Raw genomic sequence first — 53,815 nt, forward strand, 5'->3', positions numbered from 1 at the left:
TGAGTGGGAGGATGCCGAGTCGTCACTAGCGGTCCAGATGGGGGAGGCGGAGTCACTGGAGCAGTGGTCCGAGAGCAGGGAGACGGGAATTGCTTGCTGCCGGCAAGTTCTAATCGGCCTAAATCCGGCAGCCCTTGTGATTGGTGTCGGGGCGTGGGGCGGTGGGGTCCCCGTGCTATGTCTGCGGGGTCCCCTGGGGTCGGTAGCACTCTCTGGGCTGGAGGTACTCCCAGAGAGATTGGCCCTAACGGCATCGGCGTACGAGGCGACAGCGGTGGCAGCCATGCTCGGAGTGGTAGCCGTGCGGGCAGGAGCGGGAGCGTGGGTTGGGGATGGCTGGGCGCTCTGGGCCACCCGGGGAGATTGTTCCGGGCTGGCGGTGCCTGGGTCAGAGAGTAGGGGGGAGGTATTGGTGCTCAAGGGAGACTGGGGCTGTAGTCCTAAGAAGGCAGAGGTAGAGACTGGAGACGGAGGGGGCCACAAGGATGACCACACCTCCAGGGCCTCAGGCAGGATGGGGCTGGCAGTGTTGGGCCAGCAGACTAAGTCCCAAGTCAGGGGTGGGGAAGGAATTCCAGGTAGCAGCGTTTGGGGGGGGCTCAGCAGGGCGATCTCCTCCTGGTGCGGGGTCCAGACACGGTTAAGTCATTCGGTGTCCCCTCCAATAGGGGACACCCCGGACCCAGCAAAGCAGGGGGCAGAGTTGCTGTCTAAGTCTAGGGGGAGCGCCCAGTCGAGAGCGGAGGAAGGGAGGAGGAAAGGACCACGGGTGGCATGGCGGCAGGGCCACACCGGGTCGGACTGGAACTGGAGCCGGATACGGAGCGCGGGTCGTCATCTGGAATCGGCGGGGGCTGGAACGACGGTAGCGAGTCTCCGGCCTCGGGGTGTTGGACCTAATACGGCTCTCGGAGGGGCCCTCTGGCATTTGGTGGTGTCCGGGCTCTAGGCAGGTCGCTGGGCATCAGGCCTGGCGGGTGCCATCTGGTTCCCATCCGGACGGCACCTATGGGCGGCAGAAAGGGGTCCCGAGCAGGGCCAGAGGGTAAGGAGGTTAGTAGCAGTTCAAGGACTAGGGACAGAGGCAGGCCTCGGGCAGGTCCAGGGCCTAGGGAGCAGGGCGAGAGCAGGTTAGGCTGAAGCGTGGGGGATACGAGCAGGGGCAGGTCCGGGAGCAGGCCTGGCAGGGTGTACTGGAGGTGTTAGGGGGGCCGGGTGGTTAGATGGCGCCGTACTGGCGGTGACCGGTGACGTGCTCCGTATAAATGTCCCTGGACCACCTGATGGCGTCGGACACCATCAGCTTGCGCATCAGACCGGCGTAACGACGACCGATCTCTCAGGTCTACAGCACCGCGTCGTTCGACGGGTCCCAGGTGCCCAGAGCTCTCACCAGCAGGGCATGGACTGCCACCGAGTAGCCTTGGGACCGCAGGTTGTCGGCCAACTGTGCGTATTTGTGGAGTTTCTTTTCCCGGGCGACATGGAAGGCGGCCATGCGGTTTTCGAAGGGCACCGTCACATCGATCAGGAGGATTTTCTTGGACTGTTCGTCTGTGACCACGATGTCTGGGCGCAGGCGGCTATTAGTTCCAGGGATAGGGGAGTCCACAGCTACGGCTCCGAGGGCTGGCGGGAGAGCCTTCACGAGGCGGTTCTGAACGGTGTTGTGACGCCGCCGCCAGGCCTCTGAATGTGTCATGCAGTTGCAAAGCACGTGGGGTAGTGTTTCCAGGGGGTATCCGCACCGTCTGCACCTCGTGTCCCTGGTGCCGTGGCAGATGGCGCCGTTCAGGGGGACGCAGTTGAGGCGGGCTCGATGAATGAAGCGCCAGTCAGCAAAGCGGGTGAAGTTGCCAGCCCGGAGAAAGTGGTTGCTGGCTTCTTGCTTGCTGGTGACCTTGAACAGCTTGCCCCGTTCCGGTTTCTTAGCCAGGGTGTTTGCATAGTGGCGGCGGATGGTCCCTTTCAGGAGCCTCTCCAGCAGAGGCAGGTAGAGCCACTTCCGGATAAGGACTCTAATTGCGCTGTCAGCTTTGTTCAGGGGGACCTTGGCGACGGCGGAGCCTCTCAGGGTGAAGGAGATGCGGGGGATCAGGAAGGTGTTAACCGCGTCTATTTTCTGCCAGGGTGCGAGCAGGGATTGGTCGAGCAGCTCTGCGTCCCTCAGGATTTTGTGGAGGGTGTCTGTTGGAGTGGCCTCGACCCGTATTCCCGTCGGGGTGCCCAGGTGTTGGTAAAATTGGCCCTCTTGGAGACAGGCCATGGGCTGTCCTTGAATGGAGAAGGCGGTTGGTCTTGTGAGGGTTCTCAAACTGCCGTCGACGTGGAGGGAGGCGCATTTCCGGGCGTTAAAGCGAAGGCCCGTCCAGTCGGTGGCCCGGCTGGCGACTTGGAGCATCCGCTGCAACCCCTCAGCGCTGTCGGCGATCAGGACCAGGTCGTCGGCGTACGCCAGGACGTCGACCCTCACGCCGTGCAGGTCCAGACCGTCCGGGCCCCGGGAGATGGCACGCAGGATGGGTTCCATGGCCAGATTAAAAATGATGGGGCTGAGGGGGCAGCCCTGTTTCACGCCACGGTGGATGTTGACGGGCGCGGTTTCTCCGGTGGTGGCACGGATTGTGGTGGTGCAGTCTGCGTATAGATCCTGGAGGACGTGGAGGAAGGCGTCCGGGGCCCCAAAGTCCGTCAGGGTGTCTGCGATGTGTTGGTGGGGGACGGAACCGAAGGCGTTGGTGGGGGACGGAACACTTGATCTTAGCCAAAAGGCCGAGAAGCGATGGCTTGCGTCGGCCCCCGACCGAGGTACCCGCTTGCCCACACGCGGTGCTGGCGGTGTTGGGCCAGCAAACTGAGTCCCTAGTCAAAGGAGGCGATGGTACCTCGGGTAGCAGTGTTCGGGGGGGCTCAGCAGGGCGATCTCCAAACCTGGTGCGGGTCTCCTCCAATAGGGGTCACCCTGGACCCGGCGAAGCAGGGGGCAGAGTCACTGTCCATATCTAAGGGTAGCGCCCAGTGGAAAATGGAGGATGGGTGGGAGGAGAAGTCCATGGGAGGCATGGCTGCAGAGTCACACTGGGTCGGGCTGAGGCCATAGCTGGCTACGGGATGTAGGTCGGCATCTGGAACCGGCGGGGGCTGGAACGACGTCAGCGAGTCTCCAGCATCAGTCGGCTCTCGCGGGGGGGGGGGGGTCCTCTGGCATCCGGGCTCCAGGTGGGTCTCTGGGCATCAGGCCTGGCGGGTGCCATCTGGTTCCCATCCGGAGAGTCCTCCACAGGATACAATCGGAGGAGCTGGAGTCCCTGGAGGAGCCTGAGGCGGCATTCTGGGGGATGATAGTGAGGGGGGAAGAAAAGGAGAGGAGAAGAGGTTTAGAAAGTGGGATAGGTTGTATTCTATTAGGGTGTGGGGTAGATAGGTAAGTAGTTAGGCAGGCAATAGCTAACAAGGGGACAACAGCAACCCACGCAAAAGCAAAGCAGAAGGGAGAGAAATTACTAGGTACGTAAATAGGTGTGTATAGTTTAAAGAAGTGGAAGCCACAGGAAGCCTGAGGAATGTGGGAAAGGGGGCTGGTTAGGGGTTAGTATTTGCAGTAGCAGGAACAACAGTAGCTAGATCCCAGTAGGAGCACAGCCGACCCAGAGGGTAAACCAACAACACCACTGACCAGAGCGAGAACAGAGCGGTAATGGCAGGAGATAGAGGGAAGAGAAATGATTTAGGAGACGAGAGAGAAAAGCAGCAATAGCAATAGTAATAATAGTAGTTAAATTATATTGTATTAGGTTGGGATTAGGCAGGAAGTAATGTTGATGATGGAACAATGGCAACGTACACACAAACGGAATGGGGGGGGGGGATTGTTAAGTAGCAACCAAAGTAAGCCTGGGAGCTCTGGAGAGGGGGGACTTGTTAGAGGCTACAGCCTAGGACAGCAGCAGCAACAGCTAGAGTAAAGGAAAGTGATAGTGATGGGGGGTGGGAATGATTTGAGATAGTGGTAAGGTGATAGGAGGAGCAGCAGCAATAGTAGTTTATTATAGTATATTAGTATGGAGGGTAGGTGGGGAGTGATGTCTGGTGGAGAGACAACCGCAACACACGCACAATATAACAGCAACAGCAACAACAACAAAAAAAACCCAGGGGGGGCGGTGGTAGTTACTTAAGGTGGGGAGGAGAGTAGAGACAGGTCCCAGAGAGGGGGGGAGCCTTCTTGGACTAAAGGGCCGGGGGGCAGAGCCGCACGATGGCCAAGCCACACAGGAAGGCAGACCCAAACTGAAACAGAAAGAGCTGCCTATCTAGAGACAGGGACTGCACTCAAAAGTGAAAGCAGCTCAAAAGTGAAAGCGAAGGTGCAGGTAGAGGGAAAGTGGAAGAGGAAGCAGCTGTGTGACAGCTTTGGATTTAAGAGAGGGAACAACAGGGGGAAGAGCAGTTGTAAGGGGGGGGGAAGTTGCTTATTAGTAAGGTTGGGGAAGGAGAGAGCTTTAGCCACGTGCTAATGGCCGGATAGAAGGGGGGACTGGCCGGGGGGGGGGGGGGTGTCAATCAGCTGGGGAGTAGGTGGTGAGGTGAGTTAGTGAGAAAGGGGAGTGGGTGGAATAGGGAGCAGCTTTGGGGCGGCTGACAGACCGAGGAAAGGAGCTACAGAGGCAGGTATGGGGGGGGGGGGGGGGAAATGTGTCACCAGAAGGTTCCCTTTTCCCAGCGAGAAGCGAGAGGGAGGGAGAGAAAAGGGACGGAGAGGAGAAGAAATTAGTAAGAGGGGGGCAGAGACAGAGGCTAGGGTAGACCTTTGAGGAAAAAGTCCCAGTAAGCTGGGGGAATTTGTGAAGGAAGACTTGATAGGGACTATAGCATCATCATCAACAACAGTAAATGATACAGAGCACAACCCCAGTAGTCAGCTTAAAGAACCACGGTAACAGCAGATGGCAATTATGGTAAACGACACCGGTGATAAATAGCAGCACAAACCACAACTGAATCAGAACCGACAATAGTTAATTCCGAGGGGGGACCAGCTGTGCAGAAGGCCGGTTTTACAGAGGGAGACCGCAGGGAAGGGAGCCGCTGCACCGGTGTCACATTACTGGAAGTTGAGGGAAGCAGCCAGATGATGGCTGCACCCATAGGTGGGGGTGCTGGCCCCAACAATGGTATAAAAGGGGGCCATGTGGGGTATTGAATGGGAGCTTATGGTTTGCTGATCCTGTGTACGCTATTTATGTGAGTGTATAATGTTTGTGTGTATAGGTATGTCGAAGCAAACGCCTCAGTTTACGTGGCTAAACAGACAGTTTTATTGGCCAATAAAAGCAAAGTGAGCCAAACGTGGTCACAGCAAAGCCGGGCCCAGTAAGGCTACTTAATACAATCAATCCTAGTATCTTTATACCCTTAACCAAACAGTCTGACCTCAGGGCATCCAATTACAGAAATAATCAATTAGACTAGGAAAAACAAAGCCTTATCAACATGATGGCGGACAGGTACGAGGGAGTACCTCTCCTCTCTGAACCAGCCCAATTAACACATTCTAATAGCACATCTGTCTTGGCCTGGTGCATGGGGTGATAGAAAGTTCACTCTGGCCTACGTGCAAAGACAAAAAGCTGAAATGGTTTCTGTTATACAAGATGGCTTCTAGCTAAACAAACTAGCTTCAACAGGTAGGAATCTAATCTGTGTGAAAGCTGAATATTTCTCTGAATATGGTTGAGCAGTGCTATGGACAGGCTGATTAGTGAGGGGGAATCTCGCTCCCCTGGGGTACAGAGCCCCCAGAAGGGTTCGAGGCCGGAAGTCAAATCAAATCAGTGAGGCAGGAGAGAAACCTAGAAGGAAAAACTTTATTATGCATGCATGCAGGCTGACAGCAGAGCAATAGCAGTCAGCCCCGAGAGACAGTTTCAGGGATTCTTTATACAGTATGTTCAGACAGTAATTGTTGATTGTTTTTCTTTAACATATCAAAGTCTCAGCAGAAGTACTCGGAGATGTTTCTGTTCACACCAGGAGTGCTAGAAGTAAGTTTCACAGTACACAAAGCCACATGAGAACTTGCGTGGAGAAGTCTACAAGGCAAACTGTGACAAAGATAAAGGTTTACATGACAAATTGTGACAGACTAGGAGTATCCATGAACTTGAGATAGGCATTGTAAGGGTCTTGATTAGAGTTAATTTGATTTCACTCTGATACAGGGAGAGAGGTCTGGAAAACTTTTAACCCTTACAGCAGTTTTCTTTTAGAGAGTTTTGATTTCCTGCACAGTCCCCCCTTTAGACACAATTGGAGTTATTTGATTTTTCCCCACATTAGCGAGGCCCTGTGGGACAATGGAACTCTGTGGGCCAAGGACACACCTAAAGCATGAGGGCGGAGACCTAAGAGCTGCCAGCAGAGAGAGGTTGAGGGCCAGGTGACTGGCTGCATACAAGAAGAGGCCAGGAAGGAGGTATAAAGAGGCTATGTGGTCGATGCCATTTTGTTCTCAGCTCAGCACTTCATCCCAGAGGCAGCACTGCAGGGATCGAAGAGCCCGGAAGACCTGTGAACCCATCCTGATGCTAGGATGTGCAACAAGAACTTTTAAACCAGCAGCTGTAACATCTCTGCTAGAGCCTGCATTGAGAACTGGGAGAGTCGATGCATGTAACGTACTATTCTTTAACCTTACTCTCATGCTTTTCTTTCTTGTGATAATAAACCTTTAGATATAGATTCTAAAGGATTGGCCCAGCGTGATTTGTGGATAAGATCCAGAGGATAAATTGACCAGGGATCTGTGGCTGGTTTCTTGGAACCGGACAGAACTTGTTCGGGGTAGGTGGGATTGGGTGCTAGGACCCCCCCCCCCCCACCTGCGTATAGGCCCCGGGGCCATCTGGGGCACGGATATCGCAGGGGTGTCGGAGAGGTTTTGCTCATGAGGCTTCAGACAGGCGGCTGAAGCGCTCTGTGGGACTGGTTTGTGGCCTGTTTGGAGAGGTCACCAGTCTGGGGGCTGTAAGGAGCCCCGGATTTGAGCAATTTGCCCTGAGCAGACGCCCTCAGCTGTGCCCAGACACGGCCCGGTTCGTCACAGTGGCGTAGTCAGCAGGATCCACAGATCTTGGTCAATTGAGCTTTGGGATCAGGACCCCACGCTGTCTAAATTTGATTTGTGGTATTGAGAGTGCAGTTGGTTAAAGGGTAGCTGAAATGAGTCAGCACCAGTATGAGAGCCTAAGTAGAGAGGCTCTGAAGGATTTGTGCTTGGGGAGAGGCATTGCCTTTAGGAAGAGGGCCTCTAAACTAGATCTGGTAGTGTTGTTACTAGCCAGAGATTTGGATGAAAGGGAGCAGAAGCGAGCCAAGGAAGCTGCTGAAAGAAGGCAGATGAAGAAATTGCTAAGAGAAAGCAGGAGATGGATCGGGAACTTGAGAAGAGAAAAGCAGAACATGTAGAGAGAATGACAGAGCATGCAAAGAAAATGACCCTAGCCAAGGAGGAAAATGCTAGACTTGACCTCCAGCTTAAGAGACTAAAAGAACAAGAGAGACTGTATTCTCCTGAAGGTTCAATGTATAACTCTGTGGGTATGTGGTATGCTTATGATATGGCAGACGTGTTTTGCCCAGCTGATGTGATGACATGCTTTGGGGTTGGGTATGAATGCAAACCTTACGTGTGACCTGTAGCTAACAGGGAGGTTTGGGAAGGGGGTGCATGTGGCTATGGAAAGTTTCCTGGAGCTGGTCAGGCTTTCTGTAACCAAAGGGAAAGTGTTTATACATGGGTGCCTATGGCAGATAGCTGTGTGTCTATGCAGGGGGGCAGTGAGCCTGTGAGTGAGGGACCCAAGAGCCCGTCTGATGCCTCAGAGGTGAGGCTGGAATCAAAACCGGGGCAGAAAGAGCCCAGAAATCAGGGAAATGTTTCTCTGGGGCAGTCTGGAGTGGCTGGCCAGAGCAGAGTTTTAGTAGAGGAGTTGTTGGCTGGTGAGGTTTGTGGAATTGAACCCGCACAAGCTGAAAGTGAGTGGTGTGAAGCACAGTGTGTGCAAGCTGGCAATTTGGCTGGTGGAAATAGCAGTGGGTCAGTAGAGGAAGCTGTCTCAATGTTTAGATGTATGCCTGAAATTAGCCATGGGTGTGGGGACAAGGGAGAAACTGTCTCTGGTTGTCTGTCTGAGTGTGGGGAGGAGTTTCTTCCTGTGTCTGAGGAAGGTGCCCCACAGCCTGTGATGGCTGAGAGCAGTGCTAATGTCCTGGAGATGGGTCTGGAGATGGCTAAGGCCCAGAAAGGAGGTGGCTCTAAGTTTGTGTCTGCTGGGGAGGAAGATGCTGTGACTTGGGTAGATCCAGGCAGTGTCTTGCCAGAACCCCAGAGACCAGACAGTGGTGACACTAATGTTGTGCCTGATGCTGCTGTGTTGCTGAAAGAGGGAGGAGTGACTCTGTGGGACCAGGGTGACCCCTTAGCCCAGGCACAAGGAGAGAATGAGGGCATGTTAACTCTGGAGCCTAATGATGGTGTGGACGTTTACAGCCATCTAGAGAGCTGCAAAGGGGGAGAAGGTGCCTCTGACCCTGTATCTTGTGAGTTTGTCTGTGTGCCTGAGAGGGGATTGTCTGTGAATCCGCCTGAGGGGCCAGAGAGAACTCAGGGAGTTAGGAAATTGCAGGAGGAGTTCGTTGTGGCTCAGCAGGGCAAGGCTGCTGCAGAGCCAGGGAAGGGTGAACTGCTGCTTAAGGAAGCTCATAGGGAGGAGAGTCCTGGCAGTGCTTGTAGCAAGCAGTTTGCAGTGACTGAGGGAGATGACAGGTACTTGCTTGGAAAAGGCAGTCAAGGGAAGGCTCTGCCTGTAAAGGGCAGTGGCTTGTTGTGAGAGGCACTTGTTTCGGTGCCTGCTGGACAGAATATGTCTGTTAACAGTGACTCCACTGACTTGGGTTGAGAGAAGCTCAGTGTGGATGGTGTTGGAGAGGTCTCAGAGGGACTGAGGGTTGTTCCAGATGAGGCAGGAACATCCAGAGAACTGGAGCAGGCTGCTAACCCAGTGCCTGTGTGTGACCAGCTTGCTGGGAAGCCAGTGTCTTTGGGACAGGATTGTTCCCAGGTGGATGAGGAGAGTGGGAAGCTAGTGTCTCAGATTCAGGAGAAGGACTGTGGAGCTAAGTATGCAGAGCAGAACAGCTGTGTGGTCACTCTCTCTAGGATGCAGGAGATGGCGGATAAGCTCCCATCTCTGGGCACGGTGGACACCCCTAATCAATCAGGGAATTTGATATCTGGTTCCATGTGGAAACAGAGGTTAGAGAGGGACAGAGGAGAGACTTGGGAGTCGACAGCTTACTGCTGTTACCCCACTGAGTGGGGGAAGGGGGAGAATTCCAGGACCATTGTGAGCCAGGGAGTCACGCCCAGCCAGCCCTTTGTCTTGGTCAGGCCAGAGGTTTCAGGCCTGGAGCCCAGAGGACAAGGGGGAGGGGCAGGACTTGCTTTGGCCAAGGAGATTTGCAGTTTGAACCTGAAGGGCCAAAACTGCAATGGTGTGGGGCCAGAGAAGGGGCCTGATGACGAATGTCTATATACACCTGAGATAGGATTGTTTTGGTTACTGATGTTAATTCTTGTAACCAATGTAGTATTGTTGCAGAGAAATGTAAAGGTATACAATGGGCAGGATCTTATGGAAACACCATGTAAGCTGTCCGGAGATGTACCAAACGACAGAGGGTATATAAGGGGACATTGTGATGTTGCTAATGCATGGTTAATGCTTGTAACTAGTCTTGGAACGTTTTACAGGACAAAAAGGGTTCCAGCCAGAAGGTCCTGTGAGAAAAGGGAAACTGAGGCATGCCACCCTTTTGTGTTTGTGGCTAAGTGCAAAAATACCTACACGATTTGGGGTGAGAATACCTGCATTCACACAGTGTTAATTGTGGTTCAGAGAGTTGCCAGAGCTGGCCTGGATAAATTCGCTATTTTCTTCAGCTTGGGGCAAAATCACCTGACATACATGAGGATCATGCTACAAAGGCAGATCCAATTAGTTCTGGGTCTTACCAAGTTTTACCTTGGCATTCTAAGACAATTCAAGGATGTGGTTGTCGCTATGACAAACCTTGCAGTACAGGCAGTCCCCCGGTTACATGGATCCGACTTACATCAGATCCCTACTTACAAACGGGATGAGGCAACCCCGCACTAGCTGCTTCCCCCCAGCAGACCAGGGAGACGTGAAGCTAGCGCCCCCCCAGCAGACCAGGGAGACGCAGAGCGGCTTTTCTCAGCAGACACCTCAGCTTGAGAATAAAGGACTGAGGCAAGTGAGGTGTGGGAGAATAAAACTGAGCTCTGGAGAAATGTTTAGCTAGAGTTTCCCCTACAATATGTACCAGTTCCGACTTAGATACAAATTCAACTTAAGAACAAACCTACAGTCCCTGTCTTGTACGTAACCCGGGGACTGCCTGTAATTAAGCCTATTTTTGGCGAACTGGGTTCTCATACACTGATCCAGCTCTGTATTGTTGTTTCTAACATTGGATTAGAACATGTGATGACACAGAGCCAAAGCATGGGGAGGCCTGTGATGCCCTTAGTGATGTTACTGGCATCACTTCCTGCATCAATTTTGCGTTGGGGGTGTCACGTTACTAGAATTTGAGGGAAGCAGCCAGATCATGGCTGTACCCATAGGTGGGGGTGCTGGCCCCAACAATGGCATAAAAGGGGGCCCTGTGGGGTATTGAATGGGAGCTTATTGTTTGCTGATCCCGTGTACACTATTTCTGAGTGTATAATGTCTGTATATATAGGTAGGAATCTGTCATGTGTGAAAGCTGAATATTTCTCTGAATATGGTTGAGCAGTGCTATGGACAGGCCGATTAGCGAGGCCCTGTGGGACAATGGCACTCCATGGGCCAAGGACACACCTAAAGCATGAGGGCGGAGACCTAAGAGCTGCCAGCAGAGAGAGGTTGAAGGCCAGGTGACTGGCTGCATACAAGAAGAGGCCAGGAAGGAGGTATAAAGAGGCCATGTGGTCGATGCCATTTTGTTCTCAGCTCAGCACTTCATCCCAGAGGCAGCACTGCAGGGATCGAAGAGCCCGGAAGACCTGTGAACCCATCCTGATGCTACGATGTGCAACAAGAACGTTTAAACCAGCTGGTGTAACATCTCTGCTAGAGCCTGCATCGAGGACTGGGAGATTCGGTGCATGTAACGTACTATTCTTTAACAACCTTACTCTCATGCTTTTCTTTCTTGTGATAATAAACCTTTAGATATAGATTCTAAAGGATTGGCCCAGCGTGATTTGTGGGTAAGATCCAGAGGATAAATTGACCAGGGATCTGTGGCTGGTTTCTTGGAACCGGACAGAACTTGTTCGGGGTAGGTGGGATTGGGTGCTAGGACCCCCCCCCCCCCCCCCCGTGTATAGGCCTGGGGCCATCTGGGGCACAGATGTCGCTGGGGTGTTGGAGGGGTTTTGCTCGTGAGGCTTCAGGCAGGCTGCTGAAGCGCTCTGTGGGACTGGTTTGTGGCCTGGTTGGAGAGGTCACCAGTCTGGGGACTGTAAGTAGCCCCGAGGTTGAGCAATTCGCCCTGAGCCGATGCCCTCAGCTGTGCCCAGACACAGCCTGGTCCGTCACAACCGGGCAGGGGGGTTGCCTGGCAACAGAGGCAGGGGAGGGCGGGCGGCTGGTCACATGGTAATGGAGGAAAGAACAAAGCCCCCGGGGGAGGAACGGAGCAGGGGCTTAATCAGCCACCTGGGTGTGAAGGACCCACAGCCAGGGGGAGGGGAGGGCAGGCGAGACAGTCGGGGGAAAGTCCGGGAGGGGGATCAGAGGGAGGACCCCAGGGGGGATGCAACACAGGGACTAGGGGTGGGAGTGGAACCGCAATCGGCCAGGGGAGCGGAGCCCTGCAGCCCAGAGGAAAGTGGGAGCTGGTCCGGTCAACAGGGAGGGAGGGAGGGAGGGGATCAATAAAGAGTGGGGAGTTAGATAAAGGGTCGGGGGAGGGAATTAATCAGAGATAGGGGGCAAAGTCAGAGGAAAATGAAAGAAAATCAGGACGGGGGGGGGGTTGTGTGGAGTAGACGAAAGAGAGAAAGGAAGAGAAATAGAAATAGATGAATAGGTAAATAAATAAAAAATAAGGATAATAATAAAAATAATAAAAAAAGACGGGGGAAATAAAATTAAAAAGTAAATAGAAGAATAAATAGAAAGCCAAGGGGGAACCGCAGGAAAAGGAGCCGCTGCACCGGGCAGGGGGGTTGCCTAGCAGGAGAGGCAGGGGAGAGCAGGAGTCTGGTCACGTGGTAATGGCCGCCGGGGGAAAGAAAAAGCCGCCCGCGGGAGGAACGGAGCAGGGGCTTAATCAGCCACCTGGGGGTGAAGGACCCACAGCCAGGGGGAGGGGGAGCAGGTGGGATGGTCAGGGGGGCAGTCGGAGAGGATCGGAGGGGGGGGACCCGAGCAGGGATGTAGTACTGGGACCAGGAGTACAAGCGGGATTATACTCGGCCAGGGGAATGGGGTCCCATAGCCCAGAGGGAGGTGGAAGCTGGTCCGGTCAGCGGGGGGGGGGGGGGGAGGAGATGAAGAGAAAGTGGAGAGCCAGGTAGGAGGTCAGGGGAGGGAACGGAGGTAGGGGGACTAGTCAGAGGGAGAAGGTAAGGTCAGAAGAACAGGAGAAAGCAGAGCGGGGGGGGGGGAGGAGAGAGGAAGGAAAAGGAATATAAAGACAGAGAAAGAAAAAGAAGAAGAGAAAAAAATAAAATAAAGAGAAAAAAATAGTAATAAATAGGGAGCCACAACCCTGCCAGAGGAAGGACCAGGAACAAGGGGCGTGAAGGGAGAGAGATGTGGGAGAAGAGGGAAGCCCAAGGGGGGATTGAGGGAGAAAATGGAGGCAGAAGGGGGATAAAGATCAGGGGCAGAGTGGAGAGGAGAAAGGGAAGGGGGAGGCCAGGAAGGGGGCCAGCGGAGAAAAGAGAGTGAAGCAAATAGAAAATGGAGGAGAAGTAAGGAAGCCTGTGAGGGGGGCGAGGGGAAGAAATGGAGGCAGAAGTTGTAGAGTGAAATAGAGGGAAGGAAAGGTGGGGGGAGAGAGAGAGGAAAAAAAACCTCCAGGGGAGATAAGGTAGGAAAAAAAGAAAAGAAAGAGAAGCCACTTACTTACCAGGGGGGGTTTGGTCCAGGAGCCGGTGCAATTCCAGAGGCAGGAGCAGGTCCCAGGAGGTAGGAGTGGGTCCGGGGCGGGTCCCAGGGGGCGGGGGCAGGGGCAGGTCAGATCCCAGGACGCAGGAGCAGCTTCCAGAAGGCAGGAGCAGCTTCCAGGAGCAGATACAGAGCAGGTCCCAGGAAGCAGGAGCAGGAGTGAGCAGCTGTTGCTTTAAGGCAGCAGAAGAGCCTCAGCCAATAGGCAGTCTCAAAAAACATGCCTGGGCGGGGCCTGAACAGCTGATTGTAGATCAGGCCGGAAGAAAAACCGCAGCCGGGGTTTAAATCCCTACCACACCCTAAAAAAGAAACTGCACACAGCTGGAGGCTTTTATGCTCCTTAGCTTCCCAGGTGCCTAGCAATAAGGCTGATGGCAGGATCCTGGTGTCAGAAGCCCTGAAGGACTAAAGTTTAGAAACTAATCTCTAACTCCTCCTGCCCTCCTTCTTTCTCTATCTGTTCTTTTCTTTTCTCCCTAACACAAGCACCAGGTGTGAGGGACCCCCACCATGCTTTATGAAATGGACTTGTGGACATAAATATACCTAACTCAAAGGTATATTTCATGTAACCTATCAATTTTCATGTCATGATCCGATGGTTCTGTTTATCTGATTTTGGTGTACGTTTTACTCTTGTGTGTAAATTTAGCTATATGGAGTTCCTTATGTTTTTAAATGTGTAAATGGAAAGCCATCAAGTGGGGCCTCAGTGCATGGGCAATCATATGCGAATAGCCTTTTGTCCTTAAGGTTTAGGAGTGGTTGGTAGGGAGTGGCCAGGTGACTCCCATATAATAAGGGAATTCTTTAAAAAGAATAGGAAGGTAGGGGTCTTTTGCCTGGGCTGCACCTGAAGGAAGGATGGGGAGACAGCCCTGACTGGGGGAGAGGGAGAAGCAGCTGGAATAAAGGTTTTTAGGGAGAGTTTGAAAAAGTTTGTACTGAGGTTTCCGCAAATGGGCCAGTGTAGACAGCTCAGATTTGTCTTCCGCAAAAAAGCCCCAATCGTAAAAATGGCGATCAGGGCTTTTTTGAGGAAAAGCGCGTCTAGATTGGCATGCACGCCTTTCCACAAAAAGTGCTTTTGTGAAAAAGCGTCCGTGCCAATCTAGACACTCTTTTCCGAAAATGCTTTTAACTGAAAACTTTTGTTAAAAGCATTTCTGGAAAATCTTGCCAGTCTAGACATAGCCGAAAAGTTCTCCTAGCAGGACTCATCTGCTCCTTGCAAATGGCTCCACTCTACTACCTGAAACTGACAGTCCCCAGGGCCAATGGGGAGAGGCCAGGTCTGCACATCAGCATGATGGACAAGGCAGGCCAGCTAACGAAGTAGCCAGGATGCAGGAGGCCACACTTGGAGGGGATCATTAGTTCCATGGGGGTAGCTCAGGCTAAGACTGGGAAGAACAGTCCTACCCCTAGAGCCTGTGGCCACCCCCAGAGCAATTGTCTGAGTTGCAGCAGAGCCAAAGACTGAGAGAGAGGCCTGGGACACGTGAGGAACGGACTGTGAACTTGCCTTACATTTCAGAGATGGGTGTGTGTGATGTTCCCATTCCACAGAGAAAGACTATTCTTGTAACCTTTCCCATTTTTCCTTATCATCTTAAATTTATTGCTGTTTAATACTTGGCCGTTGCTTTGAACTCTGTGTAATCATAGAACTGGAAGGAATCTCGAGAGGTCATCACGTCCAGTCCTCTGCACTCACGGCAGGAGCAAGCACCGTCTAGACCATCCCTGAGAGGCTATTATCTAATCTCCTCTTAAAATCTCCAATGATGGAGATTCCACAACCTCCTGAGGCAATTTATTCCATTGCTTTGTCAGCTGGTCTCCAGGAATGGGTATCCAACCGGTTACATATCCCGACAGTCCTCCCCCTCTTCCCGGGACCAGGCTGGCGGCTCCCGGGAGCTTGCCTGGGACCGCAAGAGGCGGGCACCCGCCTGGTCTAGTGCTGACATCGTGGACCTCGTCCACAACCTCCGCACTAGGCACAGGAAGGTGGCCGGCTAGGGCAGGAGAGCTGCCAGCCTGGCCACCCAGGAGCAGGTGTGCATGAAAATCAAGGGGGTCCACTGAGACCCCCGACCCTGAGCCCTGAGCTTACAATGGCCATCCTGGGTCAGACCAAAGGTCCATCTAGCCCAGTAGCCTGTCTGTCGACAGCGGCCAACCCTAGGGACCCTGGAGGGGATGGACCGAAGACAGTGACCAAGCCATTTGTCTCGTGCCATCCCTCTCCAGCCTTCCACAAACCTTGGGCAGGGACACCACTCCTACCCCCTGGCTAATAGCACTCCATGGACCCAACCTCCATGACTTGATCTCACTTCCCTTTAAACTCTGTTCTAGTTCTAGCCTTCACAGCCTCCTGCAGCAAGGAGTTCCACAGGTTGACTCTTTGCTTTGTGAAGAACAACTTTCTGTTACTAGTTTGAAGCCTGCTACCCATTCCTTTCCTTTGGTGTCCTCTAGTCCTTCTTTATGGGAACTAATGAAGAACTTTTCTTTATGCGCCCTCTCCACCCCACTCCTGCTTTTAGAGACCTCTATCCTGTCCCCCCTCCGTCTCCTCTTTTCTAAGCTGAGAAGTCCCAGGGTGTGTCTAGACTACATGCCTCCTTCGACGGAGGCATGTAGATTAGCCAGATCGGAAGAGGGAAATGAAGCCGCGATTAAAATAATCGCGGCTTCATTTAAATTTAAATGGCTGCCCCGATCTGCCGATCAGCTGTTTGTCGGCAGATCGGGGCAGTCTGGACGTGACGCGCCGACAAAGAAGCCTTTCTTCATCGGCACAGGTAAGCCTCGTGAAACCAGGTTTACCTGTGCCGATGAAGAAAGGCTTCTTTGTCGGCGCATCGCGTCCAGACTGCCCCGATCTGCCGACAAACAGCTGATCGGCAGATCGGGGCAGCCATTTAAATTTAAATGAAGCCGCGATTATTTTAATCGCGGCTTCATTTCCCTCTTCCGATCTGGCTAATCAACATGCCTCCGTCGAAGGAGGCATGTAGTCTAGACACACCCCCAGTCTCTTTAGCCTCTCCATATGGGACCTGTTCCCAACCCCTGATCATTTTAGTTGCCCTCCCCTCTCCCACCCTCTCTCTTCCCCTCTCCCACCTCCTTTTCCCAGTCTCCCCCAGTTTTGTTCAATAAAGACAGATCCATTTTTGAACACAATTGTCCTTTATTTTGTACATCAAGAAGAGGGGCTAGGGAAGGGTAAGTGGAAGGATGTGAGGGAGGAATGGGGCACGAGCCCCCGATGGGGAGGACTGGGCTGGCTCTGTGGGCTTCTGGGGGTGGAAGCTCTCTTGCAGCCCCCCAATTGCCCCCTCTCCCCAGATGGCAGCCTGCGGCAAGTGCAGCCGGGCTGATGGCCGTGTGGTGTGATGTGCCCAGTGTGGGCAGTCCGGGCAATCCAAGCCAGGACTGCTTTGCAAGCGGGACACCCCTGAGAACTGTCTGTCCGGGGTGGGGGTCGGGACCCTTTAAGCACAGCCCTCCGCTAGCCTGAGACAGCATCTCCACGCTCTAAGTCGTCCTCTGATGCCCTGCCGGCACTGCTTCCGGCCATCCTTAACCCCGGTTCAGGGTCCACTTAATGTCCACTTAATTAAACGCTAATTCGAACTAGTTTTTAGTTCTAGACACGTTAGTTTGAATTAGCTTAGTTCGAATTAACTAATTCGAACTAAGTTAGTTCGAATTAGCGCTGTAGTGTAGACGTACCCTCAGAGGGCTTATCCCTCCACCCTCCCACATCCCCGGATCTTCTCATGTGAGCAGAGAACAGCAAGACCTGAAGTCCAGAGATGCAAACAAGTTGATGTTTATTGGGTTTAGCCTCTAGCAAGCATGAATCCAATTTCCTTTCCCTTGTTTTTCCCCATCCACTTCTTTTTTACCCCAATGCATACAGTACTATTCTCAGCTCTACCTTAGCCTATCCCTTCTATTGAAATTTAACTAGCCAGTCCTAATATATTGTAACCTGATTATCTAATCAATTATATCCACCACTTCAATTGGTTTACTCAGCAAAATTAATTATACAGTAGAATTTCATAACCCAACTATTGATAAGTGAGTCATTGCTGGACAGAAATGTATCACCTTGAGTTGTCTTGAAATCTTCTAGGCCCTCCCCTTTATGTGGAGGTGATAGCTTGGATGGCCTTTCTTGCAACCCCAAAATGCCGTATTTCAATGGAGATGGCTTGGAACGTGTCAGGACATGTCAGTGTGTTTCCCAGCTTATGGATGTGTGCTAGAGAAGAATGGGGATGGGAAGAGGCAGGGCTTGGTGGTGTTTGTGGGAACAGATGGAGCTGGGGAAAAAATCTTAAGGTGGAGTGGGAATCAAGCACCCGCCAGGATTAATGTGTGATTGATTACTGGCCCTAAGGACAGGTGGTACATGTGTGCATTTGGTGTAAGGAGATCCTGGCCCTCAGAAATCATGTACAGCTTTTGGAGACCATGATGGCTGAACTGGAGGAGCTAAGGGAGGCACATAGGTGAGACTTTCTGGGACACAGTAGAATAGTCCCTCTCCCTGGTCACACAGCCTTGGTGCTGTTGAGGGTGAAAGTCTGAGGTGAAGGAAGCAAAATGCAGGACTATGTAGCACTTTAAAGACTAACATGATGATTTATTAGGTGATGAGCTTTCGTGGGCCAGACCCACTTCCTCAGATCAAACAGTGGAAGAAAATAGTCACAACCATATATACCAAAGGATACAATTTAAAAAAATGAACACATATGAAAAGGACAAATCACATTTCAGAACAGAAGGGGGATGCGGCCGGGGGGGGGGGGGGGGGGGAGGGGGGGGGTCTGTTCTGAAATGTGATTTGTCCTTTTCATATGTGTTCATTTTTTTAATATGCTCTCTCAGCTGAAATTCCAACTTCCCTGTAGCACAGAGATTCCCTATATGGAATTTCAGCAATAATGGTTGATTTCCTAAAGCTGTGAACTTTTTAGCAGCTGGAATGTATGGAATCTTCTTCATGACAGGATTTGGGGGTTTTTCTTCAGTGAAATTTGAGAGTCTTTGGAGCGAAGGGGACTGGATTCAGAAATAGCCACCTCACATATGGCTGCACTAACCACCAGTGAAAGATGAGCATTTCACTCTTTGTACTCACCTAATGACTCTCGGGATTTATACACAGTAGAACTGCTTCACTAGCCCGGATTGAGAAATCCACTTCAGATTCACCCAATAGATGTCTCAAGTACTCTCCTGAGGGTTGGCAGATCTCTGTCCTAAACCCTTAGCTTGATTAAGCGGGGAGGAAGGGCAGACATGAAAAGGTCTTGCACATCCTGGGTGAGTATCCCAACCTCTGGCCAAAGGGTTCTAAAGAAAGCTCCCACACTGCTGAGTTAGGCAGCCTCTGAAAACATCTACTAGACTGAGCCCTGTTGTCAGAGGATTGTTTCACTTCCATGATTCATGAACTGGAAGAAGAAATCTTCACCTATTGCCCTAAAAGAGACAAGGCTTAGGACATGCCACTCTCTTCAGCATTCTACATTCACTAGCTTACATGGCTCCCCATGCAATATGCAGGGATTTGGGGATCCAATGTTAAGGCACCTGTCCCTCTTCATTCATTTTATAAGGCGCTTTTCACATAACTCAGTCTTTACAGATCCCACTGCTATTTTTCTGATATTCTATGAACCAAAAAATGGGGTATTTGCAACACTCGGTGTCATAAAAACACTATCAGGGTGAATGAGAAGTCACAGCAGAAGAGAAAACGATGGGTTTAGGTGCGTAACACCAAATGTAAATGAAGGGACCGAACACAAAACATTCAGATTTCCCAACATATCATACTCAAATCCCGTCACAATGTGGGAAGAAACTTCTCTGTCTCAACCTCTTGCTCTGCATGGCTCTGTTCTCGGAAGAACATTTCATTCCCTGCTTTAATAGTGCTGCATGTTAAAGTAGGCTTTCCCACACTCATAGCACCCTTCCCAGTTTTTTAAGGGATGAGCCCTCACCAAACAGTTCCCAAATTCAGAGAATTTAAAGGGCTTTTCCTTCTGTGGATTCTCTGGTGAACAACAAGGACTGACCTCCAACAAAGGCTTTTCCTGCCCTTGGCAATTCATAGGGTCACTCTGCCTGGGGCCTCTCTAACATGACAGAACATGGGAGAAATGAATGAAGCTTTTCTGCTCACACCCATCTGTCAGGTTTCTCTCTTGTGTGGTTCTGTAATGTTCACTGAGGTATCTGCTCCAAATGAACCTTTGCCTGCAGTCAGCAGTGATAGGTTCTGTGTTCTGTACGCTGTCGGATGTGCAATTGGGTGTGAGCGCTCCCTGAAGCTTGTCTCCCAGTCAGAGCAGTTATAGACAGCATTCCATCTCATTTTTCCCACACATGTGCGGAATGAATTTTTCTATGGGCACCACTATGGAGGGGACGTGTGACATTTCCCTACTGGTGCACAGATTTAAATTTATGTGGTAGGTGTGGATTGTGGGAGGGGAGCTCAGGGCTGGTGCAGAGTTGGACAGCAGGGGTGAGACGGCTCCACTTGGGAACGTGGACTCTGAGCCAAGCATAAGGGGTGCAGGCCACCGTAGGGCTACAGTAGGGAGAGCAGACTCCCCCCCAGCTCTCCCCCTCCCCAGCTAAGGTGCTGCTGTGTGAAGTGGGGGGAGAGAGGCACCTTTCCCTGCCATGGCAGTTCTGGGGCTGGGGTGATGGAAGAGCCAACTATATCCCAGCCAGGGCCTGGACTGAAACCGGTGGGTAGAGGCATCTTTCCCCACCACAGCCCTAAGTGCAGCATTTAATAGAGTGCTACACAGCCACAAGGACATGTAGCTTAAAAAGGACTTAGATTACAGGCAGTCCCCGAGTTACGCGGATCCGACTTACGTCAGATCCGCAGTTACGAACGGGGCGTTCCTCTCCCTGGTCTCCAGCAGACCAGGGAGAGGAAGCAAAGCGGCGGAACACGTGGGCAGCGGACAGGGCTGTCCGCTGCCCACGCGCTCCGAGGCTTGGCTCTGCTTTGCCCCCCCCCCCCTCCCCCTGGTCTGCAGACCAGGGAGAGGGGGGGAGGCAAAGCAGAGCGAAGCCGCGGAGCGTGCGATCAGCTGACAGCCCGGACGCGTCTGGGCTGTGAGCTGGCCGGGCGCTCCGCGGCTTGGCTCTGCCTTGCCTCCCCCCCCTCCCCCTGGTCTGCAGACCAGGGGGACGGGGGGGGGGGCAAAGCAGAGCCAAGCAGAGCCAAGCCGCGGAGCGCTCGGCCAGCTGACAGCCCAGACGCGTCCGGGCTGTCAGCTGATCGCGCGCTCCGCGGCTTGGCTCTGCTTGGCTCTGCTTTGCCCCCCCCCGTCCCCGTGGTCTGCAGACCGGGGGAGGGGGGGCAAGGCAGAGCCAAGCTGCGGAGCGCGCGATCAGCTGACAGCCCAGACGCGTCTGGGCTGTCAGCTGTCAGCGTGCTCCGCGGCTTGGCTCTGCCTTGCCCCCGCCCCCCGTCTGCAGAGGGGGGGGGCAAAGCAGAGCCAAGCAGAGCCAAGCCACGGAGCGCGCGATCAGCTGTCAGCTGGCCGCGTCCTCCGCGGCTTGGCTCTGCTTTGCCCCCCCCCCCATCCTCCTGGTCTGCAGGGGGGGGGGCAAAGCAGAGCAAAGCCGCGGAGCACACGGGCAGCGGACAGCCCAGACGCGTCTGGGCTGTCCGCTGCCCGCGTGTTCCGCGGCTTTGCTCCCCGTCCCTCTGGTCTGCAGACCAGGGGGACGGGGAACAAAGCAGAGCAAAGCCACGGAGCCCGAGAGCAGCAGGACAGCCACGGCGCGTCTGGGCTGTCCCGCTGCCCCCGTGCTCCATGGCTTTGCTCCGGACACCTGTGGTATGGCAGCTGGGGCGCTGCCAGTTGGTCCCGTAGCGCCGCTGTGGGCGCTACTGGACCAACCGGGCAGCACCCCAGCTGTTCTGCCCCAGGCATCCTGATTCAGCCACTGCTGGTCAGATTCAGCAGCGGCTGAATCAGGATGCCTGGGGCAGAGCAGCTTGGGTGCTGCTGGGTTGGTCCAGTAGCGCCGAGGAGCGGCGGTGCTACTGGACCAACCCAGCAGCACCCCAGCTGCTCTGCCCCAGGCGTCCCCAAGTCAGCCGCTGCTGAAACTGACCAGTGGCTGACTACAGGAAGCTCCTGCCCTGGGCTTCCTGGAATCAGCCGCTGATCAGTTTCAGCAGCAGCTGACTTGGGGATGCCTGGGGTTCTTAAGTTGAATCTGTATGTAAGTCAGAACTGGCGTCCAGATTCAGCCGCTGTTGAAACTGATTAGTTTCAGCAGCGGCTGAATCTGGATGCCAGTTCCGACTTACATACAGATTCAACTTAAGAACAAACCTACAGTCCCTATCTTGTACGTAACCCGGGGACTGCCTGTATAGCATTTCTCCCCTATGTGGAGTCTTTGATATTCAATGAGGTATTTGTTCCACCTGAAGGTTTTGACACAGTCAGAAGAGCTGGACTCTTCTCTCCTGTGTGAGTTCTCTTATGCTTAATTAGGGATGAGTTCTGTCTGAAGCTTTTCCCACAGTCAGAGCAGTTGAATGGTTTCTCTCCTGTGTGGATTCTCCTGTGTGTAACACAGGCTGTCCTCTGACTGAAGCTTTTCCTGCAATCAGAGCAGCTGAAGGGTTTCTCTCTGGTGTGGATTCTCTGATGTTTAATTAGGTGTGCTTTCTGACTGAAGCTTTTCCCACAATGAGAGCAGTTAAAAGGTTTCTCTCCTGTGTGGGTTCTCTTATGTGTAACAAGGAGCGAGCGCCTACTAAAACTTTTTCCACAGTCAGAGCAGCCAAAGGGTTTTTCTCCTGTGTGGGTTCTCCAGTGTGTAACAAGGTGTGAACTCACACGGAAGCTTTTCCCACACTCAGAGCAGTTGAACGGTTTCTCCCCTGTGTGGATTCTCTTATGTCTAACAAGGCTTGGACTCTCACTGAAGCTTTTCCCACAGTCAGAGCAGTTGAAGGGCTTCTCTCCTGTGTGGGTTTTCCAATGTCTAACAAGCTCTGACGGCCGACTGAAGTTTTTCCTGCACTCAGAGCAGTTGAAGGGCTTCTCGCCTGTGTGGGTTTTCTGATGAACAGTTAGACTTGAGCGTCTACTGAAGCTTTTCCCACAGTCAGAGCAGTTGAAGGGTTTGTCGCCTGTGTGATTTCCCTGCTGACTAATAATACTTGATTGCCCAAGGAAGCCTTTTCCACAGTCAAAGCATTGGAAGGGATCTTCTCCTGTGTGAACTCTCTGATGTAAGAGGAGGTGTGATCTCTGACTGAAACTTTTCCCACAGTCAGAGCAGTTATAGGGTGTCTCTCTGTTATGTATTTTCTGACAGTCAGTAAGGCATAAGCCTTGACTGAAACATTTCTCATAGTCAGAGCAGTTGAAACTTTTCTCTCCTGACTGAATTTTCTGGTGTAAAAAAAGGATTGATCTCAGTTGGAAGCTTTTCCCACACTTCTTGCAAATGGAGGGTCCCTCTTTAGTGGGTATTCTCTGTTGAACAGTTTCTGTGTTTCTTTTCATCTCTCTGCTCCTGTGACTGGATTTACCTTGTCCTTCCACTGGATGGTTTCCATGCTGCCTTTCTGGACTATGCTGACTCTCACAGGTCTCTCCCTGCTTAGCACTCTGAGAAACATGCCCTTCAGATCTTCCCAATAACATTTCACATGGAGCCACTTGCTCTGGTCCTTTCTGCTGAAGACTCCTCTCATTGATCTCACTCAGCATCCCATCACCTGCTGGGACAGAGAGAGAATTGAGGAGTCATTCTCTGTGCTGAGCTGAAAGGAAAATTCTGAACGGGGGAAAACACCCAACTAATGGCTGGAAAGGTTCAATAACCATGAGCTGAGTTCATCCTGCTTTCTCACAACCCTTCCCCAGAGCAGAAAACCCAACTGTGGAAACCATTTTCATATTTAGCTCTAAGCCATCTTGTATAACAGAAACCATTTCAGCTTTCTGCTTCTGCACGTAGACCAGAGTGAACTTTCTGTTACCCCAGGAAAGAGGCCTGCAAGATGAGCTATTGGAATGTGTTAATTGACCTCGTTAAGAGAGCCTTACTCCCTAGTACCTGCCCACCATCCTTGCTGATAAGGCTTTGCTTGTCTAAGTTTAATTGATGATTTCTGTAATTGGATATCCTGATGTCAGATTTGTTTGGTTAAGGATATAAAGATACTAGGATTGATTGTATTAGGCAGCCTTATTGGGCCTGGCTCTGCTGGGACCACATTTGGCTCACTCTTGCCTTACTGATCAATAAAGCTGTCTATTAGCCGCCAAAACAGAGAGAAATTTTTGCTTCAACACAACCTTTATCCCTCACCCTCTGACTGGAGTTGAAGACAGGCTGAAGGGTCAGTGAGACGTGATGAAAATGCACAAGTGACACTTGCTATGAGGACACAGGAATCGGTTTCTGAGTCAGTTTAGCTGATTGCTCACCTGTGTGGATGTCGCTGATGCTCTCCCCTTCCTCACAGCCCTGGCGATCTGGGATCCACAGCTCCTCTCCTCGCTCCACCCAGGAAATCACATGAGCTTTGGAGACTGGAAATCCTGCTTGGGGGAGCAATTAACCAAGTGTTGATCTTGTTCATTAAGATCTGTGCCATTACTACTTCCAGAGCCAGGATCTGAGTCACCCACCCAGAGAGGCTCCTTCGCCATCTTGCAGAGACTGGGCTCCGCATGGTACAAGATCCCAGGATACACTCACCTGCAATAAAGGTGCATCCCCCCACCTCAGGAATGGCCCAGCTTATTCCACGGGGGAGCCGAGAGCTCTGCTGCACTCTCTAGGGCTGTGGCTCCCAACATTTGTTATGCTGCGGACCGGCAAACCCATTCACAAACTTTTGGCCAACCGTATTTGCATGTAAGTATTTGCATATTTACATGTTCATAATTCAAATAATGAATATGCAAATAAAATGTTGCCTGCCAGCCAGCCCCTTGCTCCCCAGTGCCTAACACCTTTTGTTTCCCATCTCTACATCCCGTGCCCTTTGAGCCTTTATCCTCTGACCCCTATAGCCCAAGTCAGCACCTTCTTATCCCATGACCCCACCATGCCCTCACGCAACACCCCTTTGCCATTTGACCCCACCCCTGCACCCCGCAGAGCAGAGCTGCCCCCTCTAGAGGGTGTGGCCGTTACTGCCGTGCAGGCGGGGGAGCGGAGGATGGTGGAATGCGGGCTTCCTACTCCTTCGCATCCCCTCCCTCCTCAAGCGCATCTCACGTCCTCATGGGTAGAGGCGGGGGGAGGGGGGAGGAGAGTGCAGAGCCCCAGCCAGCCCACCACTTTATCTGGGTGGGAGAGGGGAGGAGCCGGGACCTGCATGGACAGGGGCTGCTGGATCTGGTGCAAGCCAGGACTGAGAAAGCCCGGCTCAGTCCTGGCTTGCCCGGAGCTGCCCCCACCATGGCTTCCCCTCTGCCCCTCACTACACTGAACCTGCAGCGAGGGTAGTACCTTCCCTTATTGAATAATCATGTAGTTGATATAAATTGTATCCACAATTATCCAATTACCTGCCTCTTAAAATCTTTAGTCCTAGCTCTTACCGTTTAATAGGAAAGAGAGATGCACAGACAGACAAACTATCTCAAACATAAAGCAGATGAAAGATCTCTGTGTATCGTCTACTGTAATGACATCTAATCTGTGTCTCATAGTTCACTTTATTGTATTATGGTTGTTTATGTTCTTTAGTCAGAGACAACCCTCCAGTAATATCTAGGCAATCCCTCCAGGGCGAGCCGTCACCTTTTACACATGTGGGCCAACTACACTGATAAGCAATTAGTGGTGGTAGACAAGGAAATAAAGAACCTTGGGTCCAAGTTTTTGTGTTAACATAAGTGACTTGCCCAAGGTCACACAGGAAGGCTGTGCCAGGGCAGGAAATCGAACCCAGGTCTCCCAAGCGCAGTGCCTGAAATGCAATAAGACCTCTCCTCACATTTATCTGCTACGGAGCTACACCCACAGAGTGCTCGCAGAGTGTGAACTTCCTCGTCCACCCTCCCTCAGCCCCAGCCCCTCTCACAGCATGTCACAGAGATCAGCCACAGGCAGAGAAGGACTCTGGAAACTGCACCCTCTTTCCAGGAGCTCAGCCCACTGACACAAGGGAATCCTGCAGGCACTAACAGCAGCTGGACCCAGCCCCAGAACCCTGGTACCTGCTGTTCTTGCCAGGGCCCTTCCACTGACACCCTGGCCAAGGCATAACATGGGCAAGATGGTGGGGAAGCACACTGAGACCTTGGCTGTGGGAAGAGCAGCACCATTGCTATGTCCCTGAACCTGCTTCCCCTGGGAGGGGACGTGGAGGGGAAGGTCTCTCACATGGGAGCCAGCATTATTGGGGCTGAGACTTCTGACACTGGGGGGGAAAGCGGGGGGCAATGAGGGACCCTGAACCAAACCCCACCCAGCTGCTCCAGAGCCCACCCGTCCTCTGATACCCGCGGGGACAGGAATCCTTACCCAGCCAGCTCACAGCCTCATAATTCTCCTGCATCACATCCCAGTAGAGGGCTCTCTGACCTGGGTCCAGCAGAGCCCATTCCTCCTCAGAGAAATACACAGCCACCTCCTCGAAGCTCACCGGCTCCACCACAGCCATTTCCTGTTCCTGGCTCTGCAGGCCGTGGGCTGAGCTGGAGCAAGACATGGATGTTCTGCAGCCTGTCAGGAGGAGAAGAGCAATTGGAGACATTTCAGAAGGAGCTTTAATCCTTTACACACCATTCTCCCCAGACTCTGTCCTGTTGATACACATGCTAGATTCAGCCATTTTCGGCAAACACTTGAGCCTAGATATTCCATAAGGAACAAATGAAACTTAGATCCCAAATCTGTATTCTTTTCTCTCACTATATGAGAAATTACAAAATTGCTGTATCTGCAACAATGGGATTCCGTTCCATGCACCCAGGCTACGTCTACACTGGCATGAATTTCCGAAAATGCTTTTAACGGAAAAGTTTTCTGTTAAAAGCATTTTCGGAAAAGCGCGTCTAGATTGGCAGGATGCTTTTCCGCAAAAGCACTTTTTGCGGAAAAGCGTCCGTGGCCAATCAAGACGCGGTTTTCCGCAAAAAAGTCCCGATCGCCATTTTCGCGATTGGGGCTTTTTTGCGGAAAACAGTACTGTGCTGTCTACACTGGCCCTTTCGGGCAAAAGTCTTTCGGAAAAAGACTTTTGCCCGAACGGGAGCAGCATAGTTTTTCCGGAAAAGCACTGATGATTTTACATGAGATCGTCAGTGCTTTTCCAGAAATTCAAGTGGCCAGTGTAGACAGCTGGCAAGTTTTTCCGGAAAAGCTGCTGATTTTCCGGAAAAACTTGCCAGTCTAGACACAGCCCCAGTGTTTTTGATGAATAAGCCACATGTTCACCTGCCTGAATATGAATGTAAGTGTCTAAGTTTAGGCTCCTGTGTTTAAAACCCCTAGTCTGAGCAGCACGAAAAAAGGACACTCCTCACAAACTGCAGTCACACAAGTCGGGGGGAGGCAACAAGGCTCAGGGCTTACCCCCAGAGCCAGATTAACTTCTCTGGGGCTAGACATGTAGATTTTGTGGAGGTCCCAAAGGCTTTGGGATGGGGACAAAAATGAGGGGTTCAGTATGCAAGAGGGGGCTGTTGGGGAGTGGAGTGTGAGTCTGGGTAAGAGGTAGGGTGCAGGAGAGGTCTAGAGGTGGGGTCTGGACATGATACAGGCTCAAAGTGGGGGTCTGGGCAGGAGGTGGGATGCAGGAGATGGGGAAGGGAGGGGTCTGCACAAATGGTAGGATGCAGGGAGTGTTAAACTCCTACTTTCTCCCCCTACCAGGCTCCCTGGCATGGTGCTGTTACCTGGCCCAGCCCTTTGGCTAGGGCTCATCGCTCATCCCTCACCAGCAGACTATGGCTCACGGAGGAGGGGCGGGGAGAAGGGGATGACTTGTTTTCTGGCAAGCCCCTTATCAGTTATCAGTAACTGAGGGGTCAGAACAGGGGCTGGAGGAGACTGATCCATGGAAAAGCAACAAGCTCCAGATAGACACAGCTCAGAGCTCTGGGGGAAGTAACCGAATCGGGGTCTGAGCAGGCAGCAGAAACACACACTGGCATTAACAGCAGCTACTCTGCTGGAGACCTGGAGGGAAGCAAATATCCCAGGTCTTCTGGCAAGGGAGATACAGATTATTGAGCAATGTAGAAAGCTGCTACCTTATAGGAATGTGCTACCAGTAGTGTTTTCTTATTTGTATGATCATAAAGAAATGCTCCTATAGGAAACTGCTACCAGAAGGAGCACAATCCTACAGGGAGCAGTTCCATACAGTGCTGTGTATAGAACTGCTTCCTCTAAGAATGTGCTACTAGTGGCAGTTTCTGATTTGCAGGAGTAAGGAACTGCTCCTATAAGAAACTGCTACTGGAACAGTTACACAGTGTAAAGAAACTGCTACTGTAAAACACTAATATCAGATCTAGCAAATTTCTATAGGCCCAGGGATTGTTGTCATGTTTCAAGCTTCTCTCCCAGGGTGCCAGGTGAAGACTAATCAGCATGGGGTACAGCACACAAGTTACTTCTTGGCTACGTCTACACTGGCATCCCTTCTGGAAAAGGGATGCTAATGTAGCACGTTGGAATAGGCAAATCCGCGGGGGATTTAAATATCCCTGCGGCATTTGCATTAACATGGCTGCCGCTTTTTTCCGGCTTGGGGAAAAGCCGGAGAAAAGCGCCAGTCTAGACGTTATTCTCCGGAAAATAAAGCCTTTTCCGGAGGATTTCTTATTCCTACTTTCAAGTCACCCTCACGGCAGGACCAAGCACGGAGCACATCTGGCTGCCCTGCCGCAGGGTCAGAAGCTGCAAGCCGGTGCATGCTGGGAACGCCTTATAAATGTGCCCCGACTCTTAACTCTGAGCGATGCTCCTGATGCTAGGTGCACTGTGGGCGCTGCAGTATGAGCATTATAGCACAGAACATGCAGTGCAGGATCCAGCCCATGAAACTCAGGGTTCCCTGCAGCAGGACAAGACGCACTGGTGCTCCAGCCACATAGGCTATAGGGGGCAACAAGCCTCGGAGACCCTCCCCCGGACGGCTAGAGCACCAGTGCAGAGTTGCCCTATTGCAGGGAGCAGGAGGGAGTCCAGAGCATCCCAGCCTGCAGGCCATAGATTCTCCATCCCTGCCTTAAAGGGATCTTATAATTCAATTAGGCAGCTTCAGTATTTTGGATCCCATAGAGGACTTTTTCCTGGAATTGGCTTGATAATTAGTGAACTGGGTGTGGGTAGGCGAGGGGTCCTTAGCATCTGGAGCAGGGATTTCCCATCAGGCCGTGCTTCCCTGCTTCCTCTGTCCCAGAGTTCAGTGCAGTTCTGGTGCTGGACTTTCTGTTGGACTCATGTGCATGAGGCTCAGGGAGCTTTCAGGGGGGTTTAGGGGTGTCTTTTCCCTTGTCTGCTGATCGGCTTTGGTTCAAGCAGAACCTGGAAGGAGGCAGTGGGAAGGTTTTTCTTTTGATTGACTTTGGTTCAAGCAGACATGAGGGCGGGGGGAAGCGGGAAGGTTTTTCATTAGTCTGCATGCATGGATATTATGCCCTCGGAATGCAGTGCTACAACAATAAAAATAAAAGGTAGCCAGTGCTATAAGAGAATCACAATTTAGGTAAGTGCTTTTGAGCAATAGCTATTAAAACAAAAACAAAAAGTAGTGTGACATGCACTGCACGGAATAAGTAAAGTAACAGAAATAACATTTGCAACGAGCAAAACAACAATGAAAATGGGTGGCAGTGAAAGGAGTGCAAGTCAGTGATTCACAGGCAGCAGACAACACAAATGTGTGAAATATTATGAGACTTCATGTCCAGTCTTTAGCCCCCTTTTGCCATTGTTAACCCCTTTTAAAATGTGCTAAGCAAAACTGCTAGGCTACGTCTACACGCAGGCTGTGTCTAGACTGGCCACTTTGTCTACATTCACATGATTTTGCGCAAGAACTCTTTTGCGGAAGAATTCTTGTGCAAAAACTCTTCCACAAGAGAGCATCTACACTGGCATGTGCTTTTGCACAAGAGCATCCGTGCCAGTGTAGATGCTCTCTTGCGCGAGAAAGCTCTAATGGCCATTTTAACCATCGGGCTTTCTTGCGCAAGAAATTAATGTTTCCTGTCTCCATTGGCTTCTTGCGCAAGAAAAGTTGCACAAGAGGGCTTATTCCTGAGCGGAAGCATCACAGTTCTTGCACAAGAAGCACTGATTTCATACATTAGAACGTCAGTGTTCTTGCGCAAGAACTCCCGGCCCGTGTGGACAGGCAGCAACTTTTGGCGCAAGAGCACGCCAATGTAGACTCAGCCAGATAGTAAGGGAAGGGAGAAGGGCAGAGGCCTCTGAAGCCCTACTGAGCATGCTCACTACCTCCGAGTTGAATAAATTATAAAAAAGCAGGTTTAAGCAAAATTAAAAAGCCCCCTTGCCATGGCCACTCTTTGACTGGTGCCTCACTCCCACGGGGGTGACTGTTTTTACCTCTTCTGCCCTGCCTGTGCTGGGGCTTTGCCCCCTGTGTCCCTCCAGCAGCTGAAATTACGTGCCGCTCCTCCCCCTACCAACTCCGAGTCTGCCCTAGCACTGATTCTAAGCCTGCCTTAGAATCTTCACCCGCTTGCCCAGTCAATTTTCATACCCCTCCTCTGTTTAATCTCTTATCTTCGTTTTTAACTGCTTTTAAAAATAAGTCAGCAAAAACTTGTACAGTGGGCAGGACGAAGGGCAGGGGCTTCAACAGAGCTACTGCGCGTGCTCAGTGAGTCTTCGCATGCGCATTGCTCCTAAAATCTTCCTGAGTAGCACAATCTCCTAGGTCAGTGGTGGGCAACCTTTTTTTTCAACTGAGCCAAATCTCGCCAAAACCACGATTGAAATTTATTTTGAGAGCCACATTTTTAAACCCGAAAATACATAGGATGGTACACTGTTTTTAGTTTCAATAAGTTTTTATTGAGAATATTCTGCATGCAAGTATGCCTTTTCACCACTCTTGGGTATGTCTACATAAAAAAAGTATGCTTAACTCAAGGGTAGCTAATTTAGGACAAAACAGTGAAGATACAGCAACACAGCATTTAACTCTTATTAGTATACTGTTAAAGTCTATAGGGCAGCCTCAGATGAGCTAGCACTGCTAACCCAAGTTTAAAGCTAAATTGCTGTGCCTTAGTGAGCATGAGTTAAACCCTTTTCCTCAGCAGTGAACTGTTCTCTTCTGATTCCCCTACATCTCTAATCCTCCATCAATAGGTCTTTCTGAAAATCCTCATCCCCACTCCATCTTTCTGTGGAAGTTGTATAGGGCTCTTCATCTATACCTTATAGCTAAGTAAACTAAATTGCAAAGAAGTTCAACTACCATCTCTATGCTGCCAGCTCAGTATTTCAGATCAGTCTCCCTCTGTCCAAATTCACATCTCAAGCTTGAAATTCCTAACTATAAGGTCACAGAAAGCAAATAAAACCTTAAAATGTTCAGGCTACAGTTACACATCACAAAGCAGCACAAAAGGAACAACCCCCTCCCAGCAGGTCAGTTTTAAATAAACAAAGCTTCCCCAGCAGTATCTGCAATCCAAACATGAGGAAGTGCATTAACTCACTGGAACAATTACAGAAAGGCTACAATAAAAAAAACCAAATCCTGCAACCCAATCGCCCTATTTTTGATGTGTAAAAGGGAAATCAAATCCCCCGGAGCTATTGATTCCCCTATGAGGGGCACGTACAATATACATACATTGTTAATGCTTAGATATATTTGCTATTTGTATAGGAGTAAGACATGACAAAGGTCAAGGCCTGTCACAGGTAATAACTTATAATAAGGAGACGAGGGGAAGTGAAACCAGTCTTCTGTTAAGTAGAGATATGGATAGATTCCACATCCTTTAAACTTGTGACCGGCTCAAGCAGGAAAGGGAAAAGGGAAGTATGGCTCGCCCATTGTTCAGCAAAAGTGAATGAATGTAACATAGCTGTAACCGCAAAGTCAGCAAGTAGGCACTGTATTTAACCTCATTTAGAAAATTAACCTGACCTATAGGAATGCTAAATGTCAATAATGAAGTAACCTATCATGTTAAGGCACCTAAACCAGGAAGGATGTTAACCCTATAAAAACCCCTGCCTATGAGATGTTGGGGGTCGGCTCTGATTTGAACATTGAGTTCCTTAGCAGTACCTTGGTTGCAACCAATAAACTTGAGTTGGACCCAGCCTGAAAGTGTGACTCTCTTCTTGGGGTAAATCAGACTAGCCTCCAAGGGGACGAAACCAGCAATTTATGCAACATTTTCATTGTTCAATTGCAAGAAGTGAGTAACCTCAAGGGTGAAGACTGCACTGGATTTTTAGAGAGCTTCCAGTTTCCAGAATCCCGGCTGTTCTTGTTAACACTTCTTAGAGGTATCTGTGTGTTGTCGGGTCTCTGGCTATCATGATAAGGGACCTTCTGCACTGAGTATCTTTGCACAGGCCCCTCCGAGTGATTACGATAAGAAAGAACTAGTATTTTACAGACTGTTTAATTCACACAGAAAGAAACTTCTTCTCTCATTTCAGACCAAGCAAAAATTCAGAATGAAGCATCGCTAAAATCCACCCCTCTACTCTCCCGGGCCGTTTATCTGCCCAGGAGTGTTTTACACAGGTTCAAACTAAATGCTCCAAAATGCTTAGCATAACGTTCAAAGCGCAACAGCAGCACAGGCCAGCCAGGGTGGGGGTCTCAGCTGAGAAAAGGCTCCGCAACAAAACAAACGAGCTGTGAAGCAAGGAGTGAGACCCGCGAGCAAAGGCAGCCCGCCCCAAGAGACTGGGGTCCCAGCACCAGAGACAGGCAGCTCCGTGTAGAGACCCCAACGCCACCACCCCCCGACCATGCAATGCAGACACCCCGACTTCCCGCAACGAAAAGAAGTGTCTGATCTGCCCCTCCTCCACGCGTCCGCACTGTCCTTTCCCGCACCCCGCCCTTCCTGCCACTTCCCCGTCTGCCCTCTCCGTCCCCGCCCGCCTCACTGACCCGCCCCGTCCTCTACCCCTTCCCAGTGCCCCTGTCTCGTCCACTCCCCCGCCCCGCTGTGTGTCCGGCCGGGCGCCGTGCTGCCCCGGGCGCCACCCCCCCACTGCCCTTGCCCCCTCCTTTCTCCCCACCCGTCCCACTGCCCCTGCCCCCTCCATTCTCCCCCTCCGCCCCTGCCCCCTCCATTCCCCACCCGCCCCACTGCCCCTGCCCCCTCCTTTCTCCCCCTCCGCCCCTGCCCCTGCCCCATCCATTCCCCCCCCGCCCCACTGCCCTCCTTTCCCCGCCCCTGCCCCCTCCTTCTCCCCCCCGCCCCATCTTCCCCTCCGTCCCACGGTTCCTCCACCCGCCACTCTGCCCGGGCGGCGCCCTCCCCGTCCCCGCCTCTAGCCCCCTTCCTTTACCCCCCCCCCCACTATCTCTATGCCCTCCTATTCCCGCCCCCCCGTCTCACTGCCCCCCGGCCCGGCACTCACACGAAGCGGCGCTGAGCAGCAGGAGGTGCCGAGAAACACCACCCGGCCCCCTTCCCAGGTGAGGCCCCGCCCCCAGAGCCCCATTGGATCCCGGCCCACGCCCACCCGCCCCCTGCGGCCCCGCCCCACTCCAAATGCGGTTTGAATTGCGGCTTGGTCTAGTAACTAGACTTTTGGGGCGGCCGCCCGAGAGGAGGGAGGGGAGCGGGCGCCCGGCACACAGAAGAGCCGCATTAAAGCGTGTAAAGAGCCGCATGTGGCTTGCGAGCCGCGGCTTGCCGACCACTGTCCTAGGTAGCCGCTTTCTACATGACACTGGGCAGAGCCTGCAAACGGGCTGCGATTCTCACTCACACAGAATGACACGGTGCGAAGAGAGGATCGTGCTGCGATGGGGGAAGGGAGGCAGAGAAGTGGGGAGCAAAGGAACGTGCAGCGTCTGCAAAGGGAAATTGTATCCCCCCCCAACTTCCCTCTGCTCCAGCCTTGCTCCCTTCAGCCCCACGATTCCCCCCTCCCTCTGCTCCGGCCTCGCTCCCTTCAGCCCCACGATTCCCCCCCCCCGCTCCAGCCTCGCTCCCTTCAGCCCCACGATTCCCCCCCCGCTCCAGCCTCGCTCCCTTCAGCCCCACGATTCCCCCCCCGCTCCAGCCTCGCTCCCTTCAGCCCCACGATCCCCCCCCCGCTCCAGCCTCGCTCCCTTCAGCCCCACGATCCCCCCCCCCGCTCCAGCCTCGCTCCCTTCAGCCCCACGATTCCCCCCCTCTGCTCCAGCCTCGCTCCCTTCAGCCCCACGATTCCCCCCCGGCTCCAGCCTCGCTCCCTTCAGCCCCACGATCCCCCCGCTCTGCTCCAGCCTCGCTCCCTTCAGCCCCACGATCCCCCCGCTCTGCTCCAGCCTTGCTCCCTTCAGCCCCACGATTCCCCCCTCCCTCTGCTCCGGCCTCGCTCCCTTCAGCCCCACGATTCCCCCCCCCCGCTCCAGCCTCGCTCCCTTCAGCCCCACGATTCCCCCCCCGCTCCAGCCTCGCTCCCTTCAGCCCCACGATTCCCCCCCCGCTCCAGCCTCGCTCCCTTCAGCCCCACGATCCCCCCCACCGCTCCAGCCTCGCTCCCTTCAGCCCCACGATTCCCCCCCCGCTCCAGCCTCGCTCCCTTCAGCCCCACGATTCCCCCCCCGCTCCAGCCTTGCTCCCTTCAGCCCCACGATTCCCCCCTCCCTCTGCTCCGGCCTCGCTCCGTTCAGCCCCACGATTCCCCCCCCCCGCTCCAGCCTCGCTCCCTTCAGCCCCACGATTCCCCCCCCCGCTCCAGCCTCGCTCCCTTCAGCCCCACGATTCCCCCCCCCGCTCCAGCCTCGCTCCCTTCAGCCCCACGATCCCCCCCACCGCTCCAGCCTCGCTCCCTTCAGCCCCACGATCCCCCCCTCTGCTCCAGCCTCACTCCCTTTAGCCCCACGATTCCCCCTCCCTCTGCTCCAGCCTCGCTCCCTTCAGCCCCACGATCCCCCCCCTGCTCCAGCCTCGCTCCCTTCAGCCCCACGATTCCCCCCTCTGCTCCAGCCTCGCTCCCTTCAGCCCCACGATCCTCCTCTCTGCTCCAGCCTCGCTCCCTTCAGCCCCACGATCCCCCCCTCTGCTCCAGCCTCGCTCCCTTCAGCCCCACGATCCCCCCGCTCTGCTCCAGCCTCGCTCCCTTCAGCCCCACGATTCCCCCTCCCTGCTCCAGCCTCGGTCCCTTCAGCCCCACGATCCCCCCCCCTGCTCCAGCCTCGCTCCCTTCAGCCCCACGATTCCCCCTCCCTGCTCCAGCCTCGGTCCCTTCAGCCCCACGATTCCCCCTCCCTGCTCCAGCCTCGCTCCCTTCAGCCCCACGATCCCCCCCCTCTGCTCCAGCCTCACTCCCTTCAGCCCCACGATCCCCCCCCTCTGCTCCAGCCTCGCTCCCTTCAGCCCCACGATTCCTCCCCTCTGCTCCAGCCTCGCTCCCTTCAGCCCCACGATTCCTCCCCTCCCCCGCAGCCTGATCCCCTCCAGCGCCCAATCCGCCCGCAGTGCAACCCGCCTCGCCCGCCGCATCCTCCCTCGCCCCCTGCTGCCCGCAGATCCCTGTGCCCTCGGCCTCTCACCTCCTGCCCCGGCTGTAGCCACACGAGCAGCTGGTCTCACAGTTCGCTTCTTAGGGCGCACTGCGCAGGCGTCCCCGAGCGGGACATGCGCAGTAGCCGCGGCTGAGGCTGCTGCCCTCACTCTGCGTGCCGGCGTAGGCGGGCAGGGGCTGGAACGCAGTTGGTTAACGGGGGGAAGGGAGCCGGGAGGCGCGTGCCAAGGGGCTGGTCTCAGCCGGACGCGGGGCACGTGCTGTGGAACGCTGGCTGCAGCTGGCCCCGCACGCTGCCTTCCCTGGGCAGGGGAGATGGCTGCGCTTCTGGCGTGGGCCCCCTGCTCCCCGGTAGCCGCTCCCGGGGCGGTGCCCCCAGCTGGGCCAGCTCCTGCCTGGCCCAGCCCCTGACCCAGGACGGGCAGCAATTGGGGGCAGGTAAGAGACACCCCCTCTCCCTTCCCCTCCCCGCCTATTCCCCCCCACACACACCCGAGGAGCGGGCCCCGGGCTGCAGGAGGAGGAAACGGTGCAGGAGGGTGCGGGCAGGAGGCGGATGCACGGGGCGGGGGGATTATAGGGCTGGAATGGAGGAGGTGATGGGGGAGGGTCATAGGGAAGAGAGACTGGGAACCAGATCAGCCTGGCTGAGGGAACGGGGCGGGGACACAAGGCAACGCCCCTCCCCTATGGGGTGAGGGAGAGTTAGGGGCTGCCCCACCCAGCAGCCAGTGGGGAATTTTCTCCCCCCCCCCCCCCCCCCCCGGAAACTGGTTGGACAAGCCTGACAGTTCTGAGGGGGGGCCCCCTCAAGGCTCAGAAGCTTGGGGGATGTGTTGCCCTTGGGTCTAGTGTTGGGGATCCCCCAAAGTGGCTCCTTTGATGCTGCTCTTTCCTAACATTTTTCTTAGAGAGTCTGCCCTTGGGGTCTGTGTGTGTGTGTGTGGGGGGGAGTTAAAAGGGCCACGTGTTTCAGTGCAGGTGCGAGGGGTCAGGTCTGGGCTGTAACAAACTGACTGAGGCTTTTCCCAGCCTGACAGAACCCAGTGTCTGTCTGCGGGGAGAGAGTCTGAAGTGGGAGGGGTTGCGGTTTTACATGGATTCAAGTGGCCCCTTTTGTAACCTTCTCCCTTGCCCTGACAGGCTGAGGAATCACGTCCACGTTTTGCTCCAGATCGGCCCAGAAGACAAGGCAGGGTAATGGCTGTGATGAAGCCAGCTCAGGTAGGGGATTTTCAGGGAGCTGCAAGGGGTGGGACTTACTGTAGAGGGGAGGGGCAGGAAACACACCTGGAGGGAGGGCGAGGTGACAGGGTGTGATAAACCTTCAGGAACACATTCAATCAGAGGCTGATTTTCTGAACAGGCCCATTGGCTGGGAGAAGAGGGTGATGTTGCCCCATTTCTGACCCAGGGAAGGGAAAACTACCTAGGCTCCCAGGGCCGGAGTCTGACTCCACCGGCCAGAGGCTGCTGTGAAATGTAAATATATCAGGTTGGGTCTGGGCACCACTGAGAGGGTCTTTTCAGGGCAAATTGCTCAAAACCAGGGCTACTGACAGCCAGGGCCAGCTTTAGGCACCAGCAAATCAAACACGTGCTTGGGGCGGCACATTTCCAGGTAAGCAGCTGCCCCGCCCCACCCTGCCCCACTCCGCTGATTTTAAAGGGCCGTGGGAGCTTGGCTCTGGCTGCGTGTCCCAGGGAGTTGGCTGTGGAGCACTGTGCGCCTACGCTTCGCCCTGCCCCGTCGGCTCCAGTCCTGACGCAGCCCTAGCCCCCGTCACCAGCGAGAGACCGCTCCCTGCCAGCTGCCCAGCTCGCTGAGCCCGCCCCATGCCCCTCTGGCTCCACACCGCCTGTTCCCTGTGCCTTCCCTGCACCCCACACCCTGCTGCCCTGCACCCCAGTCACCCTGTTTCCTGGCTCTCTGGCTCTGTACCACCCTTGCACCCTGCTCCCCCTGATCCCTGTGCCTCTCTGGGTCTGTGCCCCCCAATCCCCTCAATGCCCCTGGACCCCGATCTCTCTGTCCCTCTCATTCCCCGTGCCTGCCCTGCACCCCAGTCCCCCTGCTCTCCCTGTTCTCTGGCTCTGCGCCATCCTTGCACCCCGCACCCTGCTTCCCCTGATTCCTGTGCCCCTCTGGGTCTGTGCCCCACACTGCCCCTGGACCCTGATCCCTCTGCCCCTCCCATTCCCCGCATCCCATTCCTTGTGCCTCCGCTGCACCCCGCTCCCCCCATTCCATGCATCCTTCTGCTCTGCGCCGCCCATTCCCTGCACCACCCCTGCACCCTGGTCCCCGCGCCCCTCTAGCTCTGCGTACCCTCTGCACCCTGCAGCTCCTTTTCCCTGTGCCCGTCTGGGTCTGTGCCCCCCATTCCCTTCACTGCCCCTGGACCCCAATCTCTCTGCCCCTCTCATTCCCTGCATCCCATTCCCTGTGCCTCCCCTGCACCCCACAACCTGCTCCCCCAATCCCTGTGTCCCTCTGGCTCTGTGCCTCCTTTTCCCCGCACCACCCCTGTACGCCCCACACTGTTCACTGCACTCCTCTGGCTGTGCACAACCCAGCACCCCAGTTTCCCTGCTTCCCCCAGTCTCCATGCCCCTCTGGCTCTGTGCTGTCCCTGCACTCTGCTCCTCCTGTGAGTCTGGAGTGAGGGGTCCTTGTCTATAGGGAGGGGCTGGACAGGGGAGGGAAAAGGCTGTTGTAACCCAGCAGCGAGTGAAAGGGGAGGGGGAGTTTCCTTGAAGTGCCTTTGCCTTTATGGAAAAAAAATAATTAAAATTATATTTGCTATTTATAGGGCTAAAATGCCAGGATGAAAACAAAAAACAAAGAAACAAACAAAAAACCACTGCAAAGTGCAAACGTGTAAAAGCCAACAAAAAAAGGAGGGGGGAATTTTTTTGCTTGGGGCAGCAAAAAACCTAGAGCCAGCCCTGCTTGCAGCCCATGACCGGAGTCCTTTCCTACATAGGCAACACACCCATCACACAGCACGTCAGCTGCCAATGTGGCCAGCAAAACCCCACCGACACCCCAGCTTTCTCTGTGCCAGAAGCAGACTCAGACCTTGCACAGGTGAGAGGTTAGAATACCCAATCTCATCAACTCTGAACAGGTCCTCCCAGTCCCAAAGGACCAGTCATGGTCCCAGAGCAATTTATGCCTCAGACCTTACGCACAAGAGCATGGTAGGCCAAATCTAAAGCAGTGATTCCCAATTGGTGCTCCGAGGAACCCTGGGGGGGAGGGGGATAGGTGGAGAGAGGAAGGGAGCAAGTGATCCACAAAGAGCCAGCACTCCCCTGTCCCCTGTTAAAGAGACAGAGCAGGAATCACAGTGACGGGGGTGTGTTTTTTTTCTCGACGAAATGTGGCGGGGGCCTTTTTTTAAAGGCAACCCTAGGGGTTCCATGGCCAAATAAAATTGGGAAGCACTGATCTATAGGTTTATTAATAAAAGAAAGAAAAGGTTGAGAGTGACATTGTTAGATAGAAACGTAGCCGTGTTAGTCTGGTGTAGCTGAAACAAAATACAGGACTATGTAGCACTTTAAAGACTAACAAGATGGTTTATTAGATGATGAGCTTTCGTGGGCCTTTGATCTGAGGAAGTGGGTCTGGCCCACGAAAGCTCATCATCTAATAAACCATCTTGTTAGTCTTTAAAGTGCTACATAGTCCTGTATATTGTTAAAGAGAATACGTTACATGCATCAATCCCCAAGTGCTTGATGCAGACTCTTAGCAGTGATGTTACAAACTGTCAGCTCAAAAGTCTCTGGTGTACATCCTGTGTCAGGACGGGTCAGCAAATCCTTCCCGGCTCTCTGTCCCTAGCAGGGATGGAATCAGGAGCAGGATTGAAGACAAGATGGAGATGGCCTCATGGTGTTATATTCCTGGGGCTTCCCAAACTGGAGCTGGTCACACGATTAAGTGACCTGTCTGTCTGTCTCTCTCTCATGCAAGTAGCCATGACAGACTGGCTGGTTTGCAGGTTTCCAGATGCATTCCTCAGGTGTATGTTGACCACTCTGAGAGCCATTGTCTATGAAGCACTGCTAGTTAGCACAGCCATTCACTGAACAATCATCCCTCATAATAGACAGTCCTGGCCCATTGCTCCCTCCTAGGCAGAGAACATTCAAAATACAAGAACAGAGCCCATATTCATCACTTCACATGCAAAAATCACACATGTATATGAGTAGCAGACATAGAATCAGGAGAGCATAAGCTTTCATTTGACACCTCACAAGGCCCACTTTGTCTAGAACGTGGAGCAAACACCTATTAGTGGGTGCAGCAGTGACCTGGCTGCTCACATTATATTCCAGTGATGTGACAAAGCTGTCAGGATTCCTGTCCCTGCCCCCAGCTCAGCGCTCTGCTTCCCGGAGCAGCCTGTGCCTGTCAGGCATGTGAGGAATGAGCTACGGCTGTAATAGCATAGTCAATTAACTGATTAACCAATGAGCAAAAGCTTATGGGTTAATGCTATAGATATGCTGACCATCTGTCCTGGATTTTCGGGGACGGTCCCGATTTTTAATCTGTCACGGTGCTCCCATGCCGGCACTGAAATGTCCCCAAAAGTCCCAAGATTCCAAAGGTAGCTAGAAGCAGCGGCAGACTGCTGTTCCCCTTCCCCTCCCTCAGCTGGGAAAATAGGAGTCGGGGAAACTTCCTGCAGATTTCCTTGCTGCTCCAGAATCTGCCAATAGGAGCAGCGGGAGGCTATGCCTCTTGGGTGTGTGCAAAAGCAAGTAATTTGCAGGAGTGGGGGGTGCCAGGAACTGGCACTTTGCTCAGCTGGGCTGTGTGTGTGTGTGGGGGGGGGCACTGGGAACCGGCACTTGGCTTAGCTGGGCGGGGGGACGGCTCACAGGGAACCTCACGTGGCTCAGCAGAGCTGCAGGGGAGGAGGGTCACTGGGAACGGGCGCTCGGCTCAGCTGGGCTGCAGGGGAGTGGGGTGCAGGGAGCCAATGCTGGGCTGGAGGAAGTGGGGGTACCAGGAAGTGTAGTGGGGGGATGGCAACAGGGGGCCTGAAGTGGCCTGGTCTGGAGAAAAATCCTCAACCGGGATCAGTCAGGTCCTGAGGGTGATGGACCAGGGAAGTGCAGTCTCTACCCCCGCCTGCTCTTGCAACCTCCCTCCTGGCCAGACACCCTATCCCCGATCTGCTCCTGCACCCTTCCTCCTGGCCAGACACCATACCCCCACCCTGGTCTGGCATCCACTATTGCTCCTGCACCCTCCCTCCTGGCCACACACTGCTCCCTCCCTTGCTTCTGCTCCCTTCACCTGGCCAGACACCTTACTCCCAGCCTGCTTCTGCACCCTACCTGCCACCCAGACCTCACAACGTTTCCGCCTTTTGTCCCCCCATCTCCTTCCCAGATCCTGCACCCCCATCCCTATCCCATTCACTGGCAGCCCTGTCCTGCACACTGAATGTTATGCTTAAATGAAGCACAGAAGATCTTTTATAGGGGAAAAGGCAGTACACTGCATTTATTGAGAACACAACAGTTGCATATGCTTTTCAGTCACTCACTCACACACACAGTCCTGCCAGACAATGTTATAGTTACCAGTCCAGAGTCTGTATTAATCTAGGGTGTGTCTAGACTACAGGGATTTTTCTAAACAAGTGGCCTTTTTTCAAAAAAATCTTTACCTGCATCTAGACTGCTGCCGTGTTCTTTTGAAAGTAAATTGAAAGAATGCGGCAGTTTTTTCGACCACGGGAAACCTAGCTTTATGAGTAATAACGCCTTTTTTTTTTTAATGTGCTCTTTTGAAAAAGGCGTTACGTAATGCAAACTGTGCTTTTTCGAAAGAGAGCATCCAGACTGCCTGGGTGCTCTCTTTCGGAAAAGCGGCTTGCTTTTTCAAAAGTACTGGCTGTAGTCCAGATGCTCTTTTTCGAAAAAGGCTTACAGTCTAGACGTAGCCGTAGCGGCCAGCTAGATTGAACACAGAAGGAGAGCAGGGCCTTTTGTCGGTCACGATCTGATGCTCATCCGGAGTTGGTGGCAAGATGACAAAGTTCCATAGCAAAGCATCCTGCTTTTATAATCCTTTTCTCTGTTGAAGTCTATGGATTCCGCTGTGTCAGTCTGTGACCGGCGTGTTATCTTGTTGATGTCAATCATTCCCAGAACATTTCCAAAGCTCATCCTGTCATCAATTGTCTTTTAGGGGTACTTGCTTCACTTTAAAGCCGTCAGTCTGCCAACCCGATCACTCTTTGGCCCTGCTGGTGGTAACTGATGGTTGGTAACTGATGGTTCTTCTGATGCCAATCAGTCTGTTTTCACCCACGCTCTCCCCTCCTTCTTTGGCCATCTGGTCCTGAGAAATAACCTTCGCACCTTTATCTCGACACATACATACTACTTCCATACATAAACAATCTTTTACAAGGCCTGTGGAAGAAATGCATAACATTAGTATCTCATATTGGGCAAAACAAGAGGCATTGTAAATCAAACAATTAAAACTTCAGCCTTCAACATCCGTCTAGTCTCATTAACATAGACATGATACCAAAACTCTATTTCCTTACTTACTAAACTCACTAAATTTTAAAACAAAAGGGCTTAGTTTAAATGTGATATGTTACCTTACATTGCTACATTATTAAACCTAAAAATACAAATATAAAAAGGATAAAACTTTCAATCCTAACATGAGCCCCTCATTTTTGTCCCTATCCTAGAACCTAAGGGGGTCCATAAAATCCACCAAAAAAGTAAATCTGACCTGTGGGAAGACCTGAACCTCAGTGCTGCCTTGCTTCTTGCTTGTGTGGTCCCCAACCGATTTTTTTCTGTGGGTCAGTGATCCCCAACCCAAAAAAGGTTGCCCACCACCGCCATAAATAAAAAAAACCAGTGAAACATTTTGTGTTGGAAAGTAAAATAAATATTTTGCTTTATTTAAAATGAAATTTGATAAACTAATATGAGAAAGCTAAAACGCTTAATCTGTTTAATAATTTAAATTAAACTGTTCTCCCCAGATGCAGCACTAGCAAAATGGCTCGGGTGTAAGTATGTAATTAATGATAAGTTTCGCAGAAACTGGTGGTCCACAAAAAGGTTTATATTGAGCCAGTTGGTCCAGGGGTAAAAAAGTTTAAGAACTACTGAAATAGAGGCACTCCTAGCCTCTCCTCCGGAGAGACTGCTGCAGGCTTGTCATGTGGTTCGATTTATTTTACATCCAAGTGAAACCAGGACACGCCAGGGGTACTTAACCCTTTCTTATTTATTGCAGGCTTTAAGAAGTTAATATAGTTGTTTGTTTTACAAGCCTTAAGAACAATTACTATTCAATTTAAACCTTAAATATTATCAATTCTAAAGCAATGAATACCACGCAAAGCTATGCAAAAGGAATTACTAAAAGATCTACTATATACAATAATAAACTTCACCCATACGCTACCTACAGTGCCAGGCAGGAGGTCGTGGTTCTGTTTCTTCCCACGCATTGGAACGCCACACACTGGGCCGCTGGTGTGAAGCGCCTTATTACTTCTAGTTACATTGAATAGGACGTGTGGGGCAATCCTGCCCATTCCCTACCACCAATTGTTCTTACTAAGCCCAATTTATAGCAAAGCGAGAGTTGGTTGTTCTAATAATATATACCAATTGATTACATCTTGGATGCATCCAGACTGGCAAGATTTTGTGCAAAAGCAAGTGCTTTTGCGCAAAATCTTGCCGCCTGTCTACACTGGCCGCGAGTATTTGTGCAAGAACACTGACTTGGTACTGCACAAAATCAGTGGTTCTTGCACAAATACTCTGATGCTCCCGCTCAGGGATAAGCCCTCTTGCGCAAGTATTCTTGCGCAAGAGGGCCAGTGTAGACAGCCAAGTTAATTTCTTGCGCAAGAGAGCATCTACACTGGCACTGATGCTTTTGTGCAAAAGCACGTGCCAGTATAGACGCTCTTTTGCACAAATACTTTTAACAGAAAAACTTTTCCGTTACAAGTATTTGCGCAAAATCATGCCGGTCTAGACGCAGCCATTGTGTAGGATACGTAAAATGCCCAATGCCCCTGTTTGTGGTACATCGTGCTGCTCAGGATGTTGCTGCTATGTGCGTAGTTGACAGTTTTATGACTGCATTTATACTTTTTGCTTATCAGAAACAAGTACCAGTACAAGGTCGCTTGTCCTGTGTTTTCTTGACGTGGTCTCGTGTACCATGCTTCATCTGCATTGTTATGCAAAACATTTCCTGACTTTTGGGCTCTGCCTGCAAGCTTTGTCGCACCATACTTGAAACAGGCCAAAAATCCACACTTTGGACAAGGCAGAGTAGTCCAGGCTCCCCTCCAAGGCTCCCTGCTGCTCCAGAGGAGCCCACAGAGAGATCAGGTCTGTTACTACAGAGGTGAAATCACCACATCACTCCTGTGTGGATGATGGAGTCTTTGAGTCTTCTTCATCTAAGCAGTTGATGATTTAAACCACGTGTTAAAACGCCACGTGAAAACACTTGGCATGTCCACAGAGAGGCAGGATGTATCGTGCCTCTCCAGAGAGGATTGTCGTGACTTGTGTGTCTGGAGGAACAAGCCCTTTGTGAGCTCTGTGAAGAGGTGAGGTGTTTTGCCTTCCATTTTCAAGGGATTTGTTCTTCTGTCTTTGGGCTGCATGTTGCCTAGATTTGAATGGAGTTAGCTATGACACCACATTTCTAAGTTTTCCTGACACACAAAGTGAAACCTGTGTTAAAGACCCCACGTTAGCGAAAGCACTGCTGTCAGAAGAAGTCAATTCAAAGTCTTGCCAATTTTTTTCAAGGATTGCCTCTACCATGCAGTGGGGTTTTGACTGACTGGACTGATTTTTGAAGGGTGACTAAATGTTAACTGGATCTTCTTGGATAATGTCAACAGATTGCTTTGAGCCCACTCCTCGCTTAAAATTTAAATTGGATCAGACCCTTCGTACGCAGCTTGGGAAGTGATCTCATTTGGCAATTATTATTAGGTATTATTTACATAATATAGGCATTGCCATCGTGGTATTGACGTATACATTTCTCAGTAGCTTTACATATAAAATAGCCCAGCCCCCAATTGATCTCCATCGGAAATGTACCTTTCAAGCAGTGGTGGTGAGGATTAGTGACATGGTCTTCTCCATCCTGTTATTGCCGTGGTTAGTTCATTATTGTCATTCTGGCTTGTGGAAACAGAGGATACTTGATAGTTTTGCAGTAACTTCAAAAAAGGCAGTTGTAGTACATCTCATTAGGGATGTAAATTCCCATTCGTCGGTTAAGCGGTTAATGTTAGGTCACACTGGGGCTGCTGCCAGCTCCCAGCCCCCCTCCGGAACAGCCCCTGTCCACAGCAACCCCTGTCTGCAGTGGGGCTGGAGCAGCTCCCTGTCTGCAGCAGGTGCAGAGCTGCCCTAACCCCCCTCTGATTATTAGTTAATTGGAACTGGTAAGCATCATTCGTTAAGAGGCCTAAGGAAGTTGTCCCATGAAATTGTGGGATAGTTCTGGATGATTCCCAGGCTCTAAATCAAATGGGGCTGCATCTACACTGCAAAGTAATAGGTCTCGGATCTGGGTTCTGATCTTGAATCAAGATGAGAACTAGGGTCCCTAGTGCTGCAGTGTCATGGGACCCTAGGTCTGGGGCCTGGGTTAATGCAATTGCAGTATAGTTGCATGGGGGGCTTCTATAGTGCCCAGATCCATCCCTATTGGTAGAGGATGATGGGAGGAGTTCTTAGAGGGGTCACATGTCACCCTTTACTTCAGGTCATGTGTCCATCTTGACCCTAGAAGTACTACCCCCAGGGGTGAGACTTCCTGTGGCAGGTGGGACCTAAGGGGTCAAGGGTTTGGCTAGTGGTGTCAGGGGGCATGACTAATGTGTCCCTATTTTTGGTTCAGAAAATATGGTCACTGTAGCTATAAACTACATCTCTTCCTCCCCCCGGCAGTAAATTTTTTAGCAAGCTAGCCAGCAGCTCAGCTCTGGGCTGGCTCTCACTGGGTCCTGGACCTACCCCGCTATGGCTCTGTATTTAAAGTGTATTAGGAGGTAGGCAGGCAGGCAGCCCAGCTTAGTTCTGGCTCGTTCCAAGTCTTGGAGCTCAGACCCACCCGCCCAGACAGGGGCTGCTGCCACCCTGTGTTGCTGTATCAGAGGCAGCAATACAGGGCGACAGACAGCTGGTCCACGAGGGGAGTTGGTTTTTAAACTGGCTCCCCTCAAGCACCAGCTCCTGCCTGGTACCCCATGCTGATAGGCCACGCACCTCCTGCCAGGCACCCCCTGATACAAAGGCATATATTCACTCTGCTGATACCATTATTGGACCTAACCAAGTGAGTTATAAGATCAAGAACACACATTCCTGTGCATCCAGAAATATAATTTATGCCATCATGTGCCGAAAGTGTCCATCTGCTTTGTACATTGGACAAACGTCTCAGACACTTCGCCAAAGGATCAATGCCCACAAAACAGATATTAGACAGGATCACAAAGAAAAAACAGTTTCTTGCCATTTCAACCAGAAAGGACACTGTCTCAACGACTTAATTACCTGCATCCTGCTTCAGAAGCCTTTTAAATCTGCACTTGAAAGGGAATCCTCTGAACTGTCATTCATGCTAAAATTCGACACTCTACGCGGGGGTCTCAACAAAGACTCTAGCTATCTTACCCATTACAAAGATAGCTTCCCCAATTATCACCTCTAATACCATTAGCTCACAGACATTTCCCCTCCCTGCATCCCCCTTCTGTTCTGAAATTTGATTTGTCCTTTTCATATGTGTTCATTTTTTTTAATTGTATCCTTTGGTATATATGGTTGTGACTATTTTCTTCCACTATTTGATCTGAGGAAGTGGGTCTGGCCCACGAAAGCTCATCACCTAATAAACCATCTTGTTAGTCTTTAAAGTGCTACATAGTCCTGTATTTTGTTTGAGTAACTGATAGGAATTCATGAGGTTACTCAACTATTCATTTAACATCTCTCGAATGAGCAACCTTCTCCCCTCTCTGTCTGCTGGGGGCACAAACAGCTCTCCCCTTCTCCTACCCCCTGCAGCCTACTGGCTACCCTAAGTGGGATTCTGCTTCTCCAGGCTTCCTCTCCCACGAGCAGGGTCATGGCTGGGGCAGCAGGGGCTGAGCGGGGGACTCTTGTTGTTGCAGATGCGGGTGACCTTCGAGGAGGTGGCTGTGTATTTCACCGCGGGGCAGGGGGCGCTGCTGGGCCCCGCTCAGAGAGCCCTCTACAGGGACGTCATGCAGGAGAACTACGAGATTCTGGCATCGCTGGGTAAGGGAGTTCTAGCCCCTTGGTTATAAGACACCGGGGGGGTCTGCGTATCTGACTCTGGTCCAGTTTTCCCTGGTGAGCTGAGTTAAGGGAGAAGGGTCACAGCTCCCACAGCTCCAGAGTGAGAGACACTTTCATCACCATCCCCTTCTATTGGGGCAGAGGAGTCAGAAACCCAATGGACATGCTCAGTCACTCCCATTTCTGCAGTTTCCTCAGGGCCAGGAGCAGGGTATGACCCTGCCTGTGTTGTTTCTCCTCCGTGCACCATTCACCTGCTGTCCCTGGGGAGGGCTCTGGGTTCTGCTGGTTTGGAAATAGGGAGGAGTTTAACACCTGAGCTAAGTGTGTGGGAGGATGTCACCGAGTAGGGGGAGCCACTCGGCCCTGCACGCCCCATCCACAGCCAGACTTGCCTCTCAGCCAACAGGGAGAGCAGATGGTTTTATTGGTTTACAGGGACACAGCATAGAACAGACTTGTTAGCACAGGAACTAGGAGCAGCCAGTACAACCCATCTTGGAGAGAGGGGGGCCCACAGCCAAGGGCCCTTGACCCCCCCCCCCCTTCACTCCAAGCCACCTGAGAGTGCCTGAGCCCCCACCTAGCAGTCTGGCCCCCGAGTCCCTCCTCTGCCTTTTATTCTCCTTCCCAGGTAAAAGATGCCCCCTAGCTGCACCCCTTCCTGGACTCAGGCTACAAAGAGCATGGGCCATTGTGTACATGCTGTGGCTAGGGTAGCTTCCCCCATCTAGATATTGGTGCAGTGCCCAGGGAAACTGAGGCACACACACGGGGTTACAGCAGGGCAGTAGAACTCACATGCAACATGGCAGAGCGAAAACAATCCCCACTTGGTCACACATGTGCCCCAATAACTTGTAGTGAGGGTGTGACAGAGCAGATATCTGCTCCTAAGGGGTCTGAGTTAGCACAGTCTCACGTAGAATCCCATTGAATTCAGGGAATGTTCCGTGTGACAAACGTTCTCCCAAGACTCCATGTGCCCTGATTTTACCCCCCGTGCAGAACTCCCCATTTCCAAACCTGAGCTGATTGCCCGGCTGGAACGCAGAGAAGAGCCGTGGGTCCCGGATCTCCAGGCTGATGAGGGAGGGGAGAGCCCGAGAGTTACCTGCACAGGTGAGGAACGAGGAAAACTGAGACAGAAACATCTGGCAAGTGGAGGGAAAACGTGGGACTCCCCCAATGTGCGGTGAGTGAGAGCCCTCGGTTCTGCCCCATCTCGCCCAGACCAGGGCTGCCATCAGCAGGTGTCGTAGCTTCAAGGCAAATATCAGCCAGGACTTCCCACCCATCCTGTTCGCTGGTGGGAATTTCCTCCCTGACTTTGCTTCCCTGGGAGTGTTTGGGTGGGATGTAAAGGCAGGATCCAATGTTCTTTCCCTTCCACAGTGTTCCCTGGAAGCTGGGCATTTGTGCGGCTGCTCAGGAGAAGTTCAAAGGCAGCCCAGCTGATTAGCAGAGTGCCCACAGCCAGGTTTTGTGTTTTCATTGGTGGTGCACATCTGCATGTGCCTCAGTGCACATAAAATTATTACACACCTAGATGGAAAAGATTAGAGGGGAAATTTCCCTTCCCCCCCAATAGTCACCCTGTTTTGTTTTCTCCTTTTCTGGTCCCTTTTCTGACATTTCTCCCCTGACACATTCAGTGACTTTTGCCTGGATACTGTCTCTCCCAGCAGGTGACAGGACAGGGAGTAAGAACAAGGAGGAATATCAGGAGCAGGAAGGTCCTGGGAAAGTGGAGCTGCAGAAGACATTCTTGAGAAGAGCTGAAGGGAGTTTTCCCCAGGGCTTGGAACAGGGAAGTGCCTGGGGAGATCGACGCAGGTCAGAGAGGCAGAAGACACCAGATGAATTAATTCCAGGTGGTAGAGGATTGAAGGATGCCAAGGAAAGCACAGTCCAGCAGACACGTCCCGATGAAGAGAAACCCTACACGTGCCTTGACAGTGGAGAAAGTTTCGGGAGGGAGCCAAGTCGTATTGTAGACCAGAGACTGCGCAGGGGCCAGAGATACTATAAATGCCTGGAGTGTGGGAAAAATTTCAGCCACCCCTTACACCTTATTAAACATCAGAGAATCCACACAGGTGACACACCGTTTAAATGCAACTGTGGGAAAAGTTTCATTGACAGAACAGGACTTACTAGACATCAGGCAATCCACACAGGAGAGAAACCCCACAAGTGCTTGGACTGCGGGAAAAGCTTCATTCAGAAGTCATGCCTTATTACACACCACCGAGCACACACAGGAGAGAGACCTTTCAAATGTTTTGAGTGTGGGAAAAATTTCAGTCATTACTCATCCCTTATTAAGCACCAGAGAATCCACACAGGTGACAAACCGTTTAAATGCCTCGATTGTGGGAAAAGTTTCATTGACAGAACAGGACTTACTAGACATCAAGCAACCCACACAGGAGAGAAACCCCACAAGTGCTTGGACTGTGGGAAAAGCTTCATTGACAAGTCACAGCTTATTCTACATCAGAGAGTGCACACAGGAGAGAGACCTTATAAATGCCTTGAATGTGGGAAAAGTTTTATACACAGTTCAGCTCTTATTCAACATAAGAGAATCCACACAGGTGAAAGACCCTATAAATGCCTTGAGTGTGGGAAAGATTTCATTTGTCAATCATATCTTACTAAGCATCAGAAAAGACACGAAGTTGACAAACTGTATAAATGTCTCGAATGTGGGAAAAGTTATGCTGACAGAACAAAATTTACTAATCATAGGAGAATCCACACAGGGGAGAGACCACATCAATGTTTAGAGTGTGGGAAAGGCTTTATTCGGAAGTCAGAGCTTATTAGACACTGGAGAGTACACACAGGAGAGAGACCTTTTAAATGCCTGGAGTGTGGGAAGAGCTTTATTGAGAAGTCACAACTTACTCTACACCAGAGAGTGCACACAGGAGAGAGACCTTATAAATGTCTTGAGTGTGGGAAAAGCTTCATTGAGAAGTCACAACTTACTCTACACCAGAGAGTGCACACAGGAGAGAGACCTTATAAATGCCTTGAGTGTGGGAAAGATTTCAGTCAGCGCTCACCCCTTATTAAGCATCAGAGAGGCCACGCAGGTGACAAGCCATATAAATGCCTCAACTGTGGGAAAAGTTTTATTGAGCGCTCAAGGCTTACCACACATCAGAGGACTCACACAGGGGAAAGACCCTATAAATGCCTTACGTGTGGGAAAAGCTTCACTCAGAAGCCACACCTTCTTCTGCACCATAGGGTGCACACAGGAGAGAGACCTTATAAATGCCTTGAGTGTGGGAAAGATTTTATTGGTCCATCACATCTTATTAAGCATCAGAAAACACACAAAGATGAAAAACTATATAAATGTCTCAAATGTGGGGAAAGTTTTCTCGACAGAACAAAACTTACTAGTCATGGGAGAATCCACAACGAGGAGAGACCACATAAATGTTTACACTGTGCAAAAGCCTTCAATCAGAAGTCACAGCTTATTAGACATTGGACAACTCACACAGAGGAAAGGCTGCATAAATGTGTTGACTGTGGGAAAAGCTTCAGTAAGAGTTCGTCACTTGCCAATCATGGGAGAATTCACAAGCGTGAAAAACACTAGAAACAGCCTGACTGCAGGAAAAGATTCAATTTGACTCCACACAACAGCGAGACCTTGAATGTGAGGGAAGCTTCTTGTGCTGCTCTTGGAGTATCAGGCACCTGCAAATCCACACAGGGAAGAAACCTCGGAGCTGTTCTTTGTGTGGAAAATGCTCCAAGTGCAGCTCACACCATGTGGGACATCAGAGACTCCCCTTACAGTGGGGAAAATCTCTCAGGGCCCTGATTAGGGCTGGCCAGGGTGATAAGCCCATCCCCTCATTCCCACACCAAGCCGGGGCACTTAGCTCCCAGGGACCCAGATGCCCATAGTTGGGGTGAGGACCTAGCAGCAGCTGGTTAGTGACCCTTTGGCTCTGCCTGGTCTGTAACCTCCCCAGCAGAGGAGGAAATGCCCCACCCCCCACACCTCCTCCCTCTGGCTGCAGCACTTCAAGCAAAACCCATTGTTTTAGGTAAAAGATAATTATATTTATTAACTACAGAAAGGTAGATTTTCAGTGGCTATAAGCTTTCACCACTTCCCTTCACAAATGTTATGGAGGGTACAAAATGCGGAAGGAGCTTTAAACCATGTTCAGCCCTTATTACACACAGGAGAATCCACACGGGAAAGCGGCCTTATACATGCCCAGAGTGTGGGAAAAGTTTCAGTTGGAAATCAACCTTCTATACCCGTCAGAGAACCCACCCCATACATGCTTGGCCTGTGAGTGCACTCAAGCCTTATTCAGCATGGGAGAATCCACACAGGGGAGAAGCCTCACAAATGCTCGGATTATACTGTGAGTTCCCCAAACATGGGAGAATCCACACAGGAGAGAGGCTTCCTGAATTCCCTGAGTGTGGGAAAAGCTTCAGGACATGCTCAATGCTAACCAAACATGAGACTCCCCACAATGGGAGTCTAAGAACAGCCTAAGTGCAGGAAAAGGTTTGATTTGACGTCACACATCAGTGACCCGCACAACAGCGAGACCTTGAATGTGAGGGAAGCTTCACGTGCTGCTCCTGGAGTATCAGGCACCTGCAAATCCACACAGGGAAGAAACCTCGGAGCTGTTGTCAGTATGAAAAATGTCCCACGCCATGTGGGACATCAGGGACTCCCCTCACAGTGGGGAAAATCTCTCAGGGCCCTGACTAGGGCTGGCCAGGGTGATAAGCCCACCCCTTCATTCCCACACCCATCGGGGGAGGGGTGGGGTTCCTAGGGACCTAGCTGCCTGTGTTTGAGGTGAGGACCCAGCAGCAGCTGGTCAATGATCCTCTGGCTCTGCCTGGTCTCAGCAACCCCCTGGCAGAGGAGGAAAAGCCCCCAGCAGCCCCTCCTCCCTGCTGCAGCCCTGGCTGCTGAGCTGCTGGGCCGTGGGGAAACTCCTCCAGACGCTCCTTCTGCCTGGCTTAAGTCCCCCCTCCCCCTCCTCCTTCCCCTTCCTTTGCAGCCAGGATCCCCCAGCCATGGAAATGAGGAGAAGGACACTGAGGCCAGGCCCCCCCTTCACTTTAGACATTTGTCCCCGCCCCGCCCATCTTCCTCCAGCCCATGGGTTGGGCTCCACCACTGATATGGGGCTGCTCCCTGTAGGGGAGTGTCCCTGGGGCTGGTCACTCCTCTCCCAGAATCCACCCTGGATTATGGGTTTTTCTCTATTGGTGAGGGCTGTTGGGTCACATGGTTTTTTAGTTTAGCTTGGCAGGACATAGCACAGATTTACTGAGGAAATCAACCGAGAAATGGTTGTTGGGATAATCCCTTTTGTATTTTACTTTTACTGTATCGTGATTTTTGTGCTGTCAAAGTCAGACAGGACTCACAGATTTGTCAGACCGCTCTGTTTATTCAGCAAAGCTCTGCTAAAATGCATGGAGAAAATGTGAGTGCCATACAAGGTTCAAACCCCTTGATTTATACAGTCAAAAGAAAGCCAAAATTAACAGGATTAAAAGGGGGGCAAAACTTCACATAATTAGTGTGAGGCTACTCAAGTATTCTTCATTTCCACATCAAGCACACAGCAATCTCAATTGTTTTCTCCCTAACACCTAATGTTCCTTTTCCTATTAACTCTGGCTAGCACTTTGTAATCTGCATTCCTACAAACAACATTAACATACTTTTCTTCTTCCTGTTCAGAGACAAACAGTATTCCTTCAACTTATTCAATTATTACAGCATAATTCATCTTTCTCTTATAGTATAATTCTTTCTACTTTCACAGTGCTGTTTTTAGTAACTCTGGCTTAGATTGCGAGCTTTGTGTTATTTTCCTGTTAACCTGCTGTGTGCTTTTGGCTCCCTCTGGGACCACATAAGAGACATCTTTTCTCACTGAATAACATGATTTCTGGTTTCTAGGATAACCCCGCCTGTGTGATTTCTGATGGGGGGAGGTGGAAGGCTGTCTGTCTCTTTCTTCCGGTGGAGGAAGGAAGTGAATTGTGTATCATTTTCGGTTTGAACCTTTGGGTGCTGGAGGGACTCTCTGAGGCTGAGTGTCCCCGGAGCTGATCTCAGTGTCTGTGTTTGCAGCTGGGAGCGGCCTGGCCTGTGGGCTTTGCCAGTGGAGGGTGTGACAGCCAGACTAGGCATTGGGGGGGGGGGGGTTCAGTGGTGTCTAAGCACCTCAGGTGACATCGCAGGCTCCCCGACCCATCCCAGAGCCACTTCCTCAGCATCTGCCATTGGCTGCCTTAGGCACCCCCTGCCTAGCATCCTGGTTTTTGTGGAACCCTTTCCTAGCTGCCCCTCCCCCCACGTTTGTATAGGGAGCCTGGGTACCCGAGTCAGGCTTTGTGGATTCCAATGTTGTGCCAGTGAATTGTTCTACATGCCCAATAGTCTGTCCAAGGCACCAGGCCTTCCAGCTGCCCCCAGCCACTCTGTAGACAGTTGCAGAGGAGGCGGACGCGGCTGGGGCTGGTGACGAGATTCCGTCCTGGGTCCCTTTAGGATTTGCTGATCATTGAAATCTTCGGCCTTCCCCTGAGGGGTCCCTAGAGGTTTATCAGCTGCAACCATTTTATTACATCACGAGTAGCAGGTGAACCCTCCTCCTCCCCTTTTGGGGAAGCTAATCTGCCATCCCTGACCCATCTGCCTCCCCTCCTCCCACAGCCTGAGACAACCCCACTCATCAGAGGATTTCCAGCCAGCCCTCACCAGGCCGAGCTGCTGGTCCTAATCCCACCCTGTGAGCCGGGTGTGTCTGTGCTGTGCAGTTCTGGTTCAGCTCCCGGGCCTCCTCCAGCCATGGCTCCTACTGGCTGGGTGATCCCCCAGCCTTCCCCTTGTCTCCCCAGTGCCCTCTGCCCTGTAGTGTCAGAGTCTCCAGACTGCAGCACTTAGAGAACTTTGGAAACTTTGCCGTTGTCTTAAAGAGACAACGCACAGGTCCACCCTGCCTGGTTAGCCCAGCTCTCCCACGTCCCTGGGAGGTGCAGCTCTGAGATGGTTTGTGGTAGAAGTTTTGTTCGCAGGGGTCTGTAGGGTTAGGGGATGGCTAGTGAGTGTGACTGAGCCAGGAGACGTTGCAAACCGAACATGCTTTGCAGTGACTGTGGCCATGGAGAACGGGAACGGACCCGCTGCATCACACCCCCTGCAGTGTGCCAGTGGCCTGACTCAGGGCCTGGGCTGGGGCCGGGTAGAATGGGACAAGTGCAGGCCCAGGAGGGGTAATTGAATGACAGACACCTGGGAAGAGCTCCTAGAGCACGTGTGGGGAGGTGGGGACTGGACTCGGTGGGAAGGGGGTGAATAACAGGGAATGTCAAAGGGA

General features: G+C 52.1%; 2 protein-coding genes across 2 annotated transcripts; one reads left to right on the forward strand and one right to left on the reverse strand.

The window, feature by feature from the left end:
* Positions 1–21,613: 21,613 nt before the first annotated feature.
* LOC102457845 (uncharacterized) lies at positions 21,614–35,182 on the reverse strand. The gene is given in 5 exon segments (XM_075916718.1): positions 21,614–21,793; positions 21,796–23,070; positions 23,786–23,902; positions 25,839–26,039; positions 35,053–35,182. Coding segments are annotated over 4 exon segments (1,722 nt in total). The 5' UTR covers positions 26,026–26,039; positions 35,053–35,182; the 3' UTR covers positions 21,614–21,650.
* A 41-nt stretch (positions 35,183–35,223) lies between these two features.
* Positions 35,224–50,567, forward strand: LOC142825000 (uncharacterized). Its single transcript, XM_075916717.1, has 5 exons — positions 35,224–35,462; positions 36,168–36,248; positions 46,262–46,388; positions 47,418–47,531; positions 48,095–50,567. The coding sequence occupies exons 2-5, from the start codon at positions 36,225–36,227 to the stop codon at positions 50,029–50,031; spliced, it is 2,202 nt and encodes a 733-aa protein (XP_075772832.1). The 5' UTR covers positions 35,224–35,462; positions 36,168–36,224; the 3' UTR covers positions 50,032–50,567.
* The last annotated feature ends 3,248 nt before the right edge of the window (positions 50,568–53,815 follow it).

The sequence above is a fragment of the Pelodiscus sinensis genome, unplaced genomic scaffold, assembly GCF_049634645.1.
Source record: "Pelodiscus sinensis isolate JC-2024 unplaced genomic scaffold, ASM4963464v1 ctg177, whole genome shotgun sequence".
Classification (NCBI taxonomy): domain Eukaryota; kingdom Metazoa; phylum Chordata; order Testudines; family Trionychidae; genus Pelodiscus; species Pelodiscus sinensis.

Bases quoted from the DNA above. Each gene is read 5' to 3' on its own strand.
- LOC142825000 (XM_075916717.1), top strand. From the start codon at position 36,225: ATGGCTGTGATGAAGCCAGCTCAG. The intron at 36,249-46,261 runs GTAGGGGATTTT...TTGTTGTTGCAG, and splicing joins CTGTGATGAAGCCAGCTCAG to ATGCGGGTGACCTTCGAGGA. The intron at 47,532-48,094 runs GTGAGGAACGAG...TGTCTCTCCCAG, and splicing joins CCCGAGAGTTACCTGCACAG to CAGGTGACAGGACAGGGAGT.